At 35.1% G+C, this 51147-nt stretch overlaps 2 protein-coding genes and 1 long non-coding RNA gene across 5 annotated transcripts in view; 2 read left to right on the top strand and 1 right to left on the bottom strand.

Annotated features, from left to right (window-relative positions):
* The first annotated feature begins 1618 nt into the window (after window positions 1-1618).
* LOC101738764 (T-related protein) lies at window positions 1619-30153 on the top strand. 2 transcript variants are annotated; one of them, XM_004931958.5, is made up of 8 exons: window positions 1619-1876; window positions 20082-20243; window positions 22111-22231; window positions 22565-22708; window positions 25371-25647; window positions 26448-26564; window positions 27589-27928; window positions 28187-30153. In XM_004931958.5, exons 2-8 carry the CDS (start codon window positions 20083-20085, stop codon window positions 28434-28436), a joined length of 1410 nt encoding a protein of 469 aa, XP_004932015.1. In that variant the 5' UTR covers window positions 1619-1876; window position 20082; the 3' UTR covers window positions 28437-30153. The 2 variants fall into 2 exon arrangements, with proteins under 2 accessions (XP_004932015.1, XP_062530937.1); XM_062674953.1 differs by lacking the exon at window positions 1619-1876 and adding an exon at window positions 13827-14187.
* An 8974-nt stretch (window positions 30154-39127) lies between these two features.
* LOC134200977 (uncharacterized) lies at window positions 39128-41448 on the bottom strand. The gene is made up of 2 exons (XR_009976116.1): window positions 40107-41448; window positions 39128-39905 (listed from the first exon to the last, which is right to left on the bottom strand). It is a non-coding gene; the product is annotated as an uncharacterized LOC134200977 (long non-coding RNA).
* Window positions 41449-41499: 51 nt separating this feature from the next.
* Window positions 41500-51147, top strand: part of LOC101744866 (origin recognition complex subunit 3) — a 16058-nt gene continuing 6410 nt past the window's right edge. The window contains exons 1-8 of one of the 2 annotated variants that reach the window (XM_004931832.5): window positions 41500-42039; window positions 42133-42279; window positions 42923-43101; window positions 43519-43621; window positions 45136-45353; window positions 45720-45867; window positions 47354-47479; window positions 50291-50605. In XM_004931832.5, coding sequence (XP_004931889.1) covers window positions 42013-42039; window positions 42133-42279; window positions 42923-43101; window positions 43519-43621; window positions 45136-45353; window positions 45720-45867; window positions 47354-47479; window positions 50291-50605 — 1263 coding nt within the window. In that variant the 5' untranslated portion in view covers window positions 41500-42012. Of the gene's footprint in view, window positions 42040-42132; window positions 42280-42916; window positions 43102-43518; window positions 43622-45135; window positions 45354-45719; window positions 45868-47353; window positions 47480-50290; window positions 50606-51147 lie in introns of those variants that run through there. The other variant, XM_021351771.3, reaches the window with a different exon arrangement.

Raw genomic sequence — 51147 nt, forward strand, 5'->3', positions numbered from 1 at the left:
ATCTGTGCAAACAAAAAGACGAGGAGAATTTCGGTTCAGTAGTTTCTAAGAAAGGACGAGTTTAGTTTGGACTATCCACACATGTTGGTAAATCTGTTCAATTCTTGAAATAAGATAAGGAGTGGTTATTATTAAACTACGAAGATTTTTTTGTTGAATAATGCAATGAATTTTCTTTGAAATACGCATTCAAGTTATATGCAAAAGATTATTAATCAGTTAACAGCTTTAGAATGTTGTGAAGATGACGTGTTCATTTATGTTCTTTTTGTGTTATTCATAGTTTTTATTTTAAGTTTGGTGTATTAAATTAAAGATCAAAATTGCACACGATGAATGAAAGGGTTAGATTGACTATTTATTCTATATCGAAGAAAATTTCTCAAACGTAAGCTCAGAAACTAAACGAAAATGACTTCACCTTAAATTATAAGGTGAGGTAATTTTCGGAGTCTTCAACCTAGATTTAGAGAGGGGTTCGCCGGTTTTTAGAACTGCAAGTTATGCGCGTATCGGTTATAACGGTCAGAGCGATGTTTAAAAATGAAACATTTCTGTGGAGAGCATTGAGCTCGTTCGTTGTTTGAGGTTTCCTTTACCAATTAGCACTTGGTCGGCCGGCAGACCGTAACTGGGTGAGGCGGGCTCCGATGGAATGCTGACTAGGTGTCTACACCAGCCTCACGGAAGGTACCTTTGCAGGTAATTTTTAATGTTTAGTCATATTTTTGATGATTTTTAATTATTACTAAAAGATCATTACGTACGTTTTACGATTATGCTTATAAATAGTTTAATCCAATGCTTAGTATAATATGTTATTGTATTCTTATTTTAAAATTAGAGATAGTTAATATTATTATCTAAATTTGTCCATTGGTCTTCGCGTATAAATACATATTATTATTTCAAACATCAACCAAATCAGAGACGGTAGATATGTACCGAAGTGAATACAATGTACATGTAAGTTGCAATTGTGTTGTAATAAAATAAGCACACAGTCAATTACCGACACTATTATTGTCACCGCAAATTTACTCTTTAAACTGTTTTACGTAATATTAGTTTTGATAAAGACAAAAGTACGAGAAGAATATTGTCTGAAAAGAGGAATTTATTAACATTCCTAATTTGAGCATAACAATATTAAATTAATAAAATTTTTAGTATACATAATATAGCGCAATAGATCACGTTCTAGACAGTCAAATTATTTATTACTTTTTTCTCTACATACCTACTCAAACGTCCCGAAGCGCAAATATATTTATAATAGAAAAGACATGGGTCTTAATCTGCAGCCGCCTTCTAGTTGCGCAGGATTGTCCCGACTGCGTCCGAACTATGCCACCAATCTGTTTGTTTGTCAATACATTAGAGGCGGAGCTTTGTTCCGTTTGCCTCTACACGTCCATCAAAAACAATCTTAAACCATAAAAGGCTCTATGTTCTAACACATAAGACATATAATAATTTGTAATGATGATGATTTCGTTGATATTTTTTCGTAGTGAATTGAGTTTTCTGTTTTGGTATTATGGATGAAAATTGCGTGATCCAGTCAAAGCACAGTGGATGTGTTATTTTGTTTAAGCGCTAATGAAGTGTAGTGTGGCGGAGTTTGCAGTAGTTCCTCACGGAGTTGGCACGCCACCGTTGATTTGTGAAGTGCGACAAATTAAATAGATTTGTTTAGATTAATAGTTAAAAAAAAACATTTTTCCGTTTTCTTTTATTGGTGTTTGCAATGGAATTCTCGTATATAAGTTCCCTGTAGGTTGTGATGTGAACTTGGTGGCTTGAAGATATTTTTTCAGTTAATGTGAACAGTGGGAACAGTCGAAATTGAGGACAAAGTAGTTGAAGAAGAAAGGTATTTTTCTTATTTATTAAATTTTTTCGCTTTTCTGTGGTACGTCGCATCTAACCCGAGGCATACGTTTTTGTTATATGTAGTCAACTATTATTATACTGTATTAATTCTGGCCTTTTATATAAGGAGGCTCCGGTACGCTCTTATTTATGAACAATTCGCATGGGTTTTTGTTATTGAGACAGAAACTTCAAAATATAATTAGGTAACTAACTAAATAGGTATTTTATGTTCTTTAATAATTATTAATGTCTTTTTAAGAGTACGTGCTAAGCTATTTCAAACAGATTGTACCGACATCATTATCGAAGTGGGATATGACAAACCTCGCCTTCTGTGGTGGGTCATTTTGATTTCACGTCTCGGGGTGGCTGGTAGCGTTCACAATTTGGAATCTGTAGAGTACATCACATCAGTTGAGGTTGCTTAGAAGTTTTCTCCGTGCTTGTTCATGATAGAGTGCAATTTATCCTGCTTCAAACGACATATCAAAATTCCAAGCCTTGAGGAGTAAATTAAGGCTAAAACTATACCATTGTTCGATAAAATGAATTATCTTATTTAATCAACGCTATTATTATGACTTTTAGGGTTTTGTAGCCAAATCACAAAACGGGAACTACATATTGTAGGTATTATTGTTCTATCCTACAAAGGCTGTATAACAATCGATACGAAAAAAAAGACAGCCAGTAGAGTTACTTATTAGAAACACGATAGAGGTAAAACCTACATTGGAAAAACTTATACAATTTAATAAAACTTATTTTCGTTCGATTTTCACAAATGATAGTCCGTTGTCCGTGACTACAAACAATAGGTACTAAGTAGGTATTTGTAACGTCAGAAATAGTAAAATTAAAATCATTAAGGCGAAGTAAACTGAAGCGAACCTGAAGTAAAGGTTGTATTTATTATCTACGACGTGCGGCTTGAGTAAAACTGAATAAAATAATTCATTCAATTTCGTAATTGCATTTAAAATTTTTGCATTACATATAGGTACTTTATAGTGGTGGTAGGACCTCTTGTGAGTCCGCACGTGTAGGTACCACCACCCTGCCTATTTCTGCCGTGAAGCAGTAATGCGTTTCGGTTTGAAGGGTGGGGCAGCCGTTGTAACAATACTTGGGACTTTAGAACTTATATCTCAAGGTGGGTGGTGCATTTACGTTGTAGATGTCTATGGGCTCTAGTAACTACTTAACACCTGGTTGGCTGTGAGCTCGTCCACCCATTTAAGCAATAAAAAAATACATTTATTGGCTGACGAAAATGCGGCCCATCTGCTTTTCAGTGGTCATTAACGCTTGTAGACCTCGTGGTGATGTCGCTGCCTACCGTTGAGGGTTCTCCTCAAACTTCGTTGGAAGAAGAGCGATCTGTAGCAATATTATAATGCACATATTGTCTCGCAGAGTCAACAATAAACAGAGAGTGCTCGGAATTGTAATGAAATATGTTTCGGTTTCACTGTACAATCTTTTGATATAAATACCAGCACGTTATTTGTCAAATAATAGTTTGATAAGTATCGTGTAATTCCTGCTTTGGTTTCTTACTCTAGCTTCTGCCTATATCACTTATATTTACACACATATTGGTTCGATAATATTCACATGCCTATCAGATTGGTGGTCAGATTTTATAAACGTAAATTAATATTGCCATTCTGCTTACCGTAGTTACCCAGGACACATGAGCGTGGTCACAGACGGACAGGTACCATTAGATCCATGGTCTACATTAAATATATTGAAGCTTTCACGAAAGTCAACCGTGGTTAAGACATTTACCCCGAAGGGGGTTGAGCCGATTTAAAAGTGCATGTAAAGGCCAACTTGGATAAGAAACATTTAGATTTTGAAAAACGCAAACTGTTTCGAACGCCGCTATTAAATTTCAATTTTCGGGGGAAAAAAGCCATGAAAATTCTAATATAATTTAATGTCATGGAAATCTACCGAATTGGTCAACCATCATTTTCGTGTAATTTTTAGATGACTTAAGAATATGAAAATCTATCTATTTATTAATTCTTCACTTTTTATTGTAACTTACACAGCTTACTGTATGTAATAGAACCTACATTGTATATTGTTTGACGCGCGCTTGCCATGTTATTATATCTTCATTTTGAGATATGTATACGTGTTATATTCATAATCAAAGGCATACAAATATATTGTAATGCGCCCTTGCTCAAAAATTTCAGTATTGAATTGACATTTATAGGTTTTTTATGTAACACGTATCTAAAAGTCATTGTCTAAAATAGAGGTTTTTTTTTCTAGATATAGGTAAATGATTTGTTTTACCTTACGTTAGGTAAGCCACCTAAATATGTGAGGTTCATGATTGCTTCGCGGCGGGGTGGTGGAACAACTCATGAAATTCTCACAATACACCCTGCCACTAGCAAATACTGGTTAGCGATAGATAGTTAGTGATATCGTAGGCATATGAACCCAAAATAACTGAAATGGTTTGTCTTTTGTTCAGTTGTGCAGAGGTACATACATACGCATGTAATTATTAATTTTGTCGAGCGCGCAATAACTACCGAACCCGTTCAGATAAAACATGTAGTTTAAGGTTTTTAACTTTAATATATACATATGTATAAACTATTTATATCGTAATCTCGCAATGGATATTTTCATATAAAATCACTGATTTTTTTAATAAATTATTTGTAGTTATGGTCAAGAACGCGTAATGTTTTTTTGTCAAAATATTTATTTTTTATTTAAACTACCGTCTAATAAATTCTAAAATAATGAACTGAAATTTACATTTCTTTATTCAGGGAAAAAACTTTTAGTTAAAATTATTTTTAGGTTGTGTATAGATATAAAAAAAATTGATTTTTTTTCCGTCGAGATAAAACATTTCAGTATTTAGATATCATAATCAATGAAAGACCATTTTATCTGTTGAAATAGGCATTTGTTTATAATTTCGATTGCCCTACGTATACATAGTGTAGTTACATACACACAATGAACTTGTTATTAATTAAATTTTTCACTGCGCTATAACGAGATATTCTAAAACTTAGACAACAAAATTAATACTTATAGGGCGAGTTTCAACTTCAAGAGCAATTTTATAATTAATTCCGAATTTAACAGAAGGGCAACCGCAGAATAAACTTAGCGAAATGATAAACTAACTCATAGTATTAAAATCTTCTTGAAGTGCCTTAATCTATTCTGAACTTAACTAAAAGCCGTTATTACAGAATATTATGTAGTACTTAATAGATTAGCTCCAGTGTCCATTAGTATTTGGTCCCTTCCATAGGGCCGTATTTCTTTAAATGTCACGAATCCGTGAACGAGCCTCGTACTAACTTTCTATTGGTATCTTGCTATAAATTGTACTTAATTGGCGATTGTTGGCGATTTTTTTGTTAGCTAAAACGAAAAAAAAAAATGACGACTTACTGTTTGATTTTAAAATATTCTTATTTTTTCTAATTAATCTAGTTACAGGAAAATTATCAAAAACAAGGCTATAGTTTTACATTGATTTTAACATGACAAAGTTGATTTAAAAAGGAAACACAAGAGCCGTGTGTCCGTAGATACATACATGTTGAAATCGAAAAGCTTCTAAATTGATTTCTAACAAAAAAAGTTTCGCTTTACGGGGCGTAGTAGCTATTTCATAAATAAAATGATGGTATTGTATACGGGTCTAACGACCACCAGATGGTGGGCAGTAGAGTTTGTGAGCACGCGTAGTGTTAAGACATCGGTTCTATGGCCGGTAGAAGGCGCGGGATGAGCACAAAGGCAGCGCGCACCCGAGGCGCGGCGGCGGAGGTTCCGTCATCGATACCGAAGGCCTATCGGCGCGTCCGGCTGGCCACAAAGCCCTACAATAAACTTTTACGGCACGCATAAAACCCTGACTTTTTAACCCGAGTTATTTGAATTAATATCAATTCGGAGTTCCTCAATGGGCTTTACTCGTCAAACTTTAAAGTTTATGACGGCCACAGAATTGAGGAATAAAATTTAATTGAAACGTATCCCCCGAGTTTGATTGCGGTTATCAGCTTCCGAATTTGAATATTTACACTGAATGTGTACGAAAGAAAATAAAATCGACAACAGCTTGATTATAGGCGTCGCTCGATCGTGGTATCGACTTATAAACGCAAATTTGATCCGATAACGTTACAATTGCTGCCTGCAATTATTATCGACGTTATTAAAATCACATGTTTAAGTTAAGGAGCTTCAAGCTTCTGCCGATTCGAACCGTTCATCAAGACCGAATAAACGCATATATATTTAACATTTCTTAAGCTTGTGTTGAAGTGAGTTCACGGAAATAAAGATAAACAAATAAGTTTTATTGGTGTGATAAACGTTATAAAATTCATAGCGCGGAAAAGGAGGCCGTACATAATACTATCGGTTTTAATTTATCGTGTCTATATTTTAATTTTATTGCCCCTGTCCGCGGTTATTTTATACGCGCATTGATGTATCTATCCGTCACATCTGTATAATTAAAGAAATATCAAGAAACACATAACCTACCTCAGATGCTCAATTATATTTCAGTAACAAAGTATTTCGATACAATGTTAACTAGAATTATTGCCAGATCCTTTCTCAATACTTCGATACCTATTTGAGCCAATCAAACATTGTGTAAACATCTAACAGTAGAAAAATATATTTTTATTTTTAAGGTCACATCGTATTGATCATGTCTTGCGGTTGTTTGATTAGTCTATTGTTTGATTAACATATCAAGGCTGGTGGTTGTATACTCACCAAGTGATAATGAAAATTCAAGTTTGAAACAGCGATGACGCAAGACCATTAAAATTACTCGCTTGAATTTTCGGCATCGTCCATTTGCATAGCCTTCTCGGCCTTCGTTACGCAGCTATTCCGCAAACTTCGAAATTGGTAAAGACAACACGGGCCGTATTGTTTCAATGGTTTCAATATCGGTTTGGTCGGTCTTGCATTTGATAATTAGCACCTCTCGAGTTATTGCTCACATCGGCGGTGCTGTATCTGTGATGACGTGCCGCGCCGAATGCGGTCCAACAATTGCGTCTCGATACTCCCGCGATCGTAATGTTCACATTTATCGAACGCCAACGCCATAAAGAGCCAATCACCGGAGCTTGGGCTCCCTTTCAAAACAATCTTTAGAGCGACTGGTTGTTATCTTTGATATTTTATAGGGATCAGTAAAACGCCGTCGCTGCAGAGCGATTCAGCGACATTCCACGAGAGCGGCAATCGAGAACTCGAGAAAGGTTTGATATTGGTGCCACGCGGCATCCGATAAAAGACATTATTACACGTAATTAAAATATGTTAAAGAATTGTTCACATTATGTGGCACGCCATAAATGTTCCGTAGAGAGAACATCATGTGATACAGAGTAAGATCCGAAACCGGGACCATCACTCGCACATTATATTTAACCTCGTCATTAAAAAGGAAATGTTCGCAATACATCCATACGACTAAGTTTAATATTTATAACTCATGGAGTCGTAAAACGATGAATAATGACGCTGCGGACGAGTGGGCTAGCGTTGTAATTACCGCGCTTTTATACAAGCATGTTGTGTGCTTTCTTGTTATTTAATACTCAAATGTTGTGCGCCGACGATACGAACCTACATAGCTTTTCAAAGGCGTACATAAAACTAAATTACGAGCACTGAATCGTAGACAATACATCATAGCGAAGGATTCAATAACCGACGGCTTTTCTTCAGTTAGGTACTTGCAGCTTAAATAATCACATGACACTTAACTAACATCCACTTCTCTAATTTCAACTGTCACTAAATTCAGCAATGAAATTTTTGCTTTTCTTATTTTTAGGAATTTTTTTTTGTAGCTTTAATGTTATAAAAATTGATATTCTATAATCTACGACAGAGTAGTACCTATTTGTCTATTGTTATTATAATTGAGTTAATGTCATTTTAAAGATATGTTAATTCACATTTTTATACAATACATTTTACCGTCCAAGACGAGGAACATGGCATTGACAATGTCAACTTTTTATGGATTTCCGTAACTGAACTAAGTAATTCTTGTATTTCCTATCATAGTATTCTTCGTTGTTGGTTTCTAACTTAACAAATAAACAGAAATAAAAAACGAAATTAAATTAGTAATAATTGTACCCCTAATGTATGTAGGTATGTGTATGTACGAATTATTCACGCGAACTGCAACATGTGAACATTTAAGTACTTTATAGTTGGAAGGTAGCAAGCAGCATGGCAGCTTGATTGTTTTTTTTTACTTAGAGACCAGATAAACTTCCAGCGTTCTTAAGTGGTTAGAATTTAGGAAATCTTTTATGAAATAAATTCAAACTTGTCACATCCAATATAGTGCAACAGTACTCATAGTAGCAAACGCCGTATCTATCTTTTTAGGTTATTTAAAAAAAAATACAGTCTACGATTATTTCTAATTTCGAAATTAGTTAATAAAAATTAGAAATATTTAATTCATACCTATAAAAAAGTTGTAAGGTTATTGAAATGAAATTTGAAGAAGTAAGTCTTTTTTTAAAATTTTCTATTACAACACCTAAAAGAAGTTGAAGTAAACTGCTAGAAGATATTGATTCAGAAAAAATGGAGCCTGCCCCAATTTCGAAACCCGGAACAGTACCAATTACGTCACGGACCTTAAAATTTTATTTTTAAGAGAGCACAAGAAACGATCACGCAATGTGTTTCTGTAGACGATTCAAAGTCCAAACTTTACCAACTCTTAAATAACAATAAAATCTTTATGATCATTTAATTAACTAAATACACATAATAATAGTTTAACCTTGTATTCTAGTTGTTATAATTTTCGTTTTTTTTTGTAGTTTTTATGGTAAGTTGTGGGTACTTTTAATAGCCTTCGGAATACTAGGTACCTACGTCAATGTTGATATCATACTGTCAAACTGATAATTATTAATTACTGAATAAACGGTGAGGTACCTTAGAATGGCACTACCTCATCTCTACCCGTAGTTGTCCTAAAATACGACGAACAAGTACTTACTGGGTATACGGTGTATTGTAAAGCAATAACGCATTTCCTTTGCAAGGGTGGGTTAGACGTAATACAATACAACTGAGACTATGACTTCACGTTTCGGGGTGGTTAAATATATTTACGTTGTAATATTGTCTATGGACTTTGGGAAACGTTTTACATGAGGCGGACTGTGGGATATCGATTTAAAAGAGATACTATCGGTTGGTAGATCTGTCCTATTATTATCTACCTATATATACAGAAGTGGTTAGTAATTACTATTTACAAATCTGATTTATGCTAAGCTTTCAGCGTGCCCTTCATCTTATGTCCGTAATTCTGAACCGAATATAAGTTACATAACATCCTTACGCTATCGGAATTGTAATAGCAGTAAGTACGAAAGTCGATACGTTTTGTACAAAGTATACATACGTACTTTATAACATACATATTGAGGTGTAATAAGAAAATGGTTTTAACATTAAGCCACGGGCGATTCGTTACAAGTTCACTATATTTTTTTTTAAATACTCATGTTTATATATTATTTTTCGACCTCTGAGTTTCTTTGCACATGGAAAAGTAAGTAATGGTATCTTCAGGTTTGGTAATCTGTTCAACCATAAAAGAAGATTTTGTTTTATCTACGATTCGTGAAAACTGAAGAAAATACTACCTATCTTTTTTTTTTTTTTTATTGCTTAGGTGGGTTGACGAGCTCACAGCCCACCTGGTGTTAAGTGGTTACTGGAGCCCATAGACATCCACAACGTAAATGCGCCACCCACCTTGAGATATAAGTTCTAAGGTGTCAAGTAAGTTACAACGGCTGCCCCACCCTTCAAACCGAAACGCATTACTGCTTCACGGCAGAAATAGGCAGGGTGGTGGTACCCACCCGCGCGGACTCACAAGAGGTCCTACCACCAGTAATTACGCAAATTATAATTTTGCGGGTTTGATTTTTATTACACGATGTTATCCTTCACCGTGGAAATCAATCTTGAACATTTGTTGAGTACGTATTTCATTAGAAAAATTGGTACCCGCCTGAGATTCGAACACCCGGTGCATCGCTCAACACGAATGCACCGGACGTCTTATCCGTTAGGCCACGACGACTTCAAATCTATGTATATATATATATATATAAATGAATTGCTGTTCGTTAGTCTCGCTAAAACTTGAGAACGGCTGGACCAATTTGGCTAATTTTTATCTTGAATTATTTGTGGAAGCCCAGAGAAGGTTCAAAAGGTAAATCAATATGAAAATGTTCGAAATTAAATAAAAATAAAAAATAAAAAATTCCTTTGATGTGTTTTATACAAAAGTTTAGGTCTTTTATTTATTGATTGAGGCACTACGAAGTCTGCCGGGTCAGCTAGTATTTTATAATAATTTTTAGTAATAATATCACTGTACATCGAGTAAAGAATTCTCTATCGTCCATTATAGATGAATGAAAACGTACCTTAGGTATTTATATCAATGTCTGCTCCATTTTAAGGGAACGCTGAAGAAGAAGGTTCTCGAGTCCGAACACATGAATTCAATATCTTTTAGACATCTCAACCTATAAAGTGGGTGGCGCAATGTACAGTTGGTAGCATTTTGACTTTTTTCCCATATCTATTTGCTGGTAGTCTAAGGGTATATTCTAGCTACGTGCAAACGGGTAAGGGAGTTCACGAGCAAGAGCAGGGATTCCCAGAATCTACCAACGGATCGGAATCGCGAGATGCTGCGAGAAACTCAGTAGGTAGGTTGTGTCTATGGGTTAGTTAGCTTGTGAAATTCGTCGATTATGATAAAGATTGAGAAGAGGACGGTGACCGGTGCTTGAGGAGCCTAAAAACACCGAGAGTGAATCCGGAGGACCCGAAAAGATATGTTTCGGGTGAAATGGGCTTTACGTTGCCCCGTCACCTGAGTCAGATATGAAAAACTAACTTTTGTCAGCACTAGACCGTAAACTGATCTGACCTGACGTCTGCATTACGTTAAATGATTCGAATATATTTCGTAAATGACAGATAGAGGTTTTACAGTGTCTCTACTGTTGTTTATGCCGACCATTCACAGGTTCACCGTATGCTCATCATCGTTATTCGTACACCATCGTAGATGGTAATACAAATAACTGTTTACATGAAGAATAAAATTTATTTTACTATTACTATTAAGAAATTCATGCTTAGAAAATCGGATACATACCTACTTTGTTACTGTAAAATAAATGGCTAAGCGTCGTTTAAGTGTAAGTGCGTTGATGTCTTTCTTAAATGAAAACAAATGTGTAAAACCATATTCGAAAAACAATGCCACTGTATGTATATCTTATATTTTCAATAATATGAATTATTATGAATATTAGAAATATGAACTTAACCAAAGTTCTTAAGATTTAGATCATTTCATTTTTATTGGAAAATATTTATTTATTATACCATACTATTTTTGGTATCTTAATAGAATAGAATAACTGTTAAATTTTACATTGATGTGGTATTCTGTATGGACATAATTCTTATTTACAAAGTGTTTTAAATCTTGTGATTTTTTAAACATACTTACATACTTTTAAGGAAAAAAGTGCGTTTTCTATCCCCGTTTATTTAAATAAATTAATATGAATAACTTAGTTTTATTTAGATACTCACTGTTTTTTAACACGTAACTTAGTAACGATTTACTTATATGCAATATTGGTTGTTACGTGCGTGCATACTTATCTTTTTAAACATATAACTTAATAATTATTTGTTTATAACATTGGTATTTTTTATTTATTTATTGTTAAGGTACAGTTTATTGTGGATTTTTTTGTATTTTCATTTTGTCTTTTGGATTAGGTTCGTTTCCTGAGCCCCATCGGCCATTTATATGGGGACGCCCTGGAAGTTCGTTTTTCAAACAAAAGTCAATTTTTTTTTTTATGAACTAGGTAATCCCTCGTTGTTAAATAATGCATGTGCACTCATCACATGACAAAATAGTGATGTTCTAGTAGATGACCGCGTAGTATTAAACTAGCTGATTGAAATACTTATTTTATGTAATAATGGATTAGTAAACGACAAAATGATATGATCGTAAATTCAGATTGACCGCCGTGTTGTTGCAATATGTTTGAACATACTTAGAATTAAGCAAAATAAAAATTCGTGATAGATAAAAAACGTATTTGTTTATTTATATAATCTACAATTAAAGCCAGTTTAAAGTTAGAACACTTTTTGTCTAGCTAAAGCTCTTTTATTATGAAGCGCTATGTTATTTAGAAGACTGTCGGAAACAAAACACAGCATTGTGCACCTGCTTTGTCTCTTGGTTTTTTTTTTGTTAAAATTGTTATTCAGAAAATAAAAATGTTTTGCCTTGTAAATAATTCTTTGTATTACCAACTAAACTAAACTATATAGTTTTATCTTATCATGAGATTTGTAATTAAAAATAAACTAGCCTTGACTGGGAAAACCTAATTTTTATTTCTTTTTATTGCTTGGATGGCTGGACGAGCTCACAGCCCACCTGATGTTAAGTGGTTACTGGAGCCCATAGACATGTACAACGTAAATGCGCCACTCATATTGAGATATAAGTTCTAAGGTCTCAGTATAGTTACAACGGCTGCTCCACCCTTCAAACCGAAACGCATTACTGCTTCACGACAGAAATAGGCGGGGTGGTGGTACTACCCGTGCGGACTCACAAGAGGTTCTACCACCAATCATTACGCATATTATAATTTTGCGGGTTTGATTTTTATTACCAGATGTTATTCCTTCACCGTGTAATAATTTACACATTCAGACGAATCTCGTTGACATAACGCATATCAATTCAAATGGAGTTTACCTGAGACACATGCTAGAGTTCTTCTAAAAATTCGGATTCGATATTGTGTGTAATCTACATCTAATTTTAGTCAGGGTTTTAAGATTTGTCAAAATTTGAGGATGTTGAAAGGTGCGGTGGGACGTTGAACCGACGTAGTCAGCGATAATGGGTACAATAAACAGTGCACGAGAAGATCGTGCCGGAGCCAAACTATACAATAAAAATATCCGGCTTATTTGCCATCGCTGTAGGATTTCGTGATATTTTCCGTTTGAACAGCACACATCTATTTCGTAACGTTTGAGCGACGATAAAATATATTGAGAAATGAATTTGAAAAAAAACGTTAGGTACGAATTGTCACGAAAAATGTTTGTTAACATTATCTGCCGCTTTATAGATTTTCGCAAGTTGACATGACAAACAGAGAGTAGGTACATTTATGTACATCGAAATAAAATACCTATTATAAAGTAAAAAAGAATGTTAAATTTGTATCATAAATTTTGTGTTCGAAAAATTTGCAATTTACAATTTTTATCCAATACTTTAATTTGTTTTGTTATGTTTGATTGCGTTATGATTTATCCGTTGAAATAGAATAATCAAGATATTGAATATTACGCCATACAATTAATGATTTATCAAAATGCTGAGGATTACTAACTAATTTCTTGTTCAAAATTTTTCAATTTACAATTTCTATCCAATAATCTAATTTGTATTGTTATGTTTGATTACGAATCAAGATATTGAATATTACGCTTTACAATTAATGATTTATCAAAATTCTGGGGATCTTATCCTTATATATCTTGAACACAGAATGAAGTAATTGCAACTTGTCTCCACAGTAGGAATGTGTTGTAGCTGTACAAATATCGTGCGTCAGAATAACAATTTTCATACCAGACTTTGTCAGATATTAAAATTGTATGACTGTCACGCAATTGTCATCTTACTTCATTTAATACTAATAATTGATATTTTTGTCATCTTCCTTCATTTATATACTCATAATAATTATTTTTTTATCGTAGAATAATACTCTCTTACTCTCTCTCTCTCTTTAATACATATATTAGATTTAGCTTCAGCAAGGTATTTTATTTGTAGGCCGGGCTTAAGTTATTGGGCGTGACCGAATCTCCCGATCTACGGCGACTGTTAATAGTGCGGTTAAATTAAGTTCTTATAATTTAGTTCGAGTAACCATGGAATTAGTGAAATGAATTGAAGGATTTTAGAATGATATTTGATAATGCACGTGCGCCATGAGGTTTTAGTCTCAAGTTATTATTTTAAATCGCTGTTCTACCCTTCATATAACTATACTTGAGATCTTAGAACTTATCTCAAGGTGGGTGGCGCATTTACGTCGTAGATGTCTGTGGGCTCCAGTAACCAATTAACAGCAGGTGAGCTGTGAGCTCGTCCACCCATCTAAGCAATAAAAAAAAGCCAGTAATGCATGATTGATTTGCTGTAGTTAACACAGGACAGGTTACTCACACGTGCGAGTACGTACATAAGTACATAGGTGTATGGATATATATCATAGAAACATTTTGTTTTTTTTTCCAATTTTTTTTAATACATAGGTAGATCGATGAACTATTTCTTGACGTACCTATATATTATATATATTCGTTACCGGAGCCTATAGACATGAGATACTGGAGTGTCAATTTTATTATATTGGAGCTGTATGATCCATTAAACTGGAACTCATGGTTGCTTCGCGACAAAATTAGGTCGTAACTACAGCACCAGCTTGTGCCTCGCCATGCGATCAGAATAATATGATTGATTTATGTAGGAAAACGCCAAACGATTACAGGAAAGTGTGCTGAAATGCTCAATTAAATTACACTCTACATTTAACGCCATTATAATTTCATCCAGCCATCAGCTATCATAATTTTTATAGATGGGGTTATGATATAGGTATTTGAAGGTTGGCATTACAGTATTAAGCAGTTTCTTTTGAAATTGGTCAGATTTTAGAAATAAAAAGATTTTTAGGTGACTTTAACGGATTGTTTATAAGAATCCGACAACACCATTTTAATACATTTTGTCCTATTTAGCCGCACCCATGCACTCTCCTAAATACTGATTTAACGGTATTAATTCGCCACTATACCTATTACTTTTAAAACTGAAAACACTTATTTCTCAAAATACTTACTTACTATAAGTTCTTGAAAAAAATCGTGGAGGCTATTAAAGTTAAAGATACATATGTATATTAGAACATAATTAGGTATATCAGCCCATCTTAACTTTACGAACTGGGACACGTAGCGACATCTACCGGCCACGAGGAAACTCATAAGTGAGGGTTACAATTATTTACAAAAAGTACTTCATATTGTTATGCAAATTGAAGAATATTTGAACGGATGGTCCCCGAGCAAATATACCCACTGGCTCGGTACCAGATAATCCTTTTGTAATAGGAAATACTCACAAAAACATCTAAAGGCCATTGCCGACCATTGAGCACACTTTGTTTAGCATAGATATTTATTATTGTTTTTATTATAGTCTAGATATTACTAATAATAAAAATAATAACCGAGGACAAGTCGCACATGGTCTAGTCTCCAAACTAGGGTTCTACAGGATGTATTATAACCAAAGACTGATAAAGATACTGTAAGTTTAAAATGTACGGTCAACTGTGTAACACAAATGTAAATTTAACATCCAGGGGAAGAACAAACGAACCTGCTCATCACGCTAACGTTTTCCCGAATCGAACCAACGATCTACGACCCAGGAGCAGAGGCAAAATATAGGCAAACGAACATAACATCTAAATGGCGTTTAGAGGTTAGCTCGTCGATATCCCAAATGCTACCGCTCAACTGGAGACGTACAAATGCTTCAAATCTTAACTGCATCAGAATAATGAGTATATCGGTGGCGGGTAGCCATCACAGAACACATATTTACCTGCCTGAATCTCGTTTACGACATTTTCAAGATAAGCTTGCATACGCCTATACAAGCTTCGAATATTAACATTAGTCATTATACCTAGTCAGGTCATAAATTCTGTCACATGTTTAATGTAAAATAATTGAAACAAGTTTATTCATTATGTAACCATTCATATACCAAAATAAACTTAACAAAACATAGATTCTTATGACACAAAAGTTTATTCAAAATGACCTCCGTGATTTTGAATACAGGCCTTCAATCTGCGCGGCCAGTCGTCTATCGCAGCACGAACGAGGTCCATGTCAATATCGGCGGCTGCCTTAATCAAGGATGTCTTGAGTGACTCCAAATTGGGATGAGGCTTTGAGCACGCCTTTTCCTCCAAGTGTTGCCATATCTTGTAATCTAACGGATTCAAATCTGGACTGGAGGAGGGCCAGTCTTCGTGCCGGATGAAGCCGATTTCACGCGCCGCCAGCCAGTCTTGTGTGCTCTTCGCTCTATGAGCTGGCGCCGAATCTTGTTGGAATACCCAGTGCCTGTTATTGAACATGGTATGAGAAACAGGTTCCACAAGGTTCGTCAGGACTGTATTTTGATACACAACTGCATTCGTTTTTACACTTTTCTCACAAAAATGTACCTCTGTTAAGCCCCAATAAGAAACTTCCAACCATACCATGAGCGAGGATGGAAAATGACCTCGTTGGACACGCAGAACACGGTTGCTCGCTTCTTCACTACTGTGTGCGTACACCTTATCATTTTGTTTGTTGTAGCTCTCTTCTACGGTAAAAATTTTTTCATCCGAAAAAAGAATTTCCCGATATTTTTTTCCCGCGTACCGCTTCAACAAAGCGCGGCATCTCTTCAGTCTCAGGTCCATTAGACGAGCATTCAAACGATGTCCTGTTTTTCTTCGATATGCCCGAAGCCCTAAGTCTTCATTTAACACCCTTTTCACCGTGGTTCTGCTTAGCCCCATCTGCAGGGCCAACAGTTTCTGCTTACGTTTGGGATTTCTTTGAATTCGCGCCTTCACAGCTTTTATCACTGCTGGAGTCCTAACAGACCGAGGGCGACCACTTCTTGACCTGCTATCTACACTAGAGTCTTCATTGTATCGTTTGATGGTACGATAAACGAATCTTTTGGTTATATTCAAAATTTTCAGTATGTTAAAAATTTGAATTGGCGCGTAACCGCAACGATGCAACGCAATAACTGCAACACGGTCTTCTTTAAGCGTCCACTCCATATTTAAAAATGAGTAAAATTCTAAAAGTTATACATTTTTTTTTTCATGAACAATTCGAAATTCGAATTCAATAAACTTTTTTGTGGCCAGCATTCTAAAAGAAAAGTTTTTACTGTGTGACAATACTTATGACCTGACTAGTTATATAATACTAGCTGTACCCGTCCGCTTCGCTGGGCATTTAAAATTAACATTATTATTTCTCACCCCCACAAGGATTCTCATCATTAACGCCCCCGCAACTGGTTTAGGGAGTTCAACACGCATATAAAAATTAGCCTATCCATTAAGTACATGTATTTTCTACATGGATGCCATGTTTCAAATCAGTCAGATGCACGGTTCAGTAGTTATAACGGAACATCCGTAAAAACCACTGTACATAGTACATAGTTAGTTCGACGTATAACCTAACCTAAGCATTAGCCCGCTCCGCTGCGTTTCTCGCCGGATCTTCTCAGCGGGTCGCAATTTCGACCCGGTAGTAGATTCACGCGCGAAGCAGCTGCTCTTGAGTTGTTAGGTCTCCTTAGGAGGCGCTCGAGCAGCTGTTAGCAAATCCCACCCCTCCTGGCTAAGCCCTTGCTCGCTCACCTGTCCTGGTGAAACTGGAAAGGCCTCCGGGCCAACAGTAATCCCTCAAACATAAAAAAGAACGCTTTTCCGATGAATTCTTTTACGGCCTTTTTGACATCCACGGGATAGAGTGGTGTTATTCTACATCGACTCTATAAGGTCAAATGAAAAAAACCACACCTAACCTCATATTACCCAATTTGAGACCATTGTTATATAGCAGTTTGAGTTTATTTTTTATTTGTTTATTGTAGTTTTGAAGTTAATAGTAAAACTACTGGTTTTTTTCTTTAATTGAATGTTACTTTAGTACTTTTTTAATCTTAATACTACAAATCATCAAGCCGTTAGTTGTAAACGTTAAACACACTGTATTAAGTTAGACGAGCCAAATGCTAAAATGAGTAAATTTAATTAACTGTAATAGGGACAAACATATAGTAAAATTGTGTACAATAACAAAACCGGTGTAGGTATAACATAGCGGCGTTTATGTTTGAGTCCAAGAACTTATGCGCACTGTTCATCTCAATATTCAGAATGAATATGATTTAAGTATTTTGAATTTTAATTTAATATGTTATCCAGTCATAAAAGCAGTATCATTAAAGTTTATGTCAATATTATAATTGGAAGTGGCATTGTAAATATTGAATGAGTTCTAAACAAAGATTCATACCAATAAGGCTTAAAACGAAACCCACGAAGTTTCTCGCCGTTTTTTCTCAGTAGGTCACGATTCCGATCCGGTGGTAAGTGGCTCACTGAGTGTCTCGCCGGATCTTCTCAGTGAGTCGCGTTTCCGATCCGGTGGTAGATTCTGCGAAGCACTGCTCTTGCTAGGGCTAGTGTTAGCCACGCCTCCAGGTTTGAACCCCGAGAGCTCACTTATCCGTTAGGGTTACGCTGACATAGCCTCTCAAGGCTACTAGCATAGGTAGGAGAAAAAATCAGCCAGTTGGTACATAAAAGTAGTAGTAGTAAGTATATTAATATGGAAGTTCGCGAACCTCACATAGAAAAAAATATTGATAAGCTCCGAAACAGCCTTTTTTGTTTAAATTTATATTGTTGTCGTTGACACTGCCGGGAGGATTTCTGTCATTGGACAATCACCTAACGATAGTTACACTCTTGAGTGGTTTCCACAAACATGTGCCTTTCAAGCAATCCGCCATGGCGAAGCGTGATTTGTCAGAAGTAAAAGAACAAGACACTAATGATTGATGTAGAACTTGACACAATAGTACTTTTTTATTTATTTAAAAGTATCTTCTTATATGGTCCAGCTCACTTGGTGTTATGTAGCTACCGGAGTCCATAAATATTATGACAGGTACGCCATTATCGACCTTGAGACATGAGGTCGAATTATTGTATTTTATACGGTTACCCCAATCTTCAAACTCTAATATGTTTGTTTGAAACTTTGCGGTATACACAGGCAACATAGCAGTACATACCTTAGCAGGCTGACAATACACCCTACCACCAATAATTACGCAAATTTATAGATTTCGCTCAAATTGTAGTCATTCGGGTGCTTACGGTAAGTAAATGTAGCGATGCACCGGTGTTCGAATCCCGCAGGCGGGTACCAATTTTTCTCATGAAATACGTACTCAGAAAATGTTCACGATTGACTTCCACGGTGAAGGAATAACATCGTGTAATAAAAACCAAACCCGCAAAAATTATAATTTGCGTAATCACTGGTGGTAGGACCTCTTGGGAGTCCGCACGGGTAGGTACCACCACCCCGCCTATTTCCGCCGTGAAGCAGTAATGCGTTTCGGTTCGAAGGGTGGGGTAGCCGTTGTAACTATACTGAGATCTTGGAACTTATATCTCGAGGTGGGTGGCGCATTTACGTTATAGATGTCTATGGGCTCCAGTAACTACTTAACACCAGGTTGGCTGTGAGCTCGTCCATCCATCTAAGCATTAAAAAAAGAAAAATTCTTAGTAAATTAGTCCCTGCCTGCGTGATATTAACACACCCACGATGTCTCATACCTTTATGTGAATAAAATTGCACTACATAAAAATTACAAGGATGTCGCCGCCCATATGAGGTGAAAAGTATGAATCACATTGGAATAACTTCCTTTATGGTTTATTACTAAAATTCTATACAATACTACATATAAATAAATTAGCCAGGGAAATGTGCTAAGAATGTTGTTGCTGAACAAGCCGTGATGCAGTTCGAGGAAGCTGGAAGGAATTTTATTTACCGGATTTCTGGACGAGTGCAATAAGTGGCTTCTACTGGTGGTAGGACGTCTTGTGAGTCCGCACGGGTAGGTAATAACATCCTGCTTATTTCTGCCGTGAAGCAGTAATGCGTTTGAAGGGTGGGGCAGCCGTTTTACTGTAAAAACTGAGACCTTTGAACTCCTGACTCGAGGTGGGTGACGGCATTTACGATGTAGTTGTCTATGGGCTCCGGTAACCTCTTAGCATTAGGTGGGCCGTGAGTTCCTCCACCCATATAAGCTATAAAAAAGTACTTTTTCGTTATAGGATGGCTGCATCGCACATTCTAAGCGCGGTGGAGCCGACCGTCGGCGGCGGAGGTTCTCGAAGTGGTCGTGAGCGTGAGGTTTCCGTGGCACTCGACGACAGGGAACTATGGGTTCGCTTTCAGACCCTTACAAATGAGATGATCGTTACTAAAAATGGAAGGTAAGACGTCGAACTAGAATAATTTCTTATACATAATTATGTATGTAAGAATTTGTACTCAGAAACATTGTTGAGAAAATAATTATTTTCAAATTCTTGGGTAATTTATGTGATAAACGTTTGAAATAGATTATTTTTAAATTTGTACTAATTTACTTATTTTTATTCTTAGTACTTTTAAATTTAATCGTGATTTGATTCGAAAAAACTGTAATTTATCGAAATTTTAGGATAAGAGGAACTTTGTTGCGTTTCGTTTGTAATAATTATGGTAAAATAAAGTATTATTATAGATAAATTTATTTTATGTTTTTATGGGAAAATACATTTTAGACTCTTATATTTATTTTTATCTGATTTGTATCAAAACAAAGACATGACCTTTAAACGTATAGCATTGTTTAATTCCTCATAATAAAACATAAAAATGTTACGAGCTACACTTAAAGAAATCCTCTGTAATGGCTAATAATATTCGAGGCTTTGTTAGGAAGAGCTACAAAATATCTATAAGTTGGTAGTAAACAGAATTAAACGGAAGAAACAAGGTTCTTCTCATTACAAAATTGTTTACGACCGTCTGCCGTCACTTGTACTATGACGAGTCATAAAACTTACTAATTATCCCTATTGTTTTGGTTTTATGATGCAAAAATCGAAACGGACATCTGATGCTATTTCTTATTAATAAAAAAGAGTAAGAATGGCCTTTTAAAGCTAAAACCAGCTCAAAACCTATCGGTTAAGTTGTTGAGCAGTTAAAAAGATAAATGGTCACCCGCAGGCATCAATGATTTCTATCAAATTGTGATTCTAGTGTCTTATAGATATCAACATTATAGTTTGGAAATTGGGCCAAGACAAAGGAATCACCCATAAATCCACATCAGCGTGATTTTCGATAAAGTTGATCGACTTGTAAGAGCGCTCTGATTCAGATAGTTATCTAATGGCTATACTAGAAATGTATTTCAAGTAACAGTTAACTGTAGCATAAGATCAATGAATGTACACGAACATGGACAGTTTCGCTAGTGCTAAACATTCGTCGGCAGGCAGCTAGTTTTCAGTTATTAACGCAGTAGGTCTTACTCATTAACGTGGAGTGGCTAAGTGATACCGGCCGGTAGGTACGCTATGAGCGAACTCCGTTTTACGGGATGTTTTTGTTTTGAGACTGTGTTTTAATAAAATTAAATATTCTATGAACGTTTTTGCGCTTCGAATTGCATACCAGAGGAAATGTAAAAATAGTAAGCCAATTTTATGTTTTGTTAGTAGACGGGTATTTTGAGCGTATACTCCCTAGACACAGCTTACTGAGTTTCTCGCCGGATCTTCTCAGTGGGTCGCGATTCCAATCCGGTGGTAGATTCTGCCAAGCACTGCTCATGCTAGGGCTAGTGTTAGCAAATATTCTCAGGTTGAGCTCGTGACCTCACCTACCCATCTGGGCATAGCTGGTATAATAGCCTCTTAGGCTACCAGGGAAAGTTAGGTGAAAAAAAAAGACACAATGTGGCTGCCTCACTCACCTTGCGACATAAGGCTGAAATCTCAATTGCATTGTGTAATTGCTATCCCATCCTTCATACCGCTACCGTATGGCTACCGACAATACGCAATACGCGTGTGCAATTCGAACTTTTGTGGATTCTATTTAAATTACAGCAGTCATTACTTTAACGGGCTCCGAAATTGGCCTTTGAACTAAAGTAACTTCTACATTTGTGAATTAATCCGTAAAGACAACAACAATAAACTTATAGAGTTACATAGCTTATGGTAGTTGTGTCATAAAGGTATAAAATGCCCTAATGTATGATATATAGGTAGGTCTATCTCAAATACCTATGTTTTATTCTAGACGAATGTTTCCCGTCGTAAAAGTAACCGCTAGTGGCCTAGATCCAACAGCAATGTATACTGTTTTACTGGAATTTGTACAAGTTGATTCGCATCGATGGAAATACGTGAACGGCGAATGGGTAAGACTTAATTTTTCTATCCTTATCTATTATATTATCGTAAGAAGACTTCTAATCTTTTATAAATCAATCACTTAATATGGTAGAGGTATTTCTTAATTCTTATAATTAAGTTTTACCGACAAAAGTTTAATTTTAATCTCGTATACGTAATTAGTATTTATTAAACTCTATTTATTAAACAATTATTATAAGTATTTATTAAACTATTCGTTTTTATTAAACTCTATATTTTTGAAATTATTTAACTTCTTTTTTTTGTATATAAGTATATATGTGACTGTCGTCAGTGCCATCGTAAATATTTAGTTTTTAGCAATCAATTTAACGTAGGTTCCTGGGGGAAAAGCAGAAGTTCCACCTTCGAACGCGATCTACATCCATCCCGAGAGTCCAAACTTCGGAGCCCATTGGATGAAAGAGCCGATTTCATTCGCTAAAGTCAAACTTACAAACAAAACGAACGGCAACGGACAGGTAAATATTACTGATATGTAAAAATAATACTAAATACATGGCACTTAAAGGTTTTAATAAAAAATGTCAGTGGCTTAATATACAGTGAAGACTACGGTAAAGTTTGGATACGTACTTGACTACCTTTATGATCGAGAAAGAGCATCGTGTTAAAATGAAACATATACAATATGGTATATCGATTTGCCTACTCAATTGAGATTCAAATTTTAATGGTGCATGTTACTGACGTATTATATTTTCTGTTTAGTAATGTGTATATAATTATAGTGATATATGGAAAGAAATGTTGCGTTTCATGAACTCGGTTTGGAAAAATAAATCGCACGTTGCGAGTTCCGGATTGTGTGGAAATGCGAACAAGATCCTCAAACTTTTCCGAAGCTTGTCTTGTTCGCGCTGTGCGCCAAAGCATTGTCATACAGATGCACGGAATTGGTTCACTGTGTTCTGTTTGCCAAATGGGATCATGAAACATCAGTGTGGGAGGAAAAAAACATGCAAATGTTGTTTTCTTGAAATGCCTGCGACAAATTTTATGACAGATGCAAAATTTTTTCTGTAATGGCTTTTAAATGTTAATGTTTTGGTTCAGAACAATATCCAAATGTCGCTTTTCTTCAATCAGATACCCTAGTAAGTTTAGTATTTGCCGTTTAGGGCATTTTTCATGAATTTAGTCAATAAAACTATTTTCCGTCCAAAATATTTTATAATCAGTAAATGCTAGAAATTTGGTTCAAAAAAAATATCTTCCAAAATTGACACATCTATAAGCGGCCTGCACCGCTATCTTCCGTATGACCCGTGCAAGCGACGAACAAAATATTCGTTAGTCATTATTACGAATGTAATGAAGCATCCTGATAGAGCATAATTAACGAATTCAAAGAACTAGACGAGAATTGATGTGTTTTTTTGTAATGGAAAGCTGTTGTAGGTGTTAGAGTGCTACAGTTTCGTTCTACCGCTACTTTATGGAAGCCAGTTCTCACGCTTCAATGTGGTGCGAATGAATACAAAGGCAAACATCAGATACATCCAGATCCATATGTTGGCGTCTCGGTGTGAAATCTGTAGCTTACCAACTGTTTAGCGGGTGCCCGTACGCACTATCATTTGTAATAATTATTGTCTCTGCGCTATGTTTACATTACACATATTTAATGTATAAGTTACTGCCCCCTAGACAGCATGCTAATACTGTTATTGCTCACACAAATTATGACATTAAGAAAGTAACAATCAAGTTTAATTGGATTATTGCTATGTTTGTTCTTCCAATTTATTGGCCGTATTCCAATTGGAATCGCAGTTTGTGTTTTTGTTTACTCTAAACAGCCCAACGAACTTATTTTCTACTTCGTATTAAGTGATTAGCGAAGCCCATAGACAACCATAGAAACTCATAAAAGCTTAAGATTGAAGTCTCAATTGTATTGTATCACGAATATAACTGTATCGGCTGAAGTTGTCGTTTCTTAAAGGATAAAAGGCCGGATGTATTTGTATTGAATGATGCGACCGTGCCGGTGTTCAAATCATGAATGATTCCCGCGATGAAAGAATAACATGGAATATAATAAAAAATTAAATTCGCAAAAAGTACTTTACAATGTGTAATTAGGTCTATGTGCTCCGGCAACAGCTTCAAGTCATGAAGGTCGAGTACTCGTTAATGGTTCTAGGCAGTGAAGAAATATAGTTTAAAATTACCATTATTATTTCTCACCCCCACAAGGATTCTCATCACTAACGTCCCCGCAACTGGCGTAGGGAGTTCAACACGCATATAAATATCCATTAAGTACATGTATTTTCTACATGGATACCAAGTTTCAAGTCAATCGGATGCACGGCTCAATAGTTATAACGGAACATCCGTAAAAACAACTGTAGATTTATATATTAGTGTAGATAACATAGTTAGTTCGACGTGTAACCTAACCTAAGCATTAGACCGCTCCGCTGCGTTTCTCGCCGGAACGAAATCCCACCCTTTAAGTCGAAACGCATGACCATTTCGTTGTAGAAATATTCAAACTGATGGTATCTGCCTGAGTGAGCTCAAGATACGCTCCATCACGTAGTGCTTTTTAAATTTGTAATGTTTTGTTGTTCCAATTAAAGCATTGATGAAGCTATTATACAAACATTAAATTTCGTTAAAAAGTGACGTCCACCCGGGTTGAACGGGTTTATTAATCTTACGAGATTTCTTGAAAATCTTATAAGACGCCGGATACCCGTCTCGTTGCGATTACTCGTGCTGATCCGAAGCAGTCAATGTAGGGTCCTAAGGTGTACGATATCGCACAAGCTCACTTGAAATTAAACTCAAAACTTTATTTCTTTGTTATTGCTTAGATGGGTGGACGAGCTCACAGCCCACCTGGTGTTAAGTGGTTACTGGAGCCCATAGACATCTACAACGTAAATGCGCCACCCACCTTGAGATATAAGTTCTAAGGTCTCAGTATAGTTACAACGGCTGCCCCACCCTTCAAACCGAAACGCATTACTGCTTCACGGCAGAAATAGGCAGGGCGGTGGTACCTACCCGTGCGGACTCACAAGTGGTCCTACCACCAGATCTGTCATTACAACCGAATATATATACTTACAACTTTTATACTAATTCAATAATATTCACCTTTGACAGATAATGCTGAACAGCCTGCACAAATACGAGCCGCGAGTTCACCTAGTTAAAGTCGGTACCGACCTTCGTCGGATCATGACCTATCCTTTTCCCGAGACACAGTTCATCGCAGTCACAGCGTATCAAAACGAAGAAGTTACGTCGCTGAAAATCAAATATAATCCATTCGCAAAAGCGTTTCTCGACGCCAAGGAGCGACCGGAGGGCTATTATCAACGAGATTTTGTGGGAACCCACTATCCGCAGCAAAGTTCCTCGCCACATCAGTACTCACAATGTAAGTGATTCTAGACTATTTTACTAGCGGTAGGACCTCTTGTGAGTCCGCACGGGTAAGTACGACCCACCCTGCCTATTTCTGCCGTGAAGCATTAACGCGTTTCGGTTTGAAGGGTGGGGCAGCCGTTATAACCATACTGAGACCTTAGAACTCATATCTCAAGGTGGGTGGCGGCATTTACGTTGTAGATGTCTATGGGCTCCAGTAACCACTTAACACCAGGGCTGAATGGCAACAGGTGGGCTGTGAGCTGTGAGAAAATATTGTAATTAAATTAATATTAATACCACTGCTTAAACATATTCAATAATTAATCAAAAGAAATAATAATTGTGCATGTAAAATTTAAGTACATATTTTGTCTGAACAAAGGTTTTAAAAAATAGTCTTATTATTATAGTAAATTGAATGTACAGTTTAAAAAAATGTGTTATTCTGTAAAAAGGTACCTAACAATAATAAAACCGTTGAGCGAGATTATCAATTTACGTAACTAATGGTTACTTTTACAAATCAAGGGCGAGTTGATCATCGGATTACGAAAAACATTCATCACAGGAACTTAGTTTACGCTAACATCACAGTTCGAAGTTGATATGAAAACAACAAAGTTACACAGACCTTGTCCGGTTAAAACGAAGACCCAGATGGCATTCGATAATTCGTTAGCCACAAACACACCTAAATACACATTACATAATGTCCATTGGTAATTTTGTATTATCGGTCGTTTTGTACACAATCATTTGAATTTGGAAACGCATCAATATTAAACAGTGAAACTGTTTGTTTTACAGTTGGCGGTTGGTTCGTTACGTCTCAGTCTCTGTATGGGGGCGGCGGCACAGCTTCGCGGAGGCCAGCGCCTTACCCTTCAAGGCCACCTTCCCGACCAAGAACCTTGTCGCCGCCCTGTGAGTTTTTAAATGTTGTCAATTATTTTGACTTGCTCTGCTTTAAATTAGTACCACAAATTGAGTTTCAGCTATATGCAGGCATTTCGTCTAAACTTACTAAAATAAATTGAAATTCCATTTCAAGAGTCTTTATTTCCGATTTATGATTTAAATTAAATAATTATGAGTTTTTACATATTGCATGCATTTATTCAAAGTAACTTAACAATCTCGTTGTTCAATTAAACATTTATTTATTTTTACACAAATCAAGTATTTAAATTTTTTATTGTAATTATACTCATTATCATTATTATAGACTCTACAATGTAGAGTATGCTTGTATGTTAACATCTAATAGCAATAATCCAAATAACATTTATATCAAATTGTCTTTTGACCAAAAGCCTTGCTCAAAGCCATACTTTTCTATCAGTGGCTTTTCTTTTGTCTAGTTTATCTGATATTTTATAAATGTCTTCTGCCCGTTCTTTCTTTACCAAAATTTATTTTTTAAACATAAGCTGCGTGAAAAATAGATATGGAAGCATTGGTCACTTGATTCTTAAGGTACTGTTACACATGCTCTAAAATAGCATGCTAAAAAGCGTGCTATTGAGTATGCTCAATACGTGCATGCTTATGAACAGTTTACATTTGCTAGCAATAGGCATGCTAGTTTTAAGTATGCTATTTATTTATGTATTTTATGTATGTATTTGAATTATACCTGTTGCAAACGACTGATCGATACTATATAGCATGCTCAATAAGCAAACCTGTTTAGACGCGCTTAAAGCACGCCCCCTTCCACCCGCGTCACAGGTAGCATGCTCAAAAATCGCACGCCTGTTGATTTTTAAGAAAACTCGAAATGAGCATGCTACTTTTGAGCAACATTCCAACACACATGCTACTAAGTAGCAACTGCTCAATAGAAGCATGCTTTCATGCTTGAAATGAGCATGTGTAACAGTACCTTTATTCTTATATGAGCTATAAAGTATATAGCGATGTCTGACTTGAATAATATCATTTATAGCTGCGTACAGTAATTCTGAGCGCACGACCGCTGCGCCGAATGGAAGTAGTAGCTATACGTGGTCGAGTAGTAGCGGATATTGGAGTGCTGCGCAGGGCGGCAGTTCGCCTCAGCCCAGCACCTCGCCGGCTCCGTACCGTACACCGCCTCATGCGTACCCTGCCCCCTTGGAATACGCGTCGGCGCCCCCAACCAGTACCTCAGCCCCGACGTCCGCACCGGCGCCTCTGTACCCCATACAATACGAAGCGCCCCCACAGCATCATTCGCCGTATTATCAACACGCGTATGCTCCCTATGCACATCACGCCATCGAGGATATTTCGTATTGGCCTAACAGGTATGTTCTGTACATTACCAAATTTTAACAATAAAATATACAATTTTGACGGGTAAATACAATTACAAGCATTCATATTGCGATTTACAACTTTGCAACAAATCCCGTAGGTACATTCAATGTTCAAGAGAGTTAAATTTTTGTACTCTTTATTATTTCAATTTATTTCAATTAGCATACGAAAGTAAGTCTTCAATCAAGTGAAATTATCGTAATTTGAGTAGAAATTGTTGATATATTTTTCCGTTGTTATTTCAGTTTAAACACTTATGGTTACCAGCCTTCAGAATATGTGGGTACTGGTGAAGCTGCTTACAGTACCGAAGGCATGCAATTTGGTCCTACTGGCCCCGCATTAGAAGCAGCGGGACATAGTGCCGAAGGCCGAGCCTCCCCATCAGGGCAGGACCATTCCACATCTGATAGAGAATACAAATTTAGCACAGACGAGACCCGTCATTCCCCTTGTGAAGAATCTTCAATACCTCCACGTTCCCCCGCACAGTGATAAATTAGAATTGTTACTAGGAAAAATACGATTTCACCTAAGGATGGGAGGTGTATCAATTTATTTATAATTAATGGTGTGAACAATAATTTAAACTTGTATAGTGTTCATGGGGTTCGGTGTTGACTCTTAGTAAGTTTTTGTTGCGGACTGTTTACAGAATAATTTTGTTTTGTGTAAAAAAATAAGTATACCTACAGATTTCCTATGTATGTCACTAAGTTGATGTTTAGTTTTTATTAGAATCGTTTGCACAAATCGATTATTGACATTAAATTAAAATAGTTATTGGCGAGTGTCATGTAATTTTACACTATAGAGATGAGTGTGGGTTTTATTAGAGTTCAGGTAATCGAATGAGAGGTCATATTACAAACTATTAACACTAGAGGTAGTAGATAGATGACTTCGTAATTTCTTAATAGGTAGGAAATTGGTGACAATGGAATTAATGATTAATTGAAAATGTCATCGCTTTTCAAGGTGCTTTATATCAACAACTTCATTAAGAAAATGGAACCGTCGCCTTAAAGTTTTTTAATCTGTAACACGATACTCCTTCCACACTTCTACCAATACCACCCGTTCACTTATTAAATAATTTCTATTTTATCTACGAACTAAGTAAAATATGCGCAAAACATATTCGAATTGTTGACTGTCATACACCGCATTTATGGATAAGTCTTAAAACTGTTCCAGTCATGATTATCTACAGGCTTTGAGTTGAAATCTGGAAAGTATTTTGAGGTTAGCATTAAGATCATAACAAAATAATACATTAAGATTTTACTTTTACATAGTGTATGTATATAAAAATATCAGCTAAGTCATCCGTTTGATTAAAGCCACTGGTAATGCCACTTTAGAGGACAAACATAGGTCTATTTGATTAAAAATATTGGTATTCATAGATTATTTTCAATTAAAAATTGGTTTATGTTATTGGCTAGCTTATACCGCGAAATGGTTTTGTTTGGTTTGATTGGCCCTAAATTGTAATCGAACAGAATCGTTGTTGTGTCATTATATTATACATATATATTTTTTAATTTAGTGTTTTAACATGAATAATCTATCTACTACTTCTTTCAAAGCATTAAATGTCAATGTATTAAATTCGTTTATAATTCATTTAATATGCGCTCACTATATTTATTTTGCATGTATTTTTATATGCGGTTTCAAGAGCTATAATAATATAACATTTTAAAAAAAAAGAACAAATTAAAACACACTTTGTACATAGTTTAAATATTAAGAGAAATTTCAGTCTTTCTATTTTATTATACCGAAATAACATATCAAATATATATATAATAATGTATTAGATAATTTCATTTGGTAGTGTAATGTGTTGAATAGCCCGAACAAGGTAATCAAATAATATAAGTATATAAATTTAAAAGTTTCTTTAAGGCAATTCATTGTCTTTATTATTTCTTAGCAGCCGCTACTAAATAGATCTGGTACAACAACTACTAATGTAAATCTAATAAAAAAAATCCGAAAATATATGTATGAAACAAAAATTTAACTGAGCGATTTTTGAAGGTGTCAACATCGTGAAGAACTACGCAAATGTATTTTTTTGTATAAAACGCTGCAGTGACTAAGAAGTAATATTATGTATGTTTCTTTTATTTAAATGTAAATTGTAACATGAAAAACACACGAGTAAAATTTATTTACTTTTTAATAAATTATACAAATGTGACTTTTTTTATTGCTCAGACGCTAAAACACAGTCGACCTGGTACTAAGTGGTTACCACAGGCCGTGGACATCACAATATCTACCGCTGCCCGCCTTGAGGGATTACGTGTAGGTTATAGGTATATAGGTGTAGTATAATAAGTGACTAGAAGTAGTCGTGGCCTAAAGGATTAAGACGCCCGGTGCAATCGTATCAAGCGATGCACCGGTGTTTGAATACCGCAGGCAGGTAGGTATCAATTTTTCTAATGAAATACGTACTTGACAATTGTTCACGATTGACTTCCACGGTAAAGGAATAACATCGTGTAATAAAAATCAAACCCGCAAAGTTATAAATGTCCGCACGGGTAGGTACCACCACCCTCGTCAGGTATGAGCCCCGTGAGCTCACCTACTAGTTAAGGTTCCGCTGAAATAGCTTCTCAAGGCTATCAGCTAAGGAAGGAAAAAAATACCACCACCCTGCCTATTTCTGCCGTGAAACAGTTATAAGTTTCCATTACAATGGTAGGGCAGCCGTTGTACTCTTAAAACTGAGACTTCGAACTTATGTCTCGAGGTAGGTGGCGGAATTTACGTCGTGGTGTCTCCTCCTCCTTGCGCCGATAATCCTCAGTGCTGAGGGTCGCAGCCTCCTCTAACAACTTTCTTCTGTATTATCCTGCGCCATTCCTGCCTATCCTCGGCTGTGTGGATATCAACGTGGAATGAAGTATTGAGAGTGGAGCGTATCTGGTCCAACCAGCGCATTGGACTTCTGCCTCTGGGCCTTCTTCCGCATACCTTGCCTATTACCAGCAGCTTTTCCAGATTGTCACCTCTCTTTCTGGCGATATGTCCAAAGAACTCGAAACTCCTCAGCGCGCATATAGTGCTGTGGTAGGTGTCTATGGGCTCCGGTAATCACTTAACAACAGGGGGGCTGCGAGCTCGTCCACCCAACTAAGCAATAAAAAAATAAAAAGTGACCCATCATTCAACCCGGAACATATTATCGTATAGCGGCGACTGATTGATTTACCCATGATACGACCTACGACCATTAAATACACAAATTACAATTTATACGAAATAGAATGGTATCCTTTAGATATACGCCAATACGATGCCTGAATGTGGCGGTACGGTCTGGCAAGTACATTGCAAATCTGCAAAATGTATGAAATAGTGGAGGGTACAATGACAGAGATCCTTCGTAAAAAATAATAGCAATTTTCAACCAAAGGTTTGTCGAAGCAGATCTCTAAATCTACTCCGACGATGCGCGGAAGGTACCCGACTCGACACCTCTTCACTCGGTTAAACACAAACCGTCAATCAGTTTAAAACAAATTTCAAACAAGGAAATGTGTATTAAAATGTTCCCTTGAAATGAAACAATTATTACCAAAAATATAACTAACATTTATTTTGTTGTAGTAAAGTTTGGACCAGAATTACAAACGCGCCTCGGAACAAGCTGAATTACTCAATATCTTCACGAAAAATTAACTCTTTAAGAAAAATCGACAATTTCGCTATTTACATTATATTTACTCTTACAGGTGAGCAGATGAGGCTATAGACAATCCAGTTTGACACATGAAATCCATTAATTTCTTTCCTACCTAAGCTGGTTGCCTTGAGAGGCTATGCCAGCGTAACCTAACAAGTAGGTGAGCTCACGGGGATCAAACCTGACGACGTTGCTAACCCTAACCCTAGCAAGAGAAATGCTTCGCAGAATCTACCATCGAATCGGAAACGCGACCCACTGAGAAGATCCGGTGAGAAACTCAGTGGGCTGTGTCTGTGGGTTAACTTACTCACCGAGCTCTTCGTCACAAGCGACGGGTTCGACGAGAATGATGACCGGTGCTTGAGGTACCTAAAAGCAACGGTAGTGGATCGGGAGGATCCGAAATGAGGTGTGATGAAATCGAAGTCACAGGTAAAAAAGCCATGCTGAATGGTTTAATTAAAAAAACTAAGTATGGACTTGGCAGTACGCATACCAGGTATGCGGGCATACCTCCCGTACATACTGGACAATGGTCGGGTCTTAAGTGTATAATCTATGGTCGGGTCTCACCCGTACTACGCGGCCGCGGCTCGACACTTGATATTGATAAGATACTGCGTCGCTAGTACAGCTTCATCGCTACGACGGCCATACTTGGTAACGCGACGCAGCTCGCCCGCCCGCTAACCCGTTAAAATAAAATTCATTTTTAATGTGAGCGACATCTAGTGAAATTAGAATGCGTAATTTACTTAACTGGTGGCCTAGCTTCCTTGATAATTTAACGCCATCTATGAATTATCAATGTACAATAAGATGTGGTCATTAATTTCAATCACAGAATTATCACTATCTGGCTCCATAATTAACTGATTACGTTTATAGAAATATAATAAAACGGGCCAATGAAAATATAATTTGGCGCCTATAAAATAACTATAGTTTTCTAATCGCCCGACATCTATGAATGGGTTTTTACTTTCACTTCCATCGCATTAGCTCATACCTGTAGGTATTGTGATACCGGGCTTATGGACCGGGTATTTAGCGGTATCCATACCTACAGGCCGGGTTGTAATTAATGTAGCAGGTATATCTTATATCTAAGTTTAATAATGTTATCAACAGATGGCGCTGAACAAAAATACTGAATCGCGCTATCTGTATATGCTAAGTTTGAATGACTTGAGTAAACCGTCCACGTTTGAATATGCAATAATGAGACTTCGATCTTTAATACTAACTTTCGTTTCGGTTTGATTAGTATTAAACATTTTTGATATCCTCCTTCCTGGTACTACTAGGATACAAGGAGGTACATAATCTATGGAATTGTGCCAGCCAAGTATCTCTTTCCAATGTACTAGTATGACATCACTTTTACAGACAGGTGATATTACTCGATAACATTACATTGTATCTATACACCCGACCCGAATCATTACCTAAGTGATGTGTTCATAGTACTTTGTATTGTAGTACAGTAGTACACTGTTATATTACTTGACAGAGATTGACTTACTTAATAATATAATAATTTTATTTTTTACTTAATATAATTTATTGTGGGATGAACTGGGAGTAATATTACCGGAGTAATATCACTCGCATTACTTACACGTCTAATAAACTGTATATCTGTACTAATATATTACAGAGGATTTGGTTGAGTATTCTGTATTCGTTTAAACGCATAGCGGAGTACGATTTTTTGCAGTATAAACGACATGAGGTGAATGGTTCTATGTACAATGTATGTGCCACTATCATTGATATATAAAAATGTATGTATATGTTTTCTAATACATCAATGGCCACCATTCATTCGTTATGACAATTATTATGCAAATAAACATGCAGGACAATGCTGTGTGAACCCAAGCTTAAGTTAGCAACATAATCAAGTTTGAGCCCTGTGAGCTCACTTATTAATTCAGCGAATCTAGAATAACTAACCCTCGAGGTTATTAAAATATGTATGTAGAAAATAAAACGCCAGTGTTATGTACTATTGTATGAACAACTGATAATGGAAGAAGTAAAACTTGCCAGTTGCCACACAATTCGAACGTATTATTTAAACATGACTCCCTTGACACAGTACATTGCTGCGTAGGAGCTTGCAAAAATATCTATTACTAATCAAACCGGAACGAAAGTTAGTAATAGAGATCGAAGTCTCATTATTGTATTGACGCAAATCGGAATAGGCATTCAACTGACTCAAACGTAACAAATAACAACAGCGCGATTCAGCTGTAATGTTCACCGCCATCTGTTGATAGCATTATTAAGCTTTTGCGTTTCCTATGGTGCTCATAAGTGTATAATCTATGGTGCTCAATCGGGTTTCAACCACACGATAGGTAGGTTAAGAATTTAATTTTCGCAACTGCTTAGGTTTTTACCATCACCTATTGAAAACTATTTGAAGAGTGCACAAATTAATTAAATTGCATGTGTTATTTACAATGAATAAACTGAAATAAACCTGTCTAAAAACTTAATCGTCATTTCCACAATCATTCTAACGGATATTACCGGAGCCCATAGAGATAACAATGTGAACACCATCGCTAATTATGAGACTTGAGGTTGATGTCGCAATTGTATAGTAATTGCGTTTTTTTTAATTTTTGCAAGTTTAATTTTTGTTACACCGTGTTATTGTTTCCTCATCGAAGGCATTAAAGGCATAAAAATACCTATGTTAAGTAACTAAGTAGTATGTTTCATTTAGGAAAAAAGCTGAGTTGAGTTATTATATAATTTACTTTGTGTTATCCTGTTTTATCTTTTTATGACGACATTCATACATCAGATAGGCGACTTAATTTGGGTCATAATATAGAAATAAAAGAAGAGAGATGAATATTGAAATTGGGAAGCCTTTTAAAAAAGATCAGTTTCGACTTTAAGATATTTACACTAAATATTGTTATTGATCTAAGGGCTTTGGTTTTTCTTTAGAATTAATATCAAACATTTTCAAATAATATGAATAAAGTAGGTAGGTATGTACGGTACCTATCTTCCATTTTCCTGGAGTCCCATAGATAATCAAATCAAATCAAATCAAATCAAAAAATTTTTATTCAACATAAATGAAAGTACATACTTGTTGAACGTCAAAAGAACTACCGCCAATTCACAAGAACTAGCCTCCGTCCTGAGAAGAATTGGCAAGAAACTCAGCGGGCATGTTTTTTTTTTTTTTTTAATAAGCAATTATTATTTATTAATTTTTTAATATTACATTTTTTTTAAAATATGAGTTTTTTACAATGAGTATTATAACGTAACAATTACTACAATATTGAAATGCCCGGAGCGAGCAACTCATTCCCACTTTGTGCAATCTTCTAGATAATCATTGACTTTATAGTAAGCTTTATTGCACAGATGTTCTTTAACAGTTTTCTTAAACCTATGTATATGTAGGTTCTGAACATCTTGTGGGATTTTGTTGTACAGGCGCACAGACAAACACCCGAATGAATTTCGTATCTTATGTAACCTACTCATCGGCACAACAAGCTTGTGTTTGTTCCTAGTATTTCTATTATGTATGTCCGACTGTTTAGGAAACTCCTCAATATGTTTACGAACATACATCAAATTTTCAAAAATGTACTGGGATGGCATAGTGAGAACTTTAATTTCTTTAAATTTCTCCCTCAAGGATTCCCTTGAGTGCATGTTATAAATAGCGCGTATAGCTCTTTTCTGCAGAATAAATATCGTTTCTACATCGGCCGCATTGCCCCATAGCAAAATGCCATAGGACATGACACTGTGGAAGTAACTAAAGTAAACTAAACGAGCCGTGTCCGCGTTTGTTAACATTCTAATTTTTTTTACTGCGTATGCTGCAGAGCTGAGCTTACTCGCCAATTTATGAATATGAGGTCCCCATTGCAGTTTGGAGTCCACTGTTATACCAAGAAATACGGTTGACTCAACAAGCTCCAATGATTCCTCAGAAACAATTATATCACTTTCCACTTGTCTCACATTTAAAGATGGTTTAATACATTTTAAAGTAAATTTAATACATTTAGTTTTCTTACTATTCAATAATAGGTTATTGATACGGAACCAATGAACCACACACGAAATCGCATCATTCACTTCGTCATAGACTTGTAATTGTCGTTTAATTTTAAATAATAAAGATGTATCATCTGCGAATAATACGACCTCGTGTCGGGACTCAATAAAACTAGGTAAATCGTTTATATATATTAGAAATAAAAAAGGACCCAAAATGGAACCCTGAGGTACACCCATTTTCAACAAGGTACCTGAGGATCTATTACCTTTCACATCTACTGTTTGTATCCGTTCTGATAAATAGGAAGTAATAAGTTCCAATGCACCATCCCTAATACCATAGTGATGTAGTTTCCTCACCAATGTTTCATGTTCAACACAGTCAAATGCTTTGGATAAGTCACAGAAAATTCCAAGACAATCATGTGATTCCTCCCAAGATTTAAAAATATTTTTGACTAGATAAGCACCTGCATCAGTTGTAGAGCGACCCCTGGTAAACCCGAATTGTTTATTATGAAGCAGGTTATTTGAATTAAAATGTTCTAAAAGTTGTGTCAAAATAATTTTTTCAAAGATTTTACTCAACGTAGGGAGTACTGAAATAGGTCTATAGTTAGAGGGGTCATCAGTACTACCAGATTTAAAAAGAGGAATCACTTTACTATGTTTCATTAAGTCAGGAAATACACCACACCTAATACAATCATTAAAAATGCTAACAAGATGAGAAGCAATAATGTCTATTACAGACTTCAAAATCTTTACTGATATTCCCCACAAGTCAGCTGTATTTTTTACATTAAGGCTATTAAAACTTTTTATAATATTGCTTGAATTAATTTGCTTAAATTTAAAAATTTTATTACATTTGTTGACATGTCTATGCAATAATATTTCAGCTGCTGTGGGGGATGAATTTAGAGAAGTGGTAGTTGAAACTGGAATGTCAGAGAAAAACTTTTCAAAAGCATTAGCCACATCTTCATGACTAGTTACCAATTTATCATCTATTTTTAATGAGAATTCTTGGTGGCTATTTCTGACTTTTCCACTTTCTCTACCAATGATGTTCCAAGTCATCTTTATCTTGTCAGGGGCATTTTTTATTAAATCACTTAAATGTAAAGATTTTGCCGCTAAACAAACTTTTCTAAATACTTTTGAATAGTTCCTGACATATTGATGAAATGTTTCATCATTATTATAGGCTTTTTCAGAGTACAGATCATATAACTTTTTTCTACTTTTGTACACTCCGGTGGTGGCCCACTCGCTGAACACTGTTTTGTTTTTTAATGTTACAGTTTTAGGAATAAATACATCAGCAAAGACCAAATTAATTTTCTCAAACATATTCTGGTATGACAAATTTGGGTTATCGTTATAAATAATTTCTGAATGTTCTTGCTTAATATTATTTCTAAACTTCTCAATTCGTTTTTTATTAATAGGAACAATCACAAGAGTATTTTTATCTATAGAATTGATATTAGATTCAAAAGACACAAATTGTCCACTATGATCTGATGTTAACTGATTAATAATTTTTTTGTTAATCGGTGTTACATTTGTAAATATGTTATCTAAACATGTTGCCGATGTGGTCGTTGTCCTAGTAGGCTCTAAAAATAAGTTTGGGAGGTTATATGACTTTAACAGTGTTCTGAATCTAATAGTGGTATTTGTGTTTTCTAAAAGATTAATATTAAAATCACCACATACAAAAATTTGTTTATTAGAAACAGAAAGCTTCAGCAATACATTTTCCAAAATATTTTCAAAAGAATCATATAACGCATCAGGAGGTCTGTAGACGCAGACAACAATGAGGTGCTCTACTAGATATAGACTAGATATAGACTATAGAGATATAGACTACCATAGATAATATTAAGATTTCAAATTTATTATCCACTACCCATGGAGTTAATAAGTACCGTAAAATGGGGCGATTAAGGATCGAGAGGTGATTGGGGAAAAAACCAAGAAAATCTTTCGACGCGCAATACTAGTTTTTTAATCGTTGCAAAATCTTCCATTTTTTGTAGTGTAATAGTAAAATGATGAAAGTTCACAAAACAACTCTGAATATGCATGATAATAGCTGCTAACTTACAAAAAATCGCGTTTCAAATTAAGTATCAATAATTAAAATAATTTTGAAGTCGTCGTGGCCTAACGGATAAGACGTCCGGTGCATTCGTGTTGAGCGATGCACCGATGTTCGAATCTCAGGCGGGTACCAATTTTTCTAATGAAATACGTACTCAACAAATGTTCACGATCGTGTAATAAAAATGAAACCCGCAAAATTATAATTTGCGTAATTACTGGTGGTAGGACCTCTTGTGAGTCCGCGCGGGTGGGTACCACCGCCCTGCCTATTTCTGCCGTGAAGCAGTAATGCGTTTCAGTTTGAAGGGTGGGGCAGCCGTTGTAACTATATGAGACCTTAGAACTTATATCTCAAGGTGGGTGGCGCATTTACGTTGTGGATATCTATGGGATCCATTAACCACTTAACACCAGGTGGGCTGTGAACTCGTCCAACCATCTAAGCAATAAAAAAATAAAAAACTTCTTGTGGTGGTAATTATTTTAGTGCTAGAAACTTTGCTCTCTTTTATTTATTGAATGAATATTAACGGAGACCGCGCTCCGTTAATGTTCATTCGGAGTTGTCCGATTGCGACCTATGATTGAGGTGCCATCTGCCATGTACTTTTGTCAGTTTTTCAATATTTTTTATTTTATTGGTGCACTTTGTTGGTGCAACTAAATAAATAAATAAATTAAAACCAAGGAGTGCCAGCCCTAGCAAATTTCTCTATGAACACTAATTTCGTCCCCAATAACCACAATTTCTGAGTAAATAGGGATAACTCCTATTTTACGTAACTTCTCGGACGTAACTTCTCGGAATCCTCCAAAAAGTCTACTGAATAAATCTCAGTAAATTACCACCATTTTACTGAGATTATATTTCATCCCATATCATCTCATATCATTTCATTTAATTTCATCCCAGCTGATTAGTCTCAAATTAATCACCTTCATTTCATTTCACTCCATATTATAATTTTTCACAAAAATATCCCATCTCATATCATCACATTTTATTTCATTTCATGTCATATTTCATATTAATCAAGTTCATTCCATTTCACAATATCATATTGTACAAAAAAAATATATAGAAAAGATTAGGATGTATGGTATGATACCTTTGTCTTTCCATTTGGAAAAATAAATTTACTACTATGAAATCTCCATGGAGTTAATAAGTACCTACAACTGGAGTGCTGTCTAATGCCGAGAAATCGGTCTCGAAAGAGAATACTTTTTGGTCGCGGTGTCCTTGTCTAATGTGGTGACCATATAAAATTTATTTATAGGACAAAATTATACACATGCATCAGTTTTGAATTTACCTTATATTAAGTTATATATTATATTATATTATATTATATTATATTATATTATATTACGTTTATATTAAGTCTACTAGTTACATTTTAATAAATAAAACACAATGGGTAATAAAATGAAATGAACTGAAATTAATTTATTTGTTATATGTAGACAATTAAATAACTCTTAAATGACAAGTCAATACACATAACACAATACACATAGTACTTGATCTCTATTTACAAAATATTGGTTATATTATTATTATTAAGTTCAGTTAATTTTCTGTAGTCTTATTAGCCAGATATTGTTTCTTTTTATTTGTGTTTTTTATGTATCTTTAGCTTGTGATGTGTATTGTGAGCCTAATAAAATAAATAAATAATATAACATTTCCCCTATTTTATGTAAATTCTTTTTTTTTCAACGAAATAAATAATTTATTTTAGTCAATATCTAAGTGGACCATGAGTATCATTAAAATTTCGCAATTTAAATTTCAATTCAATTAAAAATCGCCATTTTTCTTTAATAAATCTAAAATCGACTTTATATTTACAATCACTATTTCGCGACTTTTAAGTTTTTGTTTCAAAACCTTAACATCTTGTCGTAATTTTGCTTTTCTCGGGGCATTTTTTATTTCTTGCGTTTGAGTACTTGATTCCTCTTGTTTGACCTTTATATAGGACATTTTCCAGAAATTCCAACGTCATATTTACTAGAAGATCCTCCTCGTTCGCTTGACGTCAGGCAAATGATATACATGCTTGCGTGCGACGCTATTCAATACAATAAACAAAGTCAAAAAAATACCACGTGATTCCTCTTATAATATGAAAAATACATTGCAAAATTATAGTTTTTCACGATTGTTTTTTCAAATTTAATATATGACATAGATTAAGTACAATTTACAAGACAAATGGTATTAAATATTATTATGAGAAAAAATATCTAACATTTTAAAAATATATACTCACACTAGTAAAAATTTATCAATGAATCTGATATATGGAAGGATATTCCACAAACTGGAGAGGATTCTCGCTTAAAACCACTTACAATACAAGTGTTCGCCATGATTACACGGAAACTTTCACGATTTTCGGAAAAAAACAAGCCACAAGCTGTATCAGTGCCCTTTTAACTTCGAACTACAAACGTAAATAGACGCCATTTTTCTTTTAATCCATTCATAGCTCTTTTTCGGTGATGCCAACAATTAATCTGGCTTCCCATGAAAACCATCAGAAATCTACTTACCTACCATTAAATTTTCCATTAAACAGAGTTCTTATTAATATAGAACAATATTTTTTTTGTTAATGAGCTTTATTAATATATGATGTTCTAATAAAAATCAATATATATCATATAATCAATACTTCTTATATAATTTATTTTAATAAATTGTCATCATCAGCAACTAATTTCACCATGACTTTGTACGTTTCTTTTGAACCAATTTAATTTTTGACGTTGATGGAAATTCTAAATTCTCGCAGCATTTTCTAGTTAAGTTTAAGTCACATCGTTTAAATAATATGTATTTAGATATATTATTGTCATAAAATGTTTAAAATCCTGTAAAGTGGATTGATTTTAACCTTTTCGATAATTTTCAACAACGCCCTAAAGGATAAGACGTCCGGTGCATTCGTATGAAGCGATGCACCGGTGTTCGAATCCCGCAGGCGGGTACCAATTTTTCTAATGAAATACGCACTCAACAAATGTTAACGATTGACTTCCACGGTGAAGGAATAACATCGTGTAATAAAAATTAAACCCGCAAAATTATAATTTGCGTAATTACTGGTGGTAGGACCTCTTGGGAGTCCACACGGGTAGGTACCACCACCCCACCTATTTCCGCCGTGAAGCAGTAATGCGTTTCGGTTCGAAGGGTGGGGTAGCCGTTGTAGCTGTACTGAGACCTTAGAACTTGTATCTCGAGGTGGGTGGCGCATTTACGTTGTAGATGTCTATGGGTTCCGGTAGCCACTTGACATCAGGTGGGCTGTGAGCTCGTCCACCTATCTAAGCAATAAAAAAAAAGCCCAAGCTACTACTGATACTACTGATAACTAAGACAGGGGTCCAAATTACGAGATTTTGTGGAAAATCCTCTAAGCTAGCAACACTGCTTTTTGTTTGTAAAATGTGCGAGAGGGACACCACCACTTAATAGTCATTCTCTTTTCAGACCGTTTTTCCTTACATCTTTTGCTATTTAAAAATAAACTTTAAGCCATAGAGATAAAGTATATTTTTAGTTTTTATGTCAAACGAAGTAAGCACTCCAGTTAGAATAGTAACTCTATGGAAATCTCAAATAAATTATATGTTTAATCTATGACTGAAATTAAAAAGGTTAAACCAGACTTTTTGGCGGGAACGCGAGGAGTGCAGTTGTGTGATTTGTTTTATTTTGTCTATTTAGTGTTTCTTCGGGTTTAAATGTGTAATAATGGTGGTTTATTAACTGTTTAATATCTGTGAAAGTGCACAAATGTGGGAAAATGAAACAAAGCTGCTGGACGTAACTTCTCGGGTTCCTCCAAAAAGTCCACTGAAAAAATCTCAGTAAATGACCACCATTTTACTGCGATTATATTTCATCCCATATCATCTCATTAAATTTCATCCCAGTTGATTAATGTCTCAAATCAATCATCTTCATTTCATTTCACTCCATATTATCATTTTTCATAAAATAAGATTATAAATTAAAATAAGACATGACTTAAAGGTCTTAGTTACCAGGTCATAAAATCTTTTAAAAAAAAAAAGGTTAAACCAGGTTAAACATTGTTTTTTTCGGTTTTGTACTACAGTTTAATATTCTATGAAGAAAGATTATTATAGAATTAAGAACGGAATTCAATGGAATCCACTGTGTCAGTTTCAAAGGTAAAGTATTTTTTTTATTTACTGCTTAAAAGTAATGAAATATTACTGTTTGAGAGATAGAATAATTAATTTTAATTGTTTTTCAAATTACAGGGAGTGTTTTTATTTCCAAATGGATTTCAAAACTCGAAAACTCTTTCAAAGAAAAAAACAAATTTATTGTTTTGTAAATTATTTCAAGAAGAGTGTTGGTATCTTACTTATAGAAAAAATTGGGAAGCTATTAAAACTAAATTAAATGTAAGTTGAATTCAGAAAATACTGAAAAGCTGTTCGGTCATACAGCCATGAAAAAAAACTTTGTCTTGTAAAAACTTATACAGTTATGTCTTAAGCTTCAATTAAGAGCTACTAAAGATAACTATAATTCAGGAGACTACTAAATATTGTTATTTCCATATTTAAAAAAAATCATACAACTCTTTTGTGTCTTTTATTGTAGCCTTTTCATAGATTTTTAATTTGATGTAAAGCAAAAATTGGAGTAGTAGTAAATTGTGGTAGTTACTATTTTCAAATGTGTCCTGAATACATCTAAACCATCAAAACCCTAGCAGCAGATTGAACTCAGGTCACTTTATACCTATAGTAACCTACCCAACTTATAGTATCACCTTAATGAGCTTCTCATCCATTGTTGTTGCCATAAATGTTACTTTCTATAAGTAATTGTTTATACTATGTGTACCTGGCCTTAGTTGTTTTGATTTTGCTCCAGTGATTTTATTACTTGGATATTTTAACTTTCAATTCCAACAATAGTTGGATAATTCAGAATATTGAATAAGGCTTGTGCATTGATTTTTTTATATTAAGTGCTGCTTATTCTTACATGAATAAGGAATAAAACATTTTTCAACATGTATGTGTATATCTTTTAAAGGAACTCAATCAAAGGTCTTACAGTGTGCTGTTGAATGATATAGTAAATTATATAAAGCAGTTTTATGGAAGTGAAGAAGCATTTATGTTGGAAGGAATAATTCCTAGCGCAACACTACTAACTGGGGTTAGTCAGCCTGATCATGTATCACAATTTGATGCACTCATAAATATAATAAAGTAAGTGGTGCCAACTATAATAATTGCATGTAGCCAAATGAGCAAATATTAATAGCTGTAATATATTAAGACTAAAAGTATATAGTATGATAAAATGAAATATGGAGATAAAAATGAATGAAATAAAATTCAGGATACAGTTATTTGAAAATTCAAATTGATGATAAATTACAATTGCATTTATTACCACACCATGTTTATTTATTTGCTTTTAATATCATATGCCTACAGATTAAGCATAGCAAAGTTTCATTGTCTACTACACATTTACTTAATTTTAGGACTGAAAGAAAAATTAAAGAAATAGCCTAAATAAGACTTGCTCAATCCCGAACCATAAACCTCATAAACTGGTAGTCATAATCAGTTCATTCCGGAATGCAAGGGACTGTTTATTAACTTTAAAAATTCTTACAGAGATGAAATAAGTCCTCATGTGGCAATAGTTAATTCACAAGATTCGTTATCATTAAAACATATAGTTGAGAACATGGTTTGGCAGTTGATTGGGAATGATTTAGTAAGTGATGTCAATCTATTTAGAAATGTTTTTGTAACACCAATATATTTTACTAGTTGTATTGTGACTTCTATGAGATATGTAAGTGGCTTACAGGCTAACAACAGAGAGACAACTCTTTCATCACAGTGCTTGGTATCAAAGTACTGGATCGAGATACTGCCAAGTTGACATTTAAAATGTTGGTAGTTCTGAATAGAACCAAGAAGCACACCTGCATACAGACCTATGTCATATAAATCCCATGTTCATCTCACATGAATTACATAGCAGCTACTTTCATTTGACTCATTACATAAGGTCATTTGTTTTTATAAATGGTTTGAATCATCAGGATCTATGAAAGCTCTTTAGCTCTCTGTTTATCGTATGATTCATAGGGAGTGCTCTGAGGATTTTTTGTTTTTATCGCCTGTAGGCGCAAAAGCATACAGCTGGTGAGTGATTACCGTCATTCATAGACATCAGCACTGCCAGGACAGAGTTTGCTAGAGGCAGCCACTCCCTACAAGTTTGAGATGATCTGGTCATCTTTATGCCATCATACTGCCGTGACTGGAGCAGAGCTCTCCTATATTATCTAGAATCACTGCGTTTATCCCTAGTGCGTTTCCAATGATATTTTTCGGCACTTACCGTACAGCTTTGGAATGAAATTGTCTACACAATAATTCCTGATTACTATGACATGCTCTTCTTCGAGTGAAGTTTAAGGAAAGGACTCGGCAGTAGTTGTGCCTTTGACATTGCTAAAGTTCGCGAGCGACGCGGCGACGGCGACAAAAGCAATAAAAAAAGAAACTGAATAATTTAATTTTTCTCCTACCTATGCCGAAAGTTCGGTTTTCTTCCCGCTGTACATGGAAGAAATAGTAACTTTTCCTCCCTGGGTACAAGTGCGCATGCGCGTTAGTGTCTACGTCTGCTCTCACGCACCTATAATTCTCCGTCATTGTTGTGCTCGGGTAATTTGCAATATTGTGTTTAGTGTAAAAGTGAAGTAAACTAAAGGCAATAAAATATAATAGTGAAGTATTAAACAAAGATGAATTCATCAGACAGTTCTTATTCAATTAGTAGTACTTTATTTAAAAATTAAAAAACAGTTAAATTGTTTTGTTATGAGTATGAGGGGGCTCCGCCCCCCTTACCTCCTGCCAGGGCTTCGCCTCTGGACCCCGGCTCGGTACTCCACGAACTTTCGGCCTGGTAGGAGAAAAAATAGTATGTGCACCGCGGGAAAAAAGTAGGGCATCTCATCCCGCGTGTTTGCCTCTTTTCTTCATTGTATTTGTTTTGTATTAAAATTTGTATATGAAATCTTTACATTTTTTTTAGTTTTATAATTTTCTATTCTAATGTTTATTACAAATAAAGTTTCGTAAATTATTAATAAGAGTCAAAGTAACTGCGACCCGCCAAAAAAAATTAAAATTTGAATTGGACCATTGATTAAAAACGTTGCTCACCCTTGTTATAATGTAATGTTTACTGTTATTTGTTTCTGTTTGCAGAAAAATGACGAAGAATGCGATGTATTATCAACAAAACATAAATTAAAAAAGAGTCAATGTACAATGAAAACCCTGAAAACGTGGTACCATTCAAAATATACAAATGAATCTACTAATAAGAAGAAAAAATCAATTTCGACAAAGACATTAGTAATAGTAATACCTGATTTTGAAAGCTTTAATTGTCACTTGTTACAAGATTTTGTAATGATAATAAGGTAAAAGTATTTTTACTAACTTCATATATATCAAATTCATGTAATGGAAACTAAAAATTGAAATCAATATTTAAATCTACATCATTACTCACAGTAGTAGATTATTATGATAGTAGTATAGTATAGTAATAGTTATAGATACAATTAAATTAAGAGTTCGATCGCATGTATAGTGGCGTCAGTCACTTAATTTCATAAGAAATATAGTAAGATTAGTAAGCTATCTGCTGTAAAATAAGAAAAATATATAATTACAATAGTAGAAATATGTCAAAAAAAGTATTACAATTTCTACTGGTAATAAATATAGTTTTAAATGAATGTCTAATATAGTATAATATAAAATAGTTACTCAATTTATTTCAGTTCGTACATATCTTCCTTGCCCATAGTGCTTGTTTTTGGGGTGGCAACATCTGTTTCGGCATTGCACAAGTCTTTCCCATATGAGGTGTCATCGAAACTTTTAATAAAAGTTTTTCATTCACATTCGTCTGCGGTTTATATGAATCAGGTTAGTTTGTTGCTTCTCTTCTTTCTTTAGATAATAATCTAAGAAGGAACTGGAACATATTTTTTTGGCAGTGTTAACTAATAAACATGGGTGGATAGTTATAGAAATTTTAGACGTTATAGAAGGAACAGATGTTAAGCATTGCCTGCTTGCTTGTTTTGAAATGAAAAGTGCAAGCGATGATACACATTCAGCTTTTAAAATAGAAAATAATACTCAAATGGATTCTCGGACCCGATTTTAATATAAATTGAACAGGCGTGATCAGTTTTTTATTTGAATGTTAACCATGTTATTTGTTTAGCTGGAAATTATTTTTACTTTGCCATAAATGTCTAAAGGTTAATCTAATGAATAAAAATATTTTTTTTCATTACACGCAGCTAATGGAACATTGTGAGGTATTTGATTTACGTGGGATATAAAGGTGGCTTTGTCTATGTATATTGGCACCTATCAATGTTCTGGCTTGGACAAAATCTCCCAACTGGAATAAGAAACGGAACATCTCAATCTTGCCAGACTATAATTCGCCACCTGTTATCCGTTGATGGTACTACGTCACGAATCTTTATTGAAGTATCGAAAGATCTTATGATTTTTATGTACTTCAAAAACGGAGTATAATGTTTATATTCGAATATTCACAGAATACAAAAATGTTATTTGTCAAAATTTCTAGTGCTGGTCACGACGAAAGATCACTGTGAATTTAACTCCATTTATATATTTATATTAAAAATATTGATCACTTGTACGACTGAGTATCACTTGGGAACGGTTCGACCAATTAGGTTGAATTAATTTTGTTTGTATTCGCAATGTAACGCAATTAGTGTGAGGTGAGCGTTGAAAGAAAATATATATAGGACTATCGATAGACACAGCGGAAGAGCATAAGACATCAATAGTGATTTAAAAAAAAATTATTTACGCACGCTTAGTTTTCTGTTTCACACGAGAAAGTAACAATGACGTCAGTCTCCGATTTGAAACGTTAATGTAGTTCCCACAGGACAAATCCAGTTTTGTACAATTATGTATGTAAAAAAATGTATTTATCGAATTGTATTGTTTCAAAGTACTTACTTTTAATTGTTAATTATTATACATTACTTATTATACAATGGGTGCATATATTATAATAAATAAAATCAGCTAACCCCAAGAAAAGTGTTGACGAAATCCGTTCAGCTGTTTCGGAGATTAGTTGAAAAAAAGAATTGGTTCTTGTTAACAATACCGCATAGAAGATATATTCAAAGGCATTTAGTAAAAAGCTGTTATTTTTTTAAATAAAAAAGGATATGTACTTCAATGTTATATACGTACATATTTTTATTGTTTTGAGGTCTGCCTGTGCATATTTCGTTTTTAATTTGTATTATGTTTCTGAAGTCCGGGACCGTCGAGTATCGAACGTTTGATTGTGTATTGAAATAAGTGAAACATAGTGTAATTTATTATATATTTAATAACGTTTCAGGTGCTAGAAGATATATTTTTAACGCACACAGTTCCATTTCATTTGTCCGGGAAAGCGTTCGAATTGCTCACAGACGTTTTTCTTTTCTACGATTTTTCTGTCAAAGGATTGGTGCAAAGCATTAAGGTAAAATTAAATCTTTATATATACATACCTAGTCAGGTCATAAGTATTGTCACACAGTAAAAACTTTTCTTTTAGAATGCTGGCCACAAAAAAGTTTATTGAATTCGAATTTCGAATTGTTCATGAAAATAAAAATAGTATACATTTAGAATTTTACTCATTTTTAAATATGGAGTGGACGCTTAAAGAAGACCGTGTTGCAGTTATTGCGTTGCATCGTTGCAGTTACGCGCCAATTCAAATTTTTAACATACTGAAAAATTTGAATATAACCAAAAGATTCGTTTATCGTACCATCAAACGATACAATGAAGACTCTAGTGTAGATGACAGGTCAAGAAGTGGTCGCCCTCGGTCTGTTAGGATTCCAGCAGTGATAAAAGCTGTGAAGGCGCGAATTCAAAGAAATCCCAAACGTAAGCAGAAACTGTTAGCCCTTCAGATGGGGTTAAGCAGAACCACGGTGAAAAGGGTGTTAAATGAAGACATAGGGCTTCGGGCATATCGAAGAAAAACAGGACATCGTTTGAATGCTCGTCTAATGGACCTGAGACTGAAGAGATGCCGCGCTTTGTTGAAGCGGTACGCGGGAAAAAAATATCGGGAAATTCTTTTTTCGGATGAAAAAATTTTTACCGTAGAAGAGAGCTACAACAAAAAAAATTATAAGGTGTACCGCACACAGTAATGAAGAAGCGAGCAACCGTATTCCGCGTGTCCAACGAGGTCATTTTCCATCCTCGCTCATGGTATGGTTGGGAGTTTCTTATTGGGGTGTAACAAAGGTACATTTTTGTAAGAAAGGTGTAAAAACGAATGCAGTTGTGTATCAAAATACAGTCCTGACGAACCTTGTGGTACCTGTTTCTCATACCATGTTCAATAACAGGCACTGGGTATTCCAACAAGATTCGGCGCCAGTTCATAGAGCGAAGAGCACACAAGACTGGCTGGCGGCGCGTGAAATCGACTTCATCCGGCACGAAGACTGGCCCTCCTCCAGTCCAGATTTGAGTCCGTTAGATTACAAGATATGGCAACACTTGGAGGAAAAGGCGTGCTCAAAGCCTCATCCCAATTTGGAGTCACTCAAGACATCCTTGATTAAGGCAGCCGCCGATATTGACATGGACCTCGTTCGTGCTGCGATAGACGACTGGCCGCGCAGATTGAAGGCCTGTATTCAAAATCACGGAGGTCATTTTGAATAAACTTTAGTGTCATAAGAATCTATGTTTTATTAAGTTCATTTTGGTATATGAATGGTTACATAATGAATAAACTTGTTTCAATTATCTTACATTAAACATGTGACAGAATTTATGACCTGACTATGTATATCCTTCTAAACGGCTGGACCGATTTGAATGGTTTTTTTTGTATGCGTTAGGGTGGCACCCTGGATGGGTTAGATTCACAATTAAGCCCGGCAGATGGCGCTGCCGGTATCTAGGTTATTTATCTTTCCTAGAAATAATTTATATGGAAAAACAACGGTTGCCGGGCCAGCTTGTATATTTATAAAATTTGAAGTCGGTGTTGCTTAAAATATAAGACACCCGGCGAATTCGTATCGAACTTTGAAACTATGTCGGTTGTCAAATTCCATTGGCAGGTATCAATTACCCTAAGGAAATACGTACTTAACTTTATGCTCACACATGGCTTGTGCGGTGAAGGTATGACTTCGTGTTATAATAATAAAAATTAAACATGCAAAAAATATAATTTGCGCAACTACTATATAATTGAGACATAAACCTCAAGTCTCAAGGGCGACTTCTATGTTGTTATGTCAATGGCTCTAATGACCCGTAACTACGTTCGTCCCCGTTCTATGGAATAAAGAAATAATTAGGCCGTCTGGTGTAGTGGTAAGTGACATGGTCACTACACAAGGGGGTCGCGGGTTCGAATCCCGCCAAGGGAAGATATTTGTATGATAAATATAAAATGTCTTTTCCACGGTTATGGATGTATATTATATATATGTATAATAAAAATCTTACATTTATTTCCCGTTATCTGGTATTATTTATTATTATTTATAGAATCCGTGTTGCAAACTTGTAAAAATGTCTTATAGAGAAAGAAAAATGTTGCTCCTATTTTTCTCATTTAAATCATGAGATGAAGACATTTCATTCTTCAAATCTTAACTAGAACAGCTATAATGACCTTTAATCATGTTTTTTATAATTATATAATATGTAATATAACGCAAAAGTTGTTACTGTAAATAGGCTGAAGACCTCGCAATACCTGGGGTTATAGGAGCTTATAGACATCATGTTGAAGTTGCTACTGATCTAGGTTTATTGGTATTGTGAGTCCGACAGGGTGGTGATCACCAACTGCTCTATTTCTACCACTAAGTAATCTTGCATTCCGATTAGAGGGATGGAACATTTGTCAATACGATCGAGACTTTAACATAATATCCTTCTTAACTTACCCATATTTATACTCTATATCTATACTAATATATAAATCTACAGTGGTTTTTACGGATGTTCCGTTATAACTACTGAACCATGCATCCGATTGACTTGAAACTTGGTATCCATGTAGAAAATTCATGTACTTAATGGATAGGCTGATATTTATATGAGTGTTGGACTCCCTACATCAGTTGCGGGGGCGTTAATGATGAGAATTTTTGTGGGGGTGAGAAATAATAATGTTAATTTTAAATGCCCAGCGAAGCGGACGGGTACAGTTAGTCTGCCCATACGCGTAATAAAAAAGAACAATTTCAAAAAAATATTGTTACAATTTGAAAATTTCAAAACTTTTTTTTGTTTTTTACAGTATTGTATGATGGATCATTTTTATGGTGACAACACAAAGGTCCTCTGTTGTAAGCGTGAAGACCTTGAAGAAGCCATTCTGAATCTAAGTCCGAATGATCTTGAAAGTATCAGACAACTAAAATCGTTCCGACCTTACCTCGAGAAACAAGACTGCCGAACGAAAATAAGTCTTTTTGAAGACGATCAGTATTTCAGGGACGCTCTGTACAAGGAGCTGATGAAATTGCACGATTATTTGTATAGTTTTTATTTGTGCGTGAAATTGTTGTCGACGCTGATCAAGGACATACCGAACAATTTGCTAGGTAAAACGGTATGTGCATTTCTGAAAATCATAGTAATATTTTACTTTCCTGTGGTTTGTTGTTGTTTGCTAGCAACATTTAGTTGCATTAGATGCGCATATAAACACTCTTACACTGACACAGTAATTCTCATCTATTGCCCTGTGGCATTCTTCTGTTTCGTCAAATTTTAGTGCGTCCCCAAAATAACTATCGTAAACTATTGTACACTATAAGTAAGTAAGCGACTTTTAAAGTTATGTCTTGTGTTCCCTCATCTTTTGTAATTGTTAAAAGTTGCCGCGAAAAAAAATGTTTTTATTAGTTGTTGTAAATAGTTACCGTTGCTCATGGACATCAGCAATATCAGTGGCACAGCCAAGTCGCTATCTACCAAGCTTGAGAATCACTGCTCTAATATATAGTTACGCACTGGGGTTCGAGAAAAATAAAAATTCCACCAAAGTACAACTTAAAACTGTATTTAAAACTTAGAACAGTCACAGAACACTTTACAAGTCGTAATTTACTTCTTCCGCTTCGCTTCGGGTGATCCGTTCGCTGTTTCGCT

The sequence above is a fragment of the Bombyx mori genome, chromosome 22 (assembly GCF_030269925.1).
Source record: "Bombyx mori chromosome 22, ASM3026992v2".
NCBI lineage: Eukaryota > Metazoa > Arthropoda > Insecta > Lepidoptera > Bombycidae > Bombyx > Bombyx mori.

Bases quoted from the DNA above. Each gene is read 5' to 3' on its own strand.
- LOC101738764 (XM_004931958.5), top strand. From the start codon at position 20,083: ATGGCTGCATCGCACATTCTAAGCGCGGTGGAGCCGACCGTCGGCGGC. The intron at 22,709-25,370 runs GTAAATATTACT...CACCTTTGACAG, and splicing joins AAACGAACGGCAACGGACAG to ATAATGCTGAACAGCCTGCA. The intron at 26,565-27,588 runs GTGAGTTTTTAA...TATCATTTATAG, and splicing joins AAGAACCTTGTCGCCGCCCT to CTGCGTACAGTAATTCTGAG.